At 36.7% G+C, this 72,089-nt stretch overlaps 2 protein-coding genes, 1 long non-coding RNA gene, 2 other non-coding genes and 2 pseudogenes across 5 annotated transcripts; 1 reads left to right on the top strand and 6 right to left on the bottom strand.

The window, feature by feature from the left end:
- Positions 1–3,638: 3,638 nt before the first annotated feature.
- LOC143602865 (uncharacterized) lies at positions 3,639–5,565 on the bottom strand. Its single transcript, XR_013147933.1, has 3 exons — positions 5,477–5,565; positions 5,143–5,211; positions 3,639–3,852 (listed from the first exon to the last, which is right to left on the bottom strand). It is a non-coding gene; the product is annotated as an uncharacterized LOC143602865 (long non-coding RNA).
- Positions 5,566–18,879: 13,314 nt separating this feature from the next.
- On the bottom strand, positions 18,880–18,986 carry LOC143604950 (small nucleolar RNA R71). The gene has a single exon (XR_013148399.1). It is a non-coding gene; the product is annotated as a small nucleolar RNA R71 (small nucleolar RNA).
- A 17,605-nt stretch (positions 18,987–36,591) lies between these two features.
- On the bottom strand, positions 36,592–37,520 carry LOC143604219 (uncharacterized; annotated as a pseudogene).
- A 7-nt stretch (positions 37,521–37,527) lies between these two features.
- LOC143604230 (uncharacterized) lies at positions 37,528–38,271 on the bottom strand (annotated as a pseudogene).
- Positions 38,272–41,001: 2,730 nt separating this feature from the next.
- Positions 41,002–41,790, bottom strand: LOC143602873 (uncharacterized). The gene has a single exon (XM_077079850.1). The coding sequence runs from the start codon at positions 41,748–41,750 to the stop codon at positions 41,145–41,147; it is 606 nt and encodes a 201-aa protein (XP_076935965.1). The 5' UTR covers positions 41,751–41,790; the 3' UTR covers positions 41,002–41,144.
- Positions 41,791–43,074: 1,284 nt separating this feature from the next.
- Positions 43,075–45,276, bottom strand: LOC143602880 (pentatricopeptide repeat-containing protein At3g02490, mitochondrial-like). The gene has a single exon (XM_077079858.1). The coding sequence runs from the start codon at positions 45,006–45,008 to the stop codon at positions 43,614–43,616; it is 1,395 nt and encodes a 464-aa protein (XP_076935973.1). The 5' UTR covers positions 45,009–45,276; the 3' UTR covers positions 43,075–43,613.
- A 2,103-nt stretch (positions 45,277–47,379) lies between these two features.
- Positions 47,380–47,460, top strand: TRNAL-AAG (transfer RNA leucine (anticodon AAG)). The gene has a single exon. It is a non-coding gene; the product is annotated as a tRNA-Leu (tRNA).
- The last annotated feature ends 24,629 nt before the right edge of the window (positions 47,461–72,089 follow it).

Consider the following 72,089-nt stretch of genomic DNA (forward strand, 5'->3'; position numbering starts at 1 on the left):
CGATTAATCCGAATTTGTATAAACGACTCATGGGGTCGTAGAGGCTAGGGTTTTGTGCATGAACGTACAAATCCTAATTTTTGGTTGTAAATACTAAAATGACAAATATAAAATGACAAAAGGGGGGATATACTAAGTGAAAACACTAGACCCTCTTAATGTTTTAAAAGAAAAATTATATAAAGACAATGATAGTGAAAGTATTAATGAATGGGTTAAGTATATTTATGTTTATTACAAGTAGATGTAAAGTATGTATGACTAATTGTTATGGCGAATTTCCATGACAGGTTTTAACTTAATTGAAGGACATGGATTGATGGTCAAGTTGTTGAAGAACTGAACACAACCGAACCGAACAAGCTTCCGCTATAATGATTCATTTTAGAAGAAAAAGTCTAATATAGTCTTCGTATCATATAAATATAAAATTTGTATAATTTTTATTACTAGTTATGTATGTTGTGTCATGTTATCACGTCATCCGCAAAAGTTCTAATTAGACCCGGCTTTTAAGTCCTAACGAGCGTATGTTTACGCCTAAAATTGTTATAAACGGGTTAGGGTCTTACAGTGACAAGTTTATTATTATAGTTACCAACAACTAGTTACTCTTACTTAGGTCACCAACGACATGACTGGCTCAATGTATGCATACATGACACTACATGCATAAGAATTCATTAACATAGTTAACAGAACTAACTGGGTTTACAGACATAGTCAACAAGATTTAACTAGGTTTAGTTAACGGAGTTAACCTAAAAATTGGCAGTTGTTACAGTTAACAATGTCATAGAAAAATGAATGACACAATAGTGTTATAAAAACACTGGTATTCTTCCTTCCTTCTCGACTCCCCACCAACCTACATTTAGGTGTAAGTAATAACTGAACCGTTATCCGAAAACTAAACCAAAATTAACTGAAAACCGAATTAATTGAAAATCAGTTATTACCTTCAGTTTTATCATTCACACCCATAGCTGCATCTTCATTCGTTTTGACATAAACTAGAAAAACCTAATTATTCTAACCTAAAACCGCGAAAGTTAGTTTAGAGTGGTTGATTAAATTCGACAAACTAATTGCCCTACTTACCTAGCAAAAACTAACATCAACACAAAACCAATCATTTTCTATTTATCCATGAGAGGAGGTTGTGGTTCTAGTTTTTTTATCAGGGATTATGAAAAAATGCAAATACGAGTAAGATCAATAATTCTCAAAACTGATCAAACCTACACTCAAAATTCAGCTTATTGTGGGTGCATTTGATTAAAGTTACACATTACTCTATCAATGAAGAATTTATTAATGGTGCATAACTGAACAATTTTGCCCTTTTATATAGTCTAGTATAACTAAACTACATAAGATTTTATGAACATAGGCCCAGCACTATATTTTTAGACATCATATTGTAATGTATATAAATAGTGATTATGAAATAAATCTTAATTGAGTGAATGATAATTTTCTATAAACACATAACACTTCACATTTACTAATATGTTTCATTGATCATGTTATGGGTTTCAGTTGATATAATGCAGGAAGCTGACTATAAGGTTGTTAGCGTACGTAATTACGTATGATATTGATGACCAGTGTTGTTATGGAATCAAGAGCATCGTTTTCTATTAGGGGCTATTTGGTAACCTCTTTGGTCATTAAGAGACTACATCTTAATGGTTCATAACCTCTTAATGTTTAAGATGTAACCTTAAGTCTTAATGGTTAAGAGGTAACCTTAACCTATGTTAGACATGCAAGAAATAGTCCTTGAGATTTGCAACCTTAGTCTTAAGGCCGATTAATTACCAACTAATGACAACACAATATAAATGGTCTTCATCTAATTTCACCCACGAAATTAATGACAAACGCCTAAGGTTTTTCCAACTAATCGCCCCGGTGGGATTAAAAGAACAACCACCCAATGCCAGATCTGTAAAACATGAATTGATGAAAAATAACTGACCCAACGGGAATGCAACAGCTTCAGATTCAAAATTCGATAAATCCAAAGTAAGCTTTTCAGCATTACAACGGATAGCATAATGGATCCAATTTTCGACCAGGGATTCAAACCGATGATAGCAGCAGTCCACTTTGAATTCCTTGATCTTTGATTCACCGCGTTGTGTTAGGGTTTTGTCCACGAAAGAAAAGAAACTGGGGCTCATATCTAAATAAATATAATGTTGGAAAACGAGATTGGGAACATAAGTCCAAATATGTTTGCAAATATGTTTCCATCGTTTGGAGAGAACACATGTTTGAACGGCGTATCTTGTTTTGGGTAAACGAGAAATGATTTCAGCAAGTAAACAATCTGGTAACCTGCTAATTATATCTCTATCATCGTCTTCCATTATTACCAATGTTTTGAAACCCGTCCAGGCCTGGCCGGTCGGACCGGTCCGACCCGGGACCATTACCGGGCCGGGTCATGGTGTTTGACCCGTTTTCTAATAGCCCGGCCGGGTCTTGCGGGCGGCGAGCGGACCGGACCCGGTGACCCGCTGGGTGAACCGGCAAAAACGGCAAAAGTAGATCTTGACGGAGGTCTAGACACAGATAAACACAAAGCATTCTTTGATTTAAGATCTGGATGGCTCAATCGAGACCACCTCTGCGAGTCGACGTTGGGAGGTAAAACAAACACCAAACACTCGGCGTCGAAGCCAGTGGTGTCGATTTTGACATGCCGGAAAAGTGATCGGAAATCCCAAATTAGTTGCCGCGGCGAGCTCTTAATAGTGGTTGATGGCCGACCAAATTTTTTAGACTACGTCTGCTAGTTACATTTGTTGTTTTATTACAAGTATTATCATCGTCATCCAATATTTACAATTTTAGACTACGTCTGCTAGTTACACTGGATAATACAACGTATAGTGTGTAATGGAAAAAACTGGACACACCGAATGAACAAATCAACCATACAAAAAAGATTTTCCTAGCTATATTATAACCCAGTTGTCAAAATGGTTTTGACCTATGACCCATGGATAGCTAAGATGAATGAAATAAAAGATTATGAGGGAAAATTGACGATTTTATAACTCAATTACCAAAATGATTTTGACATGTGGCCATGGATAGCTATGATGTATGAGATGAGAGCATAGAAGATTATGAAGGAAAATTAGGCTATAACTAAATATATGGTTGACAGCTAAACCTCATTAATTTACTTTATTAGAAGAGTAAGATCTTTGTATATGTTGTTACATACAAAACAAGATACACTACAAATAAAAAGCCATTTAATGGCACACAAAAAGTGTCACATAAAATCAAATATGTGCTACTAAAGAACCCTGTTGGAATGAGTGACACACAAAAAAAGTGTCACTAGAAGCGCTACCACTAAAGCCTTTTAGTAACACTTTTTTCGACTTCCACTACAAACTATTGGGCCTTTCGTGGCACTTTTTTTGTATGCCATTAAATTTTCTTTTGAACTTTTAGTGGAAGTTTTTTTGGCTACAAACCTTTGGACTTTTAGTGACACTTTTTTCATCTACCACTACAAACTTTTGACTTTTTGTGGCACTTTTTTGTGCTGCCATTACAAACTTTTAGACTTTTAGTGACACTTTGTTTTTACTGCCATAACTTCTGGGCTTAGTAACGCTCTTTTTCAACTACCACTAAAAACTTTTTGAATATAGAAATCATAATATCTTCACCACAATTAAAATCTCGATCACATTCCACACATACCGAATATCTAGTAACTCTAAAATCAATACAAATATAAAAAGGAAAGTTGAATAAAAACTATAAACTTCACCGCGCTCATTAACCTCTTTCACCATCTTCAATTTTCATGCAAGGTACCTAATAAGAAAACAAGAGTTTTCAGTATGTAAACAATATGAACACTAACTTGTGTGACCGGATTAATTTAAAACCTAAAATCGTTCGTAACATATTGAAATAAGACAGAATTACAAATATTGTCCTTTATGTTTGCACCAAATTTAACTCAGTGTCCTTTATCTTTCAAATTGATATGTATTATCATTTACGTTTACGAATCTAACAACGCTTGTCCTTTAGCCCTAACCTGGTTAGTTTTTCTCGTTAAGTCAGGTCATGTGATATGCACATGAGGGCAAATTGGTATTTTCACTTATTAAATTAAAAATATTTTAATAAATATATATAATATTAGTCCCCACCCCCCCTCTCTCTCTCTTCCAACCACCCTCACACAACAATATCCGGCAACCACCATCACTGATTATCAACACCACCACCATGTCTGTCACCACCATCTCCAATCATCACCACCACGCCATTTAAGCTTTCCCGATGTCGCCGCACCAGTCCATATCCAGTCCTAACCATACCTGATACTAAACATATAATTAGTAAACTGAAGCATCAAAAACAACAATTTCCTTCTCCTCCTTCATTACTCCAAGACATTTGTCGTGAAACTGAGCGCAATTAATTGTTCGAAAGCACTCAAGTACGTTTTTCCGGCGAGTTTTTTTTCCGGCGAGGCCCAACAGCGTCGATTAGAGCACAGTTCGAAGTAAGTTTTTTACCAATCGATATGTCTTTACATTCTGATGAAAAGCCCTATGTTTTCATTTGCATACTGTAAACCACGGGATCGAATTTTCAGTTTGAGATTCTAGGGTTTGTAATGGGTTATAGAGGTTACAGGCCTCACCGTACTAGAAAGGTGGCGTGGTTTTCCGGTGGCGTGGTTGTGCTTTAGCGGTGGTTGTCGGAGGTTGATGGTGACAAGTGGTTGGTTGGTGGTGGTGGTGGCCGCTGTGTACTAGAGAAGAACAAAAGAAAGAAAGAGGTGTGTAGACATACATATAAATGGATATTAAAATGTTTTTTAATTAAATGGGTAAAAGTACATATTTGCCCTCATGTGCAAGGCACATGACCTAAGTTAACGAGAAAATCTAACTGAGTTAGGGTTAAAGGATAAACACTGTTAGATATGTAAACATAAAGGATAAAATACATCAATTTTGAAGATAAAGGACAATGAGTGAAATTTGGTACATACATAAAGGACAATTTCTGTAATTCTGTCTTGAAATAAACCATATCAACAATAGAAGCAAATTAGCTTAGTGGTTTAAATATTTTAACACTTACATGTAACGTCATGACAGGACACGAGCTTTTTATTGTTTAACTTTTCCAGAAGCAGCCCGCAAAATAGTCCTATTTTCTAACTCACATAAGAAAAGAAAGTAGTTAGTAATTATGATGAATAAACATTAAACAAAGTTCACACATTCAAATTTTGTAGAACTTACAAGATCCCGGTGAATATTCAGGCTCTAGTTAATTCATGGAAATAGTTCATTGCCCTACCAAAATAACAATAGTTAAGAGTCAAGAATCATGACTTCAATTCTAATTATGTCTAGATACTAAGTATTGAACATTAGTATTTATATTAGCAAACATGGAAATTTATAAGTACCTTGTTATATCCATGGCAAATTTCAAAGCTGTTATTGGCTTTAGTGCTCCTTTCCACTTTAAAATTTAAAACGAAGATCAACCTAAAATATACAAAAACTTATATGAATAAATGTAATGCCAAATTCAAAAATAAATCTAGAAATTAATGGTCACGGTTTATAACCTTTGGCCAATACTCCGGTATTAGTATCATTGGAATACTTTGAGTCAGAGCACCCAAAAATTGGACCACATTCAGATGTTGGCAATCAAACAACCAACGCATTTTCCTTATCCGTAAAAAGATCGTCTCCAGGTTTTTAAACCGCGAATTTTTCCAGGTCATGAAGCTATCGTGAAGATACCCTGAAACATTCCAACAAAATGATGCATTTAGCAGTATACTTTTAAACTAGTTTAAACTGATTCACATGATATCTTATGAAAAATCCTAAAGAAACGATTAGTTTAACATTCTTACCTTAAGAATTTTAGATGATTGACAGTCCTAAAGGTGATGGATGACTAAAACAACCAAACAATCCAAATTGCATGACATTATAAACAAAACAAGCTAAAAGAAATTACAATTCAGCCAAAAAAGATTAAAATACTCACTTTAGGAACTCAAAAATCTTGGTGACATATTCTCTTCAATTACAACTTGGATTTTATCATTTGTACCATCTGAAGTATACGAAAGTGCCCAACAAGCATCAGCCAAAACTTATTCATCGTTTGAATGATTAAGTTGTTGAATATCCAGAAACGCAGGTCTTGTCAGTTAAACAAATGAAAACTAGTATTAACAACTAAAGTTAGTGAAATGGAAGCCTATAGCGATAATAAAAGATAGTTTTTTAAAGACCAACCTAATCAAAATAAACTCCAATCTCAACAAAGCGAGTAACATATGACAGTTTTATTAGTCTCCCACATTCTTCAGGCTTCTTGGCAACGTCCTCGCATGAGTTTCAACATTCCCCATATGACTGTAAAAATTCGAGATAGTTTAAAAGAATTCACACATACAAATTAAATAACAGAAAATTAGACATGCTGATTCTGCACCAAAACAAGAATCACAATATGTCTCATTATGTTCAACCCTTGCAGCCTAACACCATGTATTTGCAAAGGCTTCTCAATCTGTTGTTAAATATATTATTTTATTATGAGCAAAATATCAGAAACATTTTATCCTTTTTGTGAATTAGCAATAGTAGTTTATTAGTCGTGTATGATCTTTATAAGAAATGAACGGGTTCGTTTTTGTTTATCATTGTTTTTACTGATATAAGCGAACAACTCACAGATATTACTCTGAACATAGATAAAGTAATATAACTAAGCTAAAACCAATTATAATAAAATGTGAACAAAAATGTGTTGCTCTTAAAAAGTCATTGAAACTAGACTGAAATTGATATATTAACAAACTTAAACAAAATAAACTAACGAACATAAATCCCCCCCCCCCCTCCTTTTCTCCAATTACACTGTGAGTGAAAATTATATATCATGAATAAATATTACTATATGAAATAGGTTGTGCCTTCAAAATAACATATTTTAGTAAACACATTCACTGATTAATAAAGGCAACACGTACGAACAAATATGTTAGTAATAAGTCAAAACATTTTGAGTTCTACATAAGCATAATTTAGGATCTTTCTGGATTATCAGTATGACTATATGAGAAGTTGAGAACTACTAGAACTTGATCTCAATCTTTAAGTTTGCTACAGGAATTAAGTGTATAATAAAGTCTAAAATCATAAAATAACATATTATTATATGAATATATAGATATAGCGAATCAACGAATTTATTAGTATTACTATTATTATTAGATCTGAGCTAACAGCTTCAGTTGACAGTTGTTAAAAGTCTATGACAGAATATGTTAAATTTGAAGTGTGAACTCAATATCTGACTGGAATATAAGCCAAATTCAACATTATCTTAACTGGTTCTATGAAATTTATGCCATAAATCAAGTATTTTGTTATTAACAACGCTAATTATAATATACCAAAAATAAACTAACCTAAACCCTAACTGTCATGAAAAGGTTACGATTCAACAAATTTACAAAATACAAACACCATTAAACTAATCTAAACAAGCTGAAGTGAGATTAAAACAATAAAAACAATGGCGGACCTTTGAATCTATCGAATTGAGATAGAAGTAGTCTGATAGCACGTATTATGACGATTGTTTTCCGATCGAATCGCAACTATTGGTAGCACACATACCGACATAATATCCGGAGCTGAAATATATATCAAGGAATATTGACCGACGGAGAAGAGAAGAGGCGGAGGCGGTTACGGCGGTGCTCATCTAGTTTGAGGCGGAGCAGAGTCGGAGACAGTTGCGGTTATGGTTGCGGTGGTGGTCAAATAGTTTGAGGCGGAGGCGCAAGCGAGGGTTTGAGATATTGGGGGAATATAAAATAACAATTTTTATATAAAATGACGATTTTATTTTTGTTTTTTATATGTTTTATTTTTCTCATATTAAAAATGCCATTAAATCTTAAATTAGTGGCAAACATAAATTGCCACTAAATTCTTAAATTAGTGGCATTAATACTAAGTGCCACTAAAAATGTGTTATAAGAAAAGATGACATACACAAAGTGCCATTAAAAAACTAAATTAGTGACACAAAAGCTAAATGTTATTAAAATCATGTGAAACTAGATTTAGTGACATACGCAAAGTGTTACTAAAATCTTAAATTAGTGGCATTAAAACTAAATGCCGCTAAAAATGTGTTATAAACAAAAATGACATACGCAAAGTGTCATTTACAACGTAAATTAGTGACACAAAAGCTAAATGCTATTAAAAACGTGTGACACTAGATTTATAGTGGCATACATAAAGTGCCACTAAAATCATAAATTAGTGGCATTAAAATTAAGTGCCACTAAACATGTGTTATAATCAAAGGTGGCATACACAAAGTGCCATTAAAAACCTAAATTAGTGGCACAAAACCTAAACGTCATTAAATATGTGTGCCACTAAATGGCTTTTTGTTTGTAGTGATAGTTGATCAATATTAAGAGATTCAATTTATGATGGGTGTGTTCGAAGCTCCGACGTCGTAAGCTTGGTGAAAAATAGAGAAATTGAATGCTTCCGAAACCTTTAAATTTTTAAATTCGGACTAACCGACCAAGCCTAATAGTAAATTCAAGTATAAAGTGTTTACTTGCTGATTTAAGCAATTCATACAAAACCCTAAATGCAAAAACGTAGAGGAACACACAAACAAGAAACAAAAGAAATATACAGAAGAATCGAAAACTCGTAACACATGAATTACCCATAATCGAACAAAGAACTTGGAAAAGGAAGAAACAAAGTTACGTTCGTTTGGTTCTCAAGGTCGAACAAAGAAGAAGACATAGTTTGGTGATGAATTGAAATGGGTAAATGGGTAATGTGGCACAAACGGAGAAAATATGTAATTAAAATTTATGTCTTAATTAATATGTAATTGATTATGTTAGAAAGGGGAAATATGTAAAATCCATTTTAGAATGTGTACACGTGCTATCGGTTTATAATTCAAACTCATCTTCGCTTGTTACTTGCCACGCATACTAAGGTTTAGTTGTTTTCCGCATACGACATGTAAACCCTATAAATTCAATCTACAACATATCAAACCCTATCATTGGTCCGACCTGCCCTAGACCTGCCGATTCCTTTTATCTTCCATGGAAACTCCTACAATTACTCGTTTAAACGCTCATGAAAAGCATATCACATGGCTTCAAGGTGTTGTCGCTGAAATCAAAAACACCTTGACGGTATTGGAAGATCAAAGAGCTGAATCCAGAGAATTTCGGAAGGCGGTGATTGCTTGGATTAGACGACAGGATTCCAGATACGTCACTTCTGTGGTTGAATCTCCGTGTTCCCATTTTCCGTCGCCACTTCCAGATCGTTATTCAGGTTCTGCTTCTTCACCTTCATCTCTAATAGCTCAATTGGAGGCACTCGTGTCCAGATCTGACGAACGTTTGAGGACTATAAAGATTGGGGAAAAACAGAATGTCGATGGTTCGTCGGGATCTGGATTTTCCGGCTAGGTTTGCTCTGGATCTGATTTAAAATCTATTACTCCCACCGATTTTGGATTTAGTTAAATCGGAACATGACGTCTCGATATTAACATCCAGATCTCAGTCAATACTACCAGATCCGTCTCTAGATCTGGAAATTGACTATGTGGTGGATTGTTCCTCAGGTTCTCTTCCTATTTTGCCATCTCTACCCGCTCGAATGACGACAATAATTCCCAATTCTGAAGCTGATGTAACACAAAGTGTACACATTTTAGTATCAAATTATCCTCTTATTTTGGTAAAACTCCATGAAAATTCGTTGTATTCGGTACTTATTTGAGTTATTTATGAATTTGCAGGTCCGGGCACCCGCCCGACGAAGAAACGATGAAAAGATGGCGTTTTTCGGACAAAAATCAAGAATCTGTCAAAAGTGCATGACCATGCTAAGAAAGTGCATGACCATGCAGAGAGCAGGTGCATGACCATGCTAAGGAAGTGTATGGCCATGCTAAGCAACTGCACCATCATGCACTTTATGGGTATGATGGTGCACCTTTATCGGAACCCATGCACATCTGATACCGTGCCAAAGTGCATGACCATGCTAGGAAAGTGCATGACCATGCTCTGAAACGGCACCATCATGCGCCTTATGTGCATGACGGTGCCACTTTATTGGAACCCGTGCATATCTACTATCGTGCCAAAAGTGAAACTGCACCATCATGCACTTTTTGTGCACCATCATGCACTTCCGAGGGCACGAGCCCGTGCACTATCCGATGCCGAGGACAAGACACATTAATTTTGAAAGTGCACTAGCTAGTGCCGGAAATGCACGACCATGCACTTTTTGTGCATGACCGTGCACCTTTTTGGAACCTGCAACTCTGAGTCGCCGAAAGTGAAAGTTTGACTTACCCAAAATAGTGCACGACCATGCACTTTTTGTGCATGACCGTGTGCTTTGTCCAGAAGCTTATAAACACTTATTTTCACTTCATTTTGGTGTGTGGAGCCTTGGTGATTCTCTCTCGACCCTTGAAAATTAGTTTATGTGTTCCTTGAGAGTTTGAAGGCTTCCACCATCCTCAATATCCATCATTCCATTCTTCAATCCTTGCTTGATCTTAGTTTTCATTCCTTTGTTCTTTAACATGTTTTGTAAGCTTATTTCTAGTTTGATTGTAGTTGTACTAAGCCTTATGGGCTAATTACTTTTGCTATCTAGACAATGTTGAAACTCTTATTAATGTGATATATTATCTATGCATGATTTTGGTAAAGTGGTTTTATTTCAAGAATATGGTTGAATTAATAAGTTGATATTGATGGTGTTCATGTTTGTTATGTTACATAACTTTGTTAATTTTGCAAATGTTTAGGCATTCATGTTGGAAAACTATGTTCTAGATGTTTGTTTATAAACTCTGAATGTTCATGAAATCTTTGTTTACATTACTAAGTTAGGAATGACTAGTAAAAATTAACTTGGTTATATAATTATTGATGAGTATGAAACCCTACACTTAATATTGGAAAATTGATGAGTGTTGTTATGATTCTTGACTTGGTGATGACTTGCTAATTAAAGTTTCATAAGTTTATATTAATTTCATGAATTTGGCTACTTTAGTGTAATCTTAGGTGGTTAGAATGTTGTTCATGCTAGTTTTCCTTTGATTATGAGACTTTGTTGTTTTGACAAACAAGTTAGTCTATGTTTATCTGTCACACCCCGACTTAGGGCCTAAGCGTGTGACCACAAGTTGGTACCTGTTTTGTAAATATATCAGAGTTTATGGGTTAATTTTAGCGGAAGACTTTAAGTTGAATATAATAATAATTTACATTGAAAATTTACTCGGGAATTAAATACCCTAGTATTAGTTTACAAAAGGTATGTTTACGTATTACAAGGATTTTATATCAAAAATGGAGCCATCTTGTACGCGCTTCTATCTTCATTAAGACTCCAATCCTTGTTAATGCTACTTATGCTTAATTACCTGCAATGGGTTGGAAAAATACGTCAGCTATATGCTGGTGAACACGTATGACTCAATAAAACATTTTGAATGACAATATAATACAAATATAGTTTTCTTGACAATCTCAGCGGAAGCATTTCTACTTCCGGTATATGTACCACTGCCCTACACACACAACGTTATTACCCGAGCCAAACAGCCCTAAACTGAGAACAGGTCATGACCGTTTAAGCTTGCGGCTTCATTGCCTTTGATTGATTGATTGATCTTTAACAGTTATGTTTGGATCCAGACACATGCGTATTCGGTCTGAGTTGATATTATTCTCTACTTTGTATTATAATGTTTCAGAGATTTCATTATCTCATGTAGACATTGATTAACTCGTTAAGACAAACACCCGTTCGTCTCATTGAGTATAAATATGTTTTGACTGATTAAAAAGGTTTAAACGTATTCACCTGTACCGTCGGTGTTGTAAACCTTGACTGATTGATTGATCGACTGTGAATGATATTAACCTATACATAAATAGGTTCGTATGAATGTTTTGAATGATGTTAAGCTACGATTGTAAGCTTAACATTGAAATCGTTTGTCTCTGATTGTGAATGAAAACACTTAGTTTTACGTGACGTTTGATATAGCATGCTTTGTCCTAATAGGTTCTATCACGTTGGTAAGTTTCTCCAGGTAAGTAAACGGGTCCCTCGGTTGATTGGGATTTATGCGAATCCTTTTCCTTAGGCAAGAAACTTACTACTAATGATATCCCCCTTCCAGTTACTACATGCCCGTCAAAATATCTCTTTTGTTTAAGATTACTTCATCATGAAGTAACGTTTTATGAAAACATGATTGTGAATGAATGTTTGTAAAATACGATCAAGATTAAAGGCCATAGCCTCGATTTATAGTCTAAGCTATAATTCAAATAACTTAAACATAATTCCTACCTTAGATTGGATGCTCAGAATGATAACACGATAAGGCAGGACTTGATCTACTTGCTTAGGTGATTTCTAGCTTAATTCCAACTTCGTTTCTTGCACGAATATCGAGAAAACAGTACGTCGGCTTGCTACAGCAACAGGGCACGTTTTCCAAGGCTATGTGTGTGTAAAGGAAGGTGTTTTGGGATGATTTGAGCTCATGCCCGTCACCCCCCTTATATAGCCAATCCTGGACCCCGTCGCGTACCGTGCCCGGTCCTTTGGGACTGATCGTGTACCGCGAAGCCGCAAAAGTACACCGCCTTATGCGGTGTTGACACGTGGCCTGTCATATTACGCCACGTGTCGATACGGTATTAACACGTGTCCGGTGACTCATCAACCCCATCGCGCTCTCGATGGGTTACATATTACCCCGTCGCGTACCGTGGCGGGACATTATTTTTAGAATTATCATTTCTGGTCCTTGTACTTTCTAAGTTAGTATATTTAGACCAAAATTGAGAGGGTTCGGGACGTGGTGTTACATCCTCCCCACCTTTTGAATAATCTCGTCCTCGAGATTTATTGGAATAGATTGGGATACTTTTTCTTCATTTCTGACTCGAGTTCCCACGTGTACTCAGGTCCTCGTCTTGAATCCCGTTTGACTTTCACGAGCTTGAGTCGTTTGTGTTTGAGAAACTTGATCATGCTATCTTCTATTTGAATAGGTTGTTCCACAAACTTAAGCTTTTCGTTGATTTTTAACATCTTTCAATGGCATAGCAAGGGTTTCGTCGGCTAAACACTTGCGCAGATTAGATACGTGAAATATGTCATGAATGCCTTTCATTTCATCGGGTAATTCTAACCGATAAGCAACTGGTCCAATTCTTTCGAGTATTTTGAATGGTCCAACGAATCTTGGACTTAACTTTCCTTTCTTTCCAAATCGGATGACACCTTTCCAAGGCGAGACTTTAAGTAATACTTTGTCGCCTTCTTTGAATTCTAATGGCTTGAGGCGTATGTCCGCATAACTCTTTTGTCTATCCCTTGCCATTTTCAATCGTTCACGGATTTGTATAACTTGGTCAGTAGTCCTTTGAACAATTTCAGGTCCTAACAACTGACTATCACCTGTTTCTGACCAACATAAAGGTGTTCTACACTTTCTTCCATACAATGCTTCAAATGGTGTTGCTTGGATACTCGTATGATAGCTGCTATTATACAAGAATTCCATCAGTGCAAGATGAGTGTCCCAACTTCCTCCTAAGTCGATAACACAGGCACGAAGCATATCTTCCAGGGTTTGAATTGTTCGTTCACTTTGGCCATCAGTTTGGGGATGATAAGCAGTACTTAGGTTTAATCGAGTCCCCATAGCCTTTTGAAAACTTGACCAAAAATTTGAAGTGAAACGACTATCTCTATCGGATATGATGGATAGCGGCACACCATGTAAGGATACTATGTTTTCGACATATAGATGTGCTAACTTATCCATACTAAACGTTTCTTGAATTGGAATGAAATGGGCAGACTTGGTAAGTCTATCGAAAATAACCCAGATCGCATCATTTGGCGTGAAATCTTAGGTAACTTCATGATGAAATCCATAGTTATCATATCCCATTTCCATATCGGGATTTCCGGTTGTTGTAGTAATCCTAACGGCTTTTGATGTTCAGCTTTCACTATTGAACACGTCAGGCATTTAGCTACATACAAAGCAATGTCTTTCTTCATCCCGATCCACCAATAATCATCTTTTAGATTATGATACATCTTGTCGCTTCCCGGATGCATCATGTACTTTGACTTATGTGCTTCTTCTAAAATTTTATCCCTTAGACTTCCAATCATCGGTACCCAAATCCTTGCACCGAGTCTAAGGATTTCGTCATTTCCTTTAATCAACTGATCGATTGTACCATTTTCTTTTTCGGCTTTAATATTTCCCTCTTCTAGTGCCAACTTCTGAGCTTCTTTAATTTGGCTAGCTAGATCGACTTTAAGTTCCAATCTAAGAGATCGAACTCTCTTAGGCTTTTCATGTTCTTTTCTACTTAAGGCGTTAGCTACCACGTTGGCTTTTTCTTCATGATATACGATCTCACAGTCGTAATCATTAAGTGTTTCCATCCAACGCCTTTGTCTCATATTCAAGTCCTTCTGATCGAATATATGCTTCAAACTTTTGTGATCAGTGTATACCGTGAATCTTACACCATACAAGTAATGTCGCCATAACTTCAACGCAAAAATTATAGCGCCTAATTCAAGATCATGCGTGGTGTAATTCATTTCATGAGCTTTCAGTTGTCTCGAAGCATAAGCAATAACTTTCATTCCTTGCATCAAAACACTTCCCATTCCCGTGTGCGAAGCATCACAGTAAATGATAAAGTTTTCTAGCCCTTATGGCAAAGCCAGAATCGGTGCATTAGTTAACTTTTGTTTTAGTGTTTCGAATGCTTCCTCTTGCTTCGGTCCCCATTCAAACTTAATTGCTTTCCTTGTGAGTGAAGTTAACGGGACAGCTATTCGAGAGAAGTCTTGAATGAATCTTCTATAGTATCCGGCTAAGCCTAGAAAACTTCAGACTTGAGTCGGTGTCTTGGGTTTCTCCCACTTGGTTATAGCCTCAATCTTTGCTGGGTCTACTTGAATACCCTTCTCATTTATAACATGACCAAGAAATTGTACTTCGGACAACCAAAATTCACATTTCGAGAATTTGGCGTATAATTTCTCGTTCCTTAGGGTTTCAAGTATGATTTTGAGATGAACTTGATGATCGTCTTTAGATTTTGAATAAACAAGGATGCCATCGATGAAAACAATAACAAACTTGTCCAAATATGGCTTGCAACTCCGATTCATCATGACCATGAATGCTGCTGGAGCATTAGTGAGTCCGAAATGCATCACAGTGAACTCATAATGTCCATATCGGGTTCTAAAGGCTGTCTTTGGTATATCTTCTTCTTGTACCATCAATTGATGATAACCCGATCTTAGGTCAATCTTGGAAAAACAAATTGCTCCTTGAAGCTGATCGAACAAGTCATCAATTCTTGGTAATGGATACTTGTTCTTGATCGTGACCTTGTTCAGTTCTCGGTAATCTATGCACATCCTCATTGATCCGTCTTTCTTCTTTACGAACAAAACTGAGGCTCCCCATGGTGAAGAACTCGGTCGTATAAACCCTTTCTCTAACAATTCATCTAATTGTTTCTTCAGCTCTTTCATTTCTTTTGGTGCTAGACGATAAAGTGATTTGGCAATTGGTGATGTTCCTGGCATGAGGTCGATCTTAAATTCTACTTCTCTATCAGGCGGGGCTCCTGGTAGCTCATTAGGAAATACATCTTGAAATTCGAACACAGTTGGTACTTCCTCCATCTTCTTTGGTTCGGGTTCTTTGGTTACATAGGCTATGAATGCGAGGCATCCTTTACCTATGCAATGACTTGCTTTGATCTTAGAAATGATTCCTACCTTTCCTCCTTCTTTATTTCCGGTTATACGAATGGTTTTGTTATTCGGTGTTCGAATGTCGATGGCTCTATCGTTACATAGGATATGGGCTTGATTAAACGATAACCAGTCCATACCTAAAACTACATCAAAACCTGCCAATGTCATGGGTAACAATCGTACAGGTATGACGTGATTGGCTAAAGAAATTGTGGCATTATCTAAGCCTCAGTTATTCTACTTACATTACCACAGCAGTCTCGACTTCATAATGTTTATCTAATTTAACTAAGGGCTCATTTAATAGACTACAAAATTTATAATCTATAAAGCTTTGGTTTGCACCCGAGTCAAATAGAACTCTAGCATAAACATTATTTATACGAAACGTACCGGTGATCACGTCCGGTATATCAGCTGCTTTCTGGGTGTCTAGCATAAAGACACGGCATTTCCTTTCTTGGCATCGGTCTTCATACCGCTGCCACTTGCTCCAACCGTCATTGTCGTTGTCTTCTTCTTTGGACACTCAAAACTGTAGTGTCCCTTCTCACCACACTCGAAGCATACTCCTGTTTTTTTCCGGAAATCTGCTTCCGAGTGTCCCGGTTTCTTGCAGAATCCACATACTACTGTGTTAGTTGGTCTAAGACATCTACCGAAATGTCTCCTACCACACGACTTGCAAACAGGGCGACTATACACAAATCCCCCTTCTCTTTTCTTCTCCGTCTTTCTCACTTTTCCACCCACACTTGTTTTTACCTCATATTTCTTTTTCTCATCTTGGTTCCTCAACATCCCGTCCATCAAATATCCGGCCAACTCCATGGCAGATTCCGTTGTGGACGGTATATGTGAACGGACTAAGTCACAGATTTCTATCGGCAACCCGTAAATGTAGCGCGTCACTTTGTTGATTTCAGGAGTAACCAAATGAGGTACGATTCTACAATACTCAAGGAACTTGTTGATTTCGTATGAATGTTTTGAATGATGTTAAGCTATGATTGTAAGCTTAACCTTGAAATCGTTTGTCTCTGATTGTGAATGAAAACACTTAGTTTTATGTGACGTTTGATATAGCATGCTTTGTCCTAATAGGTTCTATCACGTTGGTAAGTTTCTCCATGTAAGTAAACGGGTCCCTCGGTTGATTGGGATTTATGCGAATTACTTTTCCTTAGGCAAGAAACTTACTACTAATGATATCCCCCTTCCAGTTACTACATGCCCGTCAAAATATCTCTTTTGTTTAGCATTACTTCATCATGAAGTAACGTTTTATGAAAACATGATTGTGAATGAATGTTTGTAAAATACGATCAAGGTTAAAGGCCATAGCCTCGATTTATAGTCTAAGCTATAATTCAAATAACTTAAACATAATTCCTACCTTAGATTGGATGCTTAGAATGATAACACAATAAGGCAGGACTTGATCTACTCGCTTAGGTGATTGCTAGATTAATTCCAACTTCGTTTCTTGCACGAATATCGAGAAAACAGTACGTCGGCTTGCTACAGCAACGGGGCACGTTTTTCAAGGCTATGTGTGTGTGAAGGAAGGTGTTTTTGGGATGATTTGAGCTCATGCCCGTCACCCCCTTATATAGCCAATCCTGGACCCCGTCGCGTACCGCGCCCGGTCCTTTGGGAGTGGTCGCGTACCGCGACGCCGCAAAAGTACACCGCCTTATGCGGTGTTGAAACGTGGCCTGTCATATTGCGCCACGTGTCGATACGGTATTAACACGTGTCCGGTGACTCATCAACCCCATCGCGCTACGCGATGGGTTACATAGTACCCTGTCGCGTACCGCGGCGGGACATTATTTTTAGAATTATCATTTCTGGTCCGTGAACTTTCTAAGTTAGTTTGTTGGATTGATTATATTCTTGTGTTTTTACTTGCTTATTTTCATTGTATGCAAATTTAGTTAATTAAAAATTCAACTTAAGATTTACTTGTTCGGTTGGTCATTTACAAAGATTTAGTACTAAAAATTGGTTGTGTCCATGGATTGATACTCGGTTCTTACCGACACTTTATTACAAACGATAGGTACACTTGCCTTTCGTGTGTGGTTTAGTTGTAGGTGAAAACCTATTTTAAAACCCGATTTGTGCGGAACTTTTACTTAAATTTCTATATATATATTCACACACGTCAAGTTTTTGGCGCCGTTGCCGGGTACACGGTGATTTTTAAGGAACGATCCGAGTCTTTGATTAGCTTTCTTGATATTTTTGATCTATGTCATTTTATTTTATTTCATTGTTATTCATCTTATTTTTTATTTTAGTGTAGTTTCTAGTTAGTTTCCGTGTCTTTGTTCGTTTTCCGTTCCGCGTTCTTCCGGGTGATGAAGGTCCACCACGCCCGGTCCTGAGCTTGTTTCACCTCTTTCTGAGCCCGAGCGACATCTTCGAGAAGGTTTGAGGAGGAGAGCACGCGAGGTTGCCGAGGTCATTGAAAACGAAGAAGTGGAGGATACTGACACCCCCGAGGTAGAAGAAGAAGAGATGGCGGACCCGAACGATCAAGGTCACATGGACGACTTTGCCACACCATCACTTGAAGGTTATGGCAGTAGCGTCACACAGCCCGAGATTGCAGTGAGTTTCGAGATCAAGTCGAGCATCATTCATATGGTTGAAAATTCTGTTTCTTTTCATGGTCTCCAGAACGAGGACCCTCATGCTCACGTTTCACATTTCCTTCGATTATGTGCGACATTCAAAATTAATAGTTGTTTCTGATGATGTCGTGAGACTTAGACTTTTTCCATTCTCACTTCGCGGGTCTGCTCTGGAGTGGTTAGAGGCACTCCCTTCCGGTTCCATCACGACTTGGAATCAATTAGTTGAGCAGTTTCTTCTTCAATATTTCCCACCCGATAAAACTGCTAAATTCTGAGCAAACATCACTGGTTTTCGTGTCGATAATGACGATTCACTTCATGCCGCATGGGAGAGGTTCAAGGGCTTGCTGAGAAAATGCCCTCATCACGGTTTGAGTCGCGGGCTTCAGTGTCGTACATTCTTTGACGCTTTATCCGGGGCACAAAAGCAGGCGTTGATCAGATTGCGGTAGGAGATTTCGGTAGATGTACCCCAAATGAGGCGCTTGATATCTTAGAGAAAGCCGCTAAGAAGAGTTTCGCGTATAATCTGCCTCGTAGTATTCCTTCCTCTAAGGGTGTTCATCACGTTGATTCAAACACCCTTGTCTCCGCCCAGTTAGAAGCTCTTACTAAAAGATTTGACCAAATGCAATCCGATCTTGCCAAATCTAGTTCTCGTTGTGGTGTATGTGACGGAAAACACCAGACCAGTCAGTGCCAACAGGCCATAGTGGTGGAGGATGTTGACTTTGTAGGCCGCCAAAACAATGCCTACAGCAACACCTACAACCCGGGATGGAGAAACCACCCCAATTTTAGCTGGAAAGATGGTGGCAGCAATCAAAATCAAATGCCACCGGGTTTTGACAGAAAGCCAAATTATCAAAGTCAAACCCAAAATCAATCTTACCAGCAAAAGCCTCAATTTCAGGGTTCCAGCAGTGTTAATCAGTCAGGTGGGGGGACTAGCGTTGAAAGCCTTTTGTCCCAACTCTTGGCTAAGACCGAGACCTCAAACAAATTGGCTGAGCAGAGGAACCTGAAAATTGATGAGACTCTCCAGAGGCACGATCTTGAGTTGAGGAATCAGAAAGCGTCCATGCAAACCATCGAAAATCAAGTTGGACAGATTGCTCAACTCCTTTCTGAGAGACAGCAGGGTAGCCTTCCTAGTAACACCGAAAGGAATCCAAATGCTGAGGCTAAGGCTATTACCCTGAGGAGTGGTAGGACTACTATTCCTGTTGACGCATCGGTTTCCACACCAAAACCGATTGCGGATGAGATCGAGACTGAGACTCCTGGTGAGGTGCACTCGAGGCTAGACCCAGCAAGTACCGCACAAACCAGTGAACCAGTTAGGACTTATGTTTCTCCCATTCCATACCCAGACCGTTTGAAGAAGCAGAAGATGGAAGAGCAGTATGGGAAATTCATAGAGCTTTATAAGCAGTTACACATTAATCTTCCGTTCCTTGATACCTTGAAAGAAATGCCGAAGTATGTTAAATTCTTGAAAGAGGTCCTCTCTAATAAGAAGAAGTTGGATGAGCTTTCTTGTGTTACTTTGAATGAGGAGTGTTCCGCGGTCCTTCACAATAAACTGCCCAAAAAAATGACCGATCCGGGAAGTTTCACCATTCCTTGTTTGATCTGTAGTTTGTCGGTTAGTAATGCTTTAGCCGACCTAGGTGCTAGCATAAACTTGATGCCTTATTCCGTTTTTTCCAACCTAGACCTAGGTGAGCCTAAGCCAACTCGCATGAGCATCCAGCTTGCCGACCGTTCTTTGAAATATCCTCGCGGTATAGTTGAGAATATGCTTGTGAAAATCGAAAAATTCGTGTTTCCAGTCGATTTTGTGATCTTAGACATGGATGAGGATAATAATGTACCACTTATCCTAGGTCGTCCTTTCCTAGCCACTGCTAGAGCTCTCATTGATGTCTGCACCGGCAGACTCACTCTTAGAGTTGGAGACGAGGAGGTAACCTTTGATATTGGGAAATCCATGCGACACCCACAGGATCATGATGACGTGCTTTATTTTGATACCATTGATTCTTGTCTGTGTGAACACCTTCAGGACACTTGTGAGGAGAGTTCTCTGGATACTCAGTCGATTATTGGAGTTGGTTCTGACCTTGTCATTGAGCCTCTACTTGAGGAGTTGGTTTATGGCGTAGACCACGAGCCTCCTGAGTGTTTGGAGAAAATTGAGGATGTTGATCGCGTTGCCGAGCCTATGGCAAAACCTTCTATTGAGGACCCACCATCCATTGATCTTAAGGAACTTCCGTCCCATTTGGAGTATGCCTTTTGGAGGATGGGTCCCGTTTGCCTGTTATCATTTCTTCGAGTCTGTCGAGTGAGGAGAAGGTTAAATTGCTTACGGTTCTCAAAAGGCATAAGCATGCGATCGCTTGGAAGATCATGGATATAAAAGGGATTAATCCATCCTTTTGTACCCATAAGATCTTGATGGAGGAGGAGTACAAACCTGTGGTGCAGCATCAAAGGCGTCTCAACCCTAATATGCAAGACAGTGTGAAGAAAGAGGTCATCAAGCTACTCGATGTTGGATTGATTATCCGATCTTTGATTCCCCATGGGTGATCCCTGTGCCGGTTGTACCGAAAAAGGGCGGTATGACGGTTGTGATGAATGAGAAAAACGATTTAATTCCTACTCGTACCGTCACGGGATGGAGAGTTTGCATTGATTACCGCAAACTCAATGACGCCACGAGAAAGGATCATTTTCCCCTCCCCTTTATCGATCAGATGTTAGAACGACTGTCGGGAAAAATGTTCTATTGTTTTCTCGACAGCTTCTCGGGATACTTTCAGATCCCCATCTCTCATGAGGATCAGGAGAAGACGACATTTACATGTCCCTATGGCACATTCGCCTACCGGCGGATGCCCTTTGGATTGTGTAATGCCCTGCCACGTTTCAAAGATGTATGGTGGCGATTTTTCATGATATGATCGAGGACTCCATGGAGGTTTTCATGGATGACTTTTCTGTTTTTGGGAGTTCTTTTGATCATTGTTTGAGAAATTTGGAGAAAATGTTGGCCAGGTGCGAAGAGGCCAACCTTGTTCTTAAATGGGAGAAATGTCACTTCATGGTGAAGGAGGGCATTGCATAAGATTTCACAGGCGGGGCTTGAGGTTGATCGAGCCAAAATTGATACCATTTCTAAGCTTCCGCCACCGAATTCGGTGAAGTCTATTAGGAGTCTTCTTGGTCACGCGGGTTTTTATCGGTGATTCATAAAGGACTTTTCCCAAATCGCCCGCCCAATGACTAAGCTCCTCGAGAAGGATGCCCTGTTCATTTTCTCCTCTGAGTGCCTTCGTGCATTTGAGTTGTTGAAGGAGAAATTGGTAAACGCTCCTATCATGGTAGCCCCCCGACTGGACTCTTCCTTTTGAGTTGATGTGTGATGCTAGCAATTTTGCACTTGGGGCAGTTTTAGGTCAAAGACGGGATAAGCATTTTCACCCGATTTACTATGCGAGCAGGACTCTGAATGACGCGCAGGAGAAATACACGACTACCGAGAAAGAGCTCCTTGCTTTGCCTTCGATAAATTTCGGTCTTATCTTGTCCTTTCTAAGACCATGGTGTTCACGGATCATGGAGCACTTCGTTATCTTTTCAGTAAACAAGATGCGAAGCCGAGACTCATTCGTTAGATTTTATTGCTGCAGGAGTTTGACATTGAGATTTGTGACAAAAAGGGCGCTGAGAATGTCGCGGCCGATCATCTCTCTCATCTTGAGTGCTCAGCTTCATCGGAACAAGTGGGGGTCCACATAAATGACAATTTCCCCCACGAGTTTCTCATGCATGTCGAGAAGCGAGATGATGATCATCCTTGGTTGGCGGACATCGCAAATTTTCTCGCAAGTGGGATCGTATTAAAGGGCCTTACTCACCAGCAAATGAAGAAATTCTTTTCTGATGTTAAGCATTATCTTTGGGAGGATCCCTATTTGTTTCGTGTCGGAGCCGATCAGCTCGTGCGTAGGTGCGTGTATGGTGATGAAGCACGCAAAATCCTGAGTCACTTCCACGAGGGCCCGACCGGAGGACACCATGGAGCCACATCCACCGTGAAGAAGGTCTTTGACGCCGGTTTCTTTTGGCCAACCATCTTTCGTGATGCTCATGACATGGAGCAGTCTTGTGATGCTTGCCAAAGGGCAAGCAACATCTCATCACGAGACGAGATGCCCCAGCGACCGATTCAGGTTTGTGAGGTTTTTGATGTGTGGGGCATCGATTTCATGGGACCTTTCCCGACTTCTTTCAGCCACCGTTACATCCTAGTAGCCGTTGACTATGTTTCAAAGTGGGCCGAGGCGCAAGCCTTGCCCACTAATGACGCTAGGTCAGTGGTGAAATTCTTGAAGAAGTTGTTTTCTCGCTTTGGTGCCCCCAAAGCATTGATCAGTGACCGTGGGACTCATTTCTGTAATGCCTAGTTGGAAAAGGCATTGTCCCGATATGGTGTTCATCATCGCTTCTCTACACCATATCACCCGCAGACGAGCGGGCAGGTCGAGTTTACCAATCGGGGTACCAAAAGAATCCTTGAAAAGACGGTTAGTCAGAACTGTAAGGATTGGTCTGAGAAGCTGGATGACGCATTGTGGGCTTTTCGTACCGCATACAAAACACCGATGGTCCGGCCCTTTTAGTGTGAGGCAAGTATTCGACTATGGTACCATTGAGATCGGCCATGAGGATGGACGCATCTTCAAGGTGAACGGTCATCGTTTGAAACTCTATTTGGGTGAGCCGGTCGAGGTTGCACTGGAGGTTCTCTCCCTCCACCCCATGAAATAAGTGTGGGGAGTGTGAGTCTAGCTATCGACTCCATCAAAATTTAGCATGTTTAGGAATTTCGTAGTTTTTTTTTATGTGTTTTGTATTTCTTTGTGTTTATGTTTATTTGTGTAGTACTTTATTGGTATGTAAACTTTATCTTATGGATTGTATTGTGGATTTTGTTCTTTTGTTATGTCATGGATTTGAAATTGTTGTGTTTATTGAGCATGTCATGGGCGTATTTTGGTTTGTTTTGTTTTGCTTTGGTTTCTTTACCATATTGGTTGTTGGACGCTCGTGGTTGCATGGTCGGGTCTTTGGTTTGCCACATTGCCGAGTCTTGGAGTCACCTTCTGGCAGCTTTCTGGATTTCAGGGGAGTTTTCTGTTCTCTCTTTGCACTTTACTTTTATAGTTTTTTGTTGTACATTGAGGGCGTTGTAAAATTCAAGTGTGGGGAGGGAATTTGAACTTTGTTTGTCTAAAATTAAAATTTTTGCAAAACTCCTAAATAAAATTTTGTAACAAATAATAACCATTAAGCAATTTTTAATTCAAACTTTAATTGCATTGTCCTAAAGCACAAATCATTAAGACATTCAAGCCGAAAATCTTTATAAAGACATACCTTTAACATGACAAAAAAAAAGATTCACATTCTTCCTTTGCAAAATTTACCCATTCCGCCCGTTTCCGTGAGTTAGCCTCGTCAGTTGTTTTTGCTCATGTTTTTGCGGGCAATTGAGTGAGCCGGGTGATTATTGCAAAGTAGAACTTGTTTTTGGCATGCATTTCAAACCATATACACATACATAGTATAAAACATTTGAGGAATTTAGGATAAACCCATGTCTAGCCATTTTTCACTTATATTTCCTTACCCACATTATTCCCCTAGTAGCCCATGTTTAGCTTTTTCCCGTTTTTTTTTCCTTTTCACCCTATTTTTATCGCCCACTTAGCCATAAAGCCTTTTATTTTTCACCCATTTTTGGTTAGAAATCTGGTTCGGCTAAGTTAGTTTGTTTTTCATTTCATTGTTATGTATTTTATCACTTGGGAATATTAGAAGCACAATGCTATCTCCCAAAGTGTTTTATTAGTTTGTATTCATTTGTGTAGTCTTCAAAAAAAAGCAAAAAAAAATAGAAAAAAAAATGTTACAAGAAAAGAAGAAAAGAAGAAAAGAATAAGAAATTTAGTTCATCCTATATTGATGAAGGTTGATTTCAAAGAGCATTTTTTGGTTCGTTAGCTCTCGGTTCGTTTAGACCACATGGTTTAGTTAGTTTTTATTTATAACTAGCTTAGTTCCGGATTTTTCTAGCCTTTTAGCCACTTTTCCCAAAAATTCCTCACCCTAACCCTAAGCCAAATTACAACCCTCAAGTACTCGTGTTTTATGCTATGTATGTGTCGGTTAGATTTGAGCCTTAAACAAGACTATGCTTTGTTTGGTCATCGTCTTGGCATCGAGTGTTCTCAACATACAATATTACATGTATGATCACTAAATATAGCCGAGTGTATGAGTGAACATTGTGAGATTTGCAAGGTGGGAATGTGATGGAAACAAATGTAATGTTCTTTAGACTATGTCTTCATTTTTAATAGGCTTGTTTGGAAACATCAATAGTGCTTGCTTGTAAATCTTTTAAAAACTTTGAATGATTATTGCTTGCGGGTTATTCTTGTTTTTGTGGAGTTTGTTTCATTTTCTTGAGGACAAGCAAAGTTCAAGTGTGGGGATATTTGATGTAACACAAAGTGTACACCTTTTAGTATCAAATTATCCTCTTATTTTGGTAAAACTCCATGCAAATTCGTTGTATTCGGTAATTATTTGAGTTATTTATGAATTTGCAGGTCCGGGCGCCCGCCCGACGAAGAAACGATGAAAAGATGGCGTTTTTCGGACAAAAATCAAGAATCTGCCAAAAGTGCATGACCATGCTAAGAAAGTGCATGACTATGCAGAGAGCAGGTGCATGACCATGCTAAGGAAGTGTATGGCCATGCTGAGCAACTGCACCATCATTCACTTTATGGGTATGATGGTGCACCTTTATCGGAACCCGTGCACATCTAATACCTTGCCAAAGTGCATGACCATGCTCTGAAACGGCACCATCATGCGCCTTATGTGCATGACGGTGTCACTTTATTGGAACCCGTGCACATCTACTATCGTGCCAAAAGTGAAACTGCACCATCATGCACTTTTTGTGCACCATCATGTAATTCTGAGGGCACGAGCCCGTGCACTATCCGATGCCGAGGGCAAGACACATTAATTTTGAAAGTGCACTAGCTAGTGCCGGAAATGCACGACCATGCACTTTTTGTGCATGACCGTGCACTTTTTTGGAACCTGCAACTCTGATCCGCCGAAAGTGAAAGTTTGACTTACCCAAAATAGTGCACGACCATGCACTTTTTGTGCATGACCGTGCACTTTGTCCAGAAGCTTATAAACACTTATTTTCACTTCATTTTGGTGTGTGGAGCCTTGGTGATTCTCTCTCAACCCTTGAAAATTAGTTTATGTGTTCCTTGAGAGTTTGAAGGCTTCCACCATCCTCAAGATCCATCATTCCATTCTTCAATCCTTGCTTGATCTTAGTTTTCATTCCTTTGTTCTTTAACATGTTTTGTATGTTTATTTCTAGTTTGATTGTAGTTGTACTAAGCCTTATGGGCTAATTACTTTTGCTATCTAGACAATGTTGAAACTCTTATTAATGTGATATATTATATATGCATGATTTTGGTAAAGTGGTTTTCTTTCAAGAATATGGTTGAATTTATAAGTTGATATTGATGGTGTTCATGTTTGTTATGTTACATAACTTTGTTAGTTTTGCAAATGTTTAGGCATTCATGTTGGAAAACTATGTTCTAGATGTTTGTTTGTAAACTTTGAATGTTCATGAAATCTTTGTTTACATTACTAAGTTAGGAATGACTAGTAAAAATTAACTTGGTTATATAATTATTGATGAGTATGAAACCCTACACTTAATATTGGAAAATTGATGAGTGTTGTTATGATTCTTGACTTGGTGATGACTTGCTAGTTAAAGTTTCATAAGTTTATATTAATTTCATGAATTTGGCTACTTTAGTGTAATCTTAGGTGGTTAGAATGTTGTTCATGCTAGCTTTCCTTTGATTATGAGACTTTGTTGTTTTAACAAACAAGTTAGTCTATGTTTATCTCTTGATTGAAAACCCATCATGATGATTTTTTGCTAGTATTAGGTTGCTTTATTGTAATCTAGTATTTATGTTTAGATTCATGATGTTTAATATTATTGTTATTTTATCATATTAGTAGAGTGGATTCATGTCTAGGTAGTTTGTTGGATTGATTATATTCTTGTGTTTTTACTTGCTTATTTTCATTGTATGCAAATTTAGTTAATTAAAAATTCAACTTAAGATTTACTTGTTCGGTTGGTCATTTACAAAGATTTAGTACTAGAAATTTGTCGTGTCCATGGATTGATACTCGGTTCTTACCGACACTTTATTACAAACAATAGGTACACTTGCATTTCGTGTGTGGTTTAGTTGCAGGTGAAAACCTATTTTAAAACCCGATTTGTGTGGAACTTTTACTTAAATTTTTATATATATATTCACAAGCATCAGAAGCCAATACGATTGGCGCTGGCAAGGATCTACCCAGATTTGACAAACAACCAGCCGTTCAGGCCAAATTGGGGCTGTTAGGTGATAAATGGGCCATATTGGATAATCTTTGGTGGTCTTTGGGCTTTGGTACAGGGGTAGGCCACGATGTGGAGCTGAAACTTGTTGTGGGTCGATACACCCCAGATCTGGGCCTGTTTTATGGGGACGTACAGTTTGTCACTCAGTGTTGCTTTGCGGAGTTCCTTGGGCCTGCGTTCAAAATTGGCGATAGACGCCTTGGTTGGAAGGGGGCACACTTTGGATCACTCGTGCTGACCGGCGTCTGTCTTTTGGCACGTTTACCTCTATTGGAATTTTCTTTACTAGTGAACTGCTGGGTATTCAGTGGTGGTACAAGCGTGCCAGTCTTGTTATTGTGTTAAGTATTGGATCATATCATTTGTGGATGGTGCATGGGCAGGGTCGACCACCTGAAAACGCTCTCGGGGAAGCCTCCGCTTTGTTATCGAGTCAATTGTTCGTTCCCAATCTTGAGGGCAAGACTGTTTTGAAGGGGGGAGTAATGATAGGAATCGTATCTAGTTTCTAGTCTAAATGTCGTTTGTCTATTTTAGGAGGGGGTCAAGTGCAACTTATATTTCTATAAATAGTTATCAATAGCTAATAGGGAGGTCAGAGTATGTTTTAGGTTTAAGATGGCATTGCCATGGCTTCCGTGTATGCGGTGAGAGAGGGCTAGGCCCGGGAATATCTTGTAATCTTTCTTTACGTTTATAATAATATAACCATTCTCCCTTTTTATCCCTACTATCTTCTCTAAATTCAATCTACAACATATCAAACCCTATCATAGGCATACAAAGTGTTCTTAAACATGATGCTATAAATTTTGGCATGTATCACCTATGGAACAAAAATCCCCAATTACAGGCAATTGTTAAACATACTCAAAAAACAAAAATGAAAATATTGGAACCTGGGTCCGACCATTGTGATGCATTTAAAAAGCAAATAAGAAGTGTTGGGTTGTTGCAAATGTGTATTTAACTTGTCAAGCGGTTTTCACATGTTACCTAATAAACTCTTCTTATCTTGACCTTGATGTCCAGGTACTTTCATGCCTTTTTAACATCACATATTTAATCATACTTAACAATATTTGTAGGGCATCAAACTATAAGAATAATGAGGTCTTGAGTAGTTAATGAAAAAGTATTAAAGTTGTTTTGATATCTCAAAGTTGTAAATATACATTTAGTTTTGTTATTGAGTTGTTTTTACTTTTTAGTGTTTTTGTCATGTTAATTCCATTCAAAAGTATCCCCGCCGGCATGTATCTTTGAAGAAAAAAGAATATACAAATTATAATAAACAAGTGTTTTGATCATAACAATTCTTAGGGCTTAAAGGTACCTGGTGCGCCAAGTTCTCAAGACTACTTAAGTTTAGGGAAGCTGAATCGCTTCATGATCTGATGTATGCAGCCTTAAACTACACTTTTGTGCAAAAAACTGCTTATACGGTTTGAACATGTGACCTCAAAGTAGACTTAAAGGTGGTTAAATTTCTTTTATTTTCATTTGTATAAGGCTAATTATTTGATATTTTAATACTTATTTAGGGGTTTATTTGGGATTTCTTATTTTTGCTCCTTATAGCTTATAACTTATGGGTTATAAGTTATAAGATGTTTGAAAAAGTTAGATTTTGTGAGTATATAAGTTATAAGTTACAACTTTGTAACTTATGTTTAAATAAGTTATAAGGATGTAAAATAAGGAATGTCAAACACCCCCTTACTTTTCCACAGGTTGTATATATACATTGTTATAAAGCTACTTATGTCTCAATACATTGTTATAACTTATGAAGCTACTTAATGTTATGAAGCCAATTGTCATTATAAATAAATCAACTACGATATTTAGTTAATAAGGATATATTATTTTTAGAATCTTGTTTTCACAAAATTAGCTCTAAATAATTAGTGTTATACAACCGTTAGCTTGGTTTAGTGATAAATGTGTATGGCTTATAATCAAAAAGTTGTGAGTTCTAGTATTCTCACATTGGGTAAAATAAGTGGATAAAAAAATTTTAGTTGTTCAAAATAAGTAATAAAAAAATAATTATTGTTATTTTGCAGCGAAATAATTTGTTAATAAATTTACCAAGCATCGTTGTTTCATTGTCGATACTCGATTGATTCACGATTTAAACAAACAATTAAACAATAAATCAGTTGGTATATTAAAATCAAATACTTCTATTACTCGTGTAATACAATTGAAATTTCAAACGATATCCTAGCTATCACTCTAGCTACGAAACAAGATAACTTCAAATTTCCTCTAGAATTGGAACAGACAAGTTTTCGCATTGAATTCACACACAAGCACTCGACACAATAAATTCTACGGTTAAGTGGTAAAAGACTCAATGCGAACTTTTGTATTTATAATCGATAGCGCGCAATGGGGAGAAGCCTTCATCAGGTGGTAACCTGCAATCAATAACGAATTTCATAAGCCTCATATGCAGTAACCACCATCAGTGGCAAGTTCCATTGATTCTCCATCAGTTGTGAGTTACCTGTTAGAGCTAACCTAAACTATGAACAAGTGCCATTAGAGACACGTTATGTCAGTTCCATGGAATCCTTTAGTGGCAACTCTTTTTCGATACAGATCTTCACATTATAACGAGACTTCATTGTTGATAACTTGAACGCCCCCCCCCCCCCAAAAAAAAAAAAAAGTTGCCTCACTATTGATAGCCAAGTTAGTCTTCTTGGATGATCAACACATGATACCTTTGAACCAAGCAATACTCTTAAAAACTTAACCATCGGAAGGTGATGACCTGCAACAAGCGAAACCATTATATAAAGTGAAAGGAATACAGTGCAGAACCAGCTCAAAATGTTAAATCCCAACCAGCTCACCAAGCCGCCTGTTCCAATGGTGATTCAAATTGATCCAACAAAAATTTCGAAGTCAAATATAAAGTGAAAGGAATACAGTGAAGAACCAGTAGTGACCTATGCTAATTATTTTCACAGGTATCTCAGATATGTTTGGTACAGCCCGGGACTAGTAAAATAGCCCACAAAAATCATGTAACATAATATCAAAGGCAGAACTATTTCTCGGGCTGTACCAAGCAAGCCAGAGACCGCTGTGATTAATGATTAGTTAATTTAAGTAAAATGATCTGTATATATATTAGAAAAGGAAATACTTTATATAGGCCAAAATCTGGATGGCATGAGAAATATGTGAACCACATATCTTCCAAAACTTGCAAACGGTTCGAACCACATTATATGGCATGAGAGAAGATAAAATGGTGTGGAATATGTGAACCGCGTACAAAGTGTTTTCTCAAGGCAAAGAAAATGTGAGCTACAGACAGGTGGTTCATATGTATGTAAAATCAATAAATCTAAAAAAGGCCCATTTCATAAACTTATTATCACCTTGAATTCAATTACATAATCATAATCCATTACTTCTAAACACTCCAATTTGTTAAGAAAGATTTACTTATCTCAGATTAACAGATTGTACTTGAAAATCTCATATCATGACTCCAAATCCATAAGATACTCGAAACTCTTAACACATGCCTCAATGGTTGTAAATCTACACAACATCTAAGAAGCTCAAACACTAATATGTTTATAATCTATTTATTTGCAGCTAATATATACTAAAATCCCTAATTTTCTTACAAATTTATCATCAAACAGGAATACCCCAATTTTTATTTATAGTTCACAAATTGGCAAAAATGGTTACACAAACTCAATATCACCATTAACTATTAACTAACACAATATTATTATAACTCTTAACTAACTCGTAACTAACATTTTAGATATCATTACTCAATGTAAATAAAACCTTTCACAAAACTGACAAAACATAGATACTTAATTTATAAATATTCTCGAAAACAGGATGTTACATACTATCATAACAAGAGATGATCAAACAGGCTGGCATGGTTAATGACAACAAACCATTCCGGTTGCTAACTTGATATCAAAATAATCGAAAGTACTGCAACAGAGTTCGGCTACAAATTAAGGCGAATAAATGGTCATCAGATCCTTGCAATGAAACCATTAGTTAAAAAAAGGATGCTGATTAAGCAGGTAATCTTGATGAGCATGCGCATAGAATCCGCAGATGACTGATTGAGCAGAAATGTCGCATTAACTTACATTGTATTAGTAAAAAGTGAACACCAAACTGTTTAATTCATCCATTGCAATGGACTACTGACTTAAGGAATCTATGTATCGAATATAATAACATGAATTTGTATCATTTAAACTGATTTTAAGATTCATGTTTATGCTACTACTAAGTACTAACCTTTCGCAATAGAACTCCATAACCAACTTATATAAAATAGATTTCATGCAACTGACCAAGAACAACATATATTACCATTACTATTAAAAACCAACAAAGTCATAGCGCTAATGTCATTCTCAATCTCTAAAGTACAATACACTTATACACAGAATAATAGCATTCGAAATTGAGGACAAACTTGAAATCAGGTATAAAGTCAATATTAATGCACTTGTTTGTTCTGTTAAAAAACATCAAAAAGGTTGAAGAACAACATCAGAAAACACAGATGTCATAATCAACTAGCACCAAATAAGTGAATCCATAATCAGTTACACTTCCATTTGCAATGTCAAGCCTGACACTTTACAAATACAAACTAGGCATCAATGAAAACACATTATTCATAAACAAACTTAAAAGCATAATAATGAAATTCTCAATCTCTAAAGTATAATAAACAGCCAAATCGCATCCGACATTGCAGATAAACTTAGAATCAGGTGTCAAGTCAATTTAAATGCACTTGTTTGTTGGGTTAAATAACATCAAAAATGCTGAACAACAACTTCAGATAACACATGTCATATTTAACCAGCTAGCATCAAAGAACTGAATCCATAATCAAATAATACAAACTAAACATCACTGCAATCCATTATTCACAAAATCAACAATTAAAAAAAAGCAACAGAATTACATATATAAAAAAACAGAGATCTGAATCATATTTTATAATTATTAATATGTTATACAATTAGAATCATAACATAACTCAATATCCAATGCATCAAATATTCAAATCTAATCAATTTCAAACCAAACCTGAACCTGCAGATCCTAAATCTCATCAATTAAAATCAGCTATGACTCCAGCAGCAGATAAACAACAACAACATCATTATGATTCACTGCAGCTTCTGATTCAGTTGATACAAAGCGGGAACTCTATTCTATTCATCTCCGACGAATCCGTTCCCGACCTGTACCAAGCGAATCGGAAAACCACCGTGACAATTCTTCACCTATAGATACACGATCTATATGTATATATATATATATATAGATCTGCATGTATGTATGCTAATTGTTATGTTAACTCGAGCTTTCTAAACAGAGTAGATCATATAAACCCTATCTATCTATCTTTGACAGCTTTAGACCCAGATTCTTTTACATGTAGGTTACTTATTAATATCACAGACGAATGATGTGACGCCACGTGGAGGAGGGAGAATTAATTAGCAAAGTAGAGTTAATTGTATAAATGGTCACTATAGTTTGATCAAATTGCATGTTGGTCCCTAGAATTTAAAAAATCTGCATGGCTGGTTTAAAGTTTCGAGATGGTTGCATTGTTGGTCACAGTCAAGAGCATTCACATCGGGCTACATGCCCGAGATCCGATTCCGTGTGGCAACTGACGGACGTGGAGGGAGTTAGACTCCACCGTTGTAGAGCATTGAGGAGTTGTAGGTCCGACTATGCAAACCTGCAACGGAGTTGGAGTGTGCGTCCACCCCCTCCCCTTCTCATACACACCTATATTATATATATGTATACACACACACATATATATATATTATTTCTAGTAGGGTTTGTTGAGATTTGTTGTTGTGGAAAAAGTAAAGTTTTTGAAAAAAGTTTGGAATATGACATGGCGATGATGTGACGTTTGTATGGGTTTTTGTTGTGTATGCTCTAAGTAAATGTAAAATGATATGTACCTTACTCATAATTGAAATATAAAGCCTGTTTGTATACTGTTTCGATTGTGAATGAAACTATGGTTTGAGTCTTTGGTTCTCTCTATTTTCTAATTTTGTTTCCATCTATTTTTTGGATCATTTGAATAACTCGATTCTTATCATACCCCTTAGTATTTGTAAAAAATAGTAAAGCCTATTAAAAAACACAAACCGAAAAACATAAATTAAAATAATTACTAGTCATATGTTTGTCACAATTTGATACATTTTTAATAACTAAGGGTATAATAGTTATTTTATACTTCGGTTGTCGTCCATGTCTGGGGCCAACGGTGCAACCATCTCTCAGAACTTTAGACTATCCATGCAACATTTAAACTTTAGTGATCATACATGCAGTTTATTAAACCACGAGGACCATTTGTGCAAGTATTTAAAGGCCAGTGGTGTTGTAATGAGTGGGTGAAATTACGAGAATGCCACTAGGGGTAGTTAAGAAGGGTTACTGTGGGAGTGAGGGTGGAACAGGAAACTCACGTGGACTGGGCACGGGTATACACATGGAGGGAGGTGGTTAGGAATATTTTCGTCCCAAAATTAGACAAATACATCAAACATGACTAAAAAACAAACAAACAAACAAACCTATTTCAGAAAGTGAAAATAAACAAACCGACATTTAGATATGTCAAAATATGTTATTGCTTAAAACTTTTTTTTTTTTTTTTTGAAAAACAGATGTGTCAGCGAGTCGGTTGTCTTAACTGTTCACTGGTTGAATTGAAATCGGGAATGAATAATATCACATTAGTTTCAAAAGATATTTAATAGAGTAAATTACGGTTTGAGTTCATATGATTTGTTCTTTTTTTAAACAATCCCAGTCTAGATAGAATATTATTAGCAAATAAGTGTTGAGGTATAAACTATATAACCATTTTGGTCAAGGATATTGACGCAACCACAACTTTTTAGTTACATGAGGTCATGTGCCCTTGCACGATAGGCATTTTACTCATGGCTTATTTTAATATATTATAAAATATATTTATATGTATTCATGTGATGTTATTGTTCTTTAAACTTATGTATATGGACTTATTATTTTTAATAAATAATATACTTGATGCTCATGTAGACTAGCGAAAACAAGCTAGAGCTTTAGGTCCAAGCTTAATTAAGGTCTCCAAGTCTAAAAAAAACATTATATATGGATATATAATAATGGGTAAAGTAAATTCAAAGTAGTGTATTGGTGTGGTGCTAAGCTTGCTTGTTACTAAAATATATGTTATGAGTTCAAAACTTATAGGAAACATGTTTTTTTTCTTAACAATTATCATAAAGAGACCCCAAATCATATTTCAGTTTAGGCCTCTATACTCGTTGAGCCCCTACTGATGTGAAATAGTAGTAATGTATATATAAGGCATAGATTTGTTAAAACTTAAAAGGTTAGTTTTTAGAATGAAACTAGGATTTTGGACCCGCGCTTCACGGCGGGACCATTAAATCGAACAAAAAACATAAGTAGAATTATAAAATCGTTGTAAGTCGACGCGAAGCAGTCTGTATCAAGTTACGACATCGAAATTAAACAAAAGAAATAAACTCGCCAATACCAAAATACAACAAATCATATCATATGTAGAACCAAAAAAACCTGCACGTTACAGTTGTGAACTAACACAAATTCAGATAGTATCATCGATACCAACACAAATTCATAAACATAAATTAGTAAGCCAAAAAAATATTTTAAGGCGAGGTACCAAATGTTGCAACGAAAACCATGAAACGATTGGATATTTTTAAATAATGAAAAAAGCTTCGGTCATTGTAAAACCGATACATGTAAACCCGATACTTCCCAAATTTAGTATGTAGCATGCAACCCGATACTTGCACAAAATTACTATAAAATATTACTAAACAAAGTTTAAGAAAATCGTTTAACTAACCGACAAATAAAACATGTAACGCCGATACTTATCCAAATTTAGTGTTTAAAAATATAATTTGTTTAACATTTTAATTAGTTTAAAGAAAAAGTAAAATAAAAGAAATAAAAACCATCATTTGTATTTATGAAATTAGGGAATTAGTGTTTAATGATTTAGTGATTATAATTATTAAAATATTGAATAGTAATTTTGTAAGGAGAATTGAATTCTCCTATTTAATATAAATAATAATGAATAAAGTGAACAAACAACATATACCAAAACTGTAATTTATTTACCCAGAAAAGAAATGTACTGTTTACTGAAAAGAAAGCATATAATAAATAAATTGTTAAAGAATTTTCTTCAAAACGAAAACAAATTAAATAAATATAAAGGGTATTTGGTCTATAAAATCTAAGGATGGTGCCATCTTGTTTACATAGGCCTTTAATGAAAGCTTAGAAAACATTTCTAAAATTAAAATGAATTAATCCAGCAAACATATATATTTCTTTAATCAAATTTAAATGATCACACATACTCACAAATCTAAGCTCAAGAAATAGATAACACGTGAAAAATTGAATCTGCCTTATGACGGTTGAAGAGATTCTAAAAACGAGGGTGTACAAAATAGAAAGTTACATACTTACAATCCGTCTTTTTACTACTTGTTAGCCTTTGTGGGTCGCTTGGATTGACAGTCTTCACTCTTCAATAACAAGGCAACATGGAGTGACTACAAAATATCCTAACGAGGCAAATGGGAAATGAGGTGACACTACAATCTGGGGAACTTGGTTGAAAATCGAGGAATTGACGACGTCAGAGAGATGCAAAGAAGAAAAACCAGTACTACTTGAGAAAATTGGTTTGGGGATTTGGACGGAAAAACAAGAACACTATCCTTCCAAAATTTGTCGAAAAATTGTACCAGAGTATTGGGGAATTCTGGACCACTGCATGGGGGCCTAACCGATCAAAATCCACATTAACGGTGCTAGAAAAAAATCAATACCAGTTTGTTTATATGGATATAAAAACAAGACCAAACACCCATCATTAAGATGGTTTTCTTGGTGCAACTTTAACTTGTCTCTCTCTTGACTTAGGTATCATTTTTGTTTGTATAACAGTTTTGGATCCGTCCCTTAATGAATAGCACCACATGTACGTTTAACATCAATGAATAACCCTTGTTAAATATATACATTACATATATTATTGCATCAATAATTACATAACTTTTTACCAACACGTGTTAAATTAAACAAATTAAAATAAACATTTTCCACAATTCAAACATATCTAAACTTATAACCTAATTAGAAACCTTACTCTTTTCAAATCATCAACATATCAAGAAATTTAATATCTAAATATGTAACTGTAACACCATAACACGACTATATTGTCAGGTTGTCAACGTAACACCATAGCACGACTACATTGGCCGGTTGTCAAGGTTACAGAAATCTGTCAATGCAACTTCGTGTTACAGTGCGGATACACAACATACTTATTAATAGGCAACGATGTATGGCAGTTAACATGCAACCAAAACTTCAACGATCCCAACGGCCCAACCCTCCATCGTGTCCTCGAATTCCCTTTCAAGAACTGCATCACTTTCGTCGTCCCCAATGCCAGCTCAGTCCCTTTCAAGAACGGCATCACTTTCGTCGTCCCCAATGCCAGCTAATTCCCTTTCAAGAACTGCATCACTTTCGTCGTCCCCAATGCCAGCTCAGTCCCTTTCAAGAACGGCATCACTTTCGTCGTCCCCAATGCCAGCTCAGTCAAGTCCTGTCCGTGCGGATCCAAAGGAAGGAATCGACGACGATTCCACCACATAATTCAACTCCAAAGTAGTATTTTTCGGCACTTCAAACGGGTAGCCACCAATTCCCCAATGTTTATCCCTTGGTACGCTAGAATAAGTCTAGTATTGTAGAAACTAACATGTGCTTTAACTTATGGTTTTCGGCTTTTACAATAATAAATAATCGGACGGCTAGAATGCCTTCCTGGTTGTAAACAACGTCGTCTGTCTAGACGGGCAGAGTCGTCTGTTTAGACAGGCAGAGTGGACGTAGAGGATTGGGACTTTGGGACGGATGGATGGCTAGGCCAAGAACCATGTGAGAGGCTCGTGGTGCGGCGTTTGGGGCCGGGACCGCATAGATGGAGAGTGGAATTGTTTATGACGTGTGCTTTCAGCCTGATCAAATAGACTTGGTTCTATACTCGAAGAATACGGATGATCAAATAGACCGCTAATGATTCAAATTACTATTTAAAAAAAAAAAAAAAAACTATCTAAAATATCAATGCAAAAATAAGAGACAAAATGTATATAGCCTTTGACAGTCATATAATTCATCATCATTATTAACCTTGCGATCCATAATCCTTCTAATACACCTTATATACACATCCAAAAACATGAATTAAATCATCATCATCATCATCATCACTAAGAGTCTTAAAAGCCTTGGGCAAATAAAACGGCAACAAAACCCAAAAAGATTAAACCCCCAATACACCAAATTCACCAAAGCCAACACTCTCCCCATAAACAACCTCCTACTACTCCCATCTCCATCTTTCATAATTACCTCACACCTCACCCACTCCATCAACGCTAATACCCTCGTCGAGTTATACACCACCATCACCAACACCCTCATCGGCAACGAAAACCCGAAAGAACCCGCCACCTCTTCCAAAAAATACTCACTAGCCAACAAGAACACATGCGGAGTAGCTGCTTTGATACCTTCAAGAACACCTTCAAATATGCATGTACGCCACCGGAAGGAGAAGACCCACGGCGGCACCGAGGACGGTGTAGAGGCGGTTTTTGGAGTCGAAAACCGAGTGGGTGTGGGATGGGGAGAGGGTTGGGAAGGCGACTTTGGATAGATAGTACATGTAGAAGAAAGAGAATAGTACGAAAGCGAGGTCTAAGGCCGCGACCATGCCCAAGGCAGACAGGACGATGGCTACGGCTAGGGAGTTGAGTTGCTGGAAGGAGAAGCTGATGCCACGGTGTTTTTGTTCATGTACATGTTTGCCTCCTTCTTTAAGGAGCATGTCGCCGGTAGGTCCAACGCCGCCTGACATGTTTTATCCTTTGGCTTTTAGAAAGAAAGAGTTTTGGAGAACAGGAATCGCGTTTGTAAGAATGAGGGTTATTTGAGTAGTGGGATGAATGAGTGTTACACACACGTGGCATAGAGTGAGTTAGAAGGAAGACACGTGGATATGGGGACGAGATGACGTGAAGGGCCGGGGGCATTCAACCACATAAAGGTGTTAGGCTATGTGTAGTGGGCGTGAATGGCTTACAACATCGACCCTGGGTGAATTGTTGGGGGGGAAGCTTTTATCGCCGGCTTGTGTTGTTTGTGGGGGGCGAAATGTGCTTTTTATTATTATTATTATATTGTGATTGAGAGAGGAGGTATATCTATATATATATATATATATATATTATATTTGTAGCTCCAACACCATTACATCCCAGAAACAAATTCTCACTCCTTGCTGATTGAGCGTCACACGACACAAAACGCCTCAATTTGTAGCCCCTCCACTAGACATAGTCTTACGGAGAAGAGCAAAAAACTTACGTGATGATGATTAGGGGTGATATGACACTATGAAGTGCCTTTAAAGCCCCTTCCATGGTGAACAACCTTATTGTTATGACTAGGTCAGTGACTTGTGTAACACACGAATACAAAATATAAATATATGAATTAAATAATAACTGAAACTCCCTCCGTTCCTCTTTAAGTGTTATGGCTTGAAAAACACAAAGTTCAAGGTAAATTGAATGATTATTTTGTTTGCTTACCAAATAACAATAATGTTTTTTTTGATAAATTGGATGTGACTCAATGGTAGAGCACTCACTTTACTAGTGAGTAGGGGTGTTCAAAATTATCCGACTATCCGTATCCGTACTATCCGAATTTTCAGATATCCGAAAATTCGGATTTGGATTCGGATAGTAGTTTTAAGATTTTTCGGATATCCGAATTATCCGGTATTTTAATTTTATTTTTTTTAATTTTATTTTATAACTCTTATAACACACACATACCACAAACACATAACACGAGCAGCAGCAGGCATGGCATCCCTCTTATTCTCTTTCAATGTTCAAACAGTAACCCTCACTCCCCCGTCCTCACTCCTCACGGCAGCCGCAACAGCTGCACCACCGTTCGTCCCACCCTCACGTCACCACCAACACCACCGTTGTAGCACCACCGTCGTCCATCCCACCCTCACGGCAGCACCAGGACCACCATCGTCCGTCTCCGTCAGGCCCACCCTCACAATTTTTTCTATTTCTTTTTCGGAAATTCAGATATCCGAACTTTCGGATTCGGATAGTTATTTTCACTATCCGAAAGACTTCCGGATATCCGGTTTTGAACAGCCCTACGTAGTGAGATGTAGGGGGTTTAAATTTCAATATCACCAATTTATATGGAGATATGAGGGATGACCCTGGCTTTGCCAGGGTTCGAGTCCTGATCTCGCCCGTAACGGGCGTGGGGGTCGGGTTTTATCCTAGGAATCCTCAATAGGTGGACCGCTAGGGGCTCCGTCCGTCCGAACTCGTGGCCGGCTCGGGTTACCTTTAGCAAATGGGGCCGCGTACGAAGCACCCGGCGTTACTTAGTTGGTCGTTACTAAAAAGAAAACAATAATGTCTTTGAAATTTGAGTCAATCTTGTTACCAATAATATCTGTTTAAAGGATATTTGAGTTTGGTGAGACCCATACCATGAATTCTGGTTAAATACATGAGAAGTCTTCTTTAAAAAAAAAAACAATCTGATAACTTAAGAGAATTTAGAAAGTTTTTGTTTATATATATATTTAAGATACATTATATATATTATTAAAAAGAGGATCTTTAAATGTGAGCAAACTTTACTATTCATATTACAATCACAACCCCTCTTCTATATGTTAAGTTACACTTTTGTTTTTTTGGTTAGAAAATAAATATATAAAATGTCTAAACTGGACCCTCGATCCGGATGAATATTATCTAATAAGATTAAAACATGATTTTAGTGTCGCAAGACCTTGATTGGGCCACGTGACATCGCCTTATTGATCCACACAATTTGTTATTTTTTCACTTTACTTCTGGTACCATAACGAATGTAACGAAAATCGACTAAACGCCAATTTTTTTGTGTGTTTTAGTTCTGGTATCATAACAAATGTTTTTACTTCCGGTATCGTAATGAATGTAATAGAAACCAACCGAATGCTATTTTATTTTTAGTTCCGGTACCGTAATGAATCCGAATTTGTGTATGCTGACCTCCTCAATGCCCGAGACCGACAACTCTTGGAGTTTTACCAACAACCGAGTTTAACCGACCCTACCCCATTGGTCTGCCTAAATTTCTCTTTTTTTTTTCTTTTTGATTTTGTTTTGTTTTTAATTTAGTTCCGGTTTCGTAATGAACATAACCGAATTCACGTCAAGTTACCTTCTCAACGCCTGAGAACAACGCCGCTTGGGTGTTACCTCCGCATGGGTTTTTAGCAACCAAATAAATGTCATTTTGAATAATTTTAGTTTTTTATATGCTAATCTTTTTATGTGTTAGGTCAAAGAATATATTTTTTAGAATGTTCGGGCCTTACCTACATTGTTTATACCGCAAATAACATAACCAATACCGAAGGAATTCGTATTGACTCGCTGCTGCAACGCCCAGATTTTACCAAACAATTTCGCCACGCAACGCGCGGGTAAATTACTAGTTATTTATTATACATCAAATAGTTACATAACTTTTTACCAACACGTGTTAAATTAACCAAGTTAAACTAAACATTTTTCACAATTCAAACATATCTAAACTTATCACCCAATTAGAAACCTTGCTCTTTTCAAATCATCAACATATCAAGAAATTTAATATCTAAATATGTAACTGTAACACCATAGGACGACTACATTGACAGGTTGCTAAGGTTACAGCAACCTGTCAATGTGACTTCGTGTTACAGTGCGGATACACAATAGACTTATTAACAGGCAACCACATATGGCAGTTAACATGCAACCAAAACTTCAACGATCCCAACGGCCCAACCCTCCATCTGGTCCTCGAATTCCCTTTCAAGAAGAACGGCATCGCTTTCGACGTCCCCAACGACATCTCGGTCAAGTCCTGTTCGTGTGGATTCAAAGGAATCGATGACGACTCCACCACATAATTCAACTCCAAAGTTGTATTTTTCGGCACTTCAAACGGGTCTGCCACCAATTCCGCAATGTTTATCCCCTGGTACGCAAGAATAAGTCTAGTATTGTAGAAACTAACATGTGCTTTCAAGTTATGGTTTTCGGCTTTCACAATAAGGAATAATCGGACAGCTAGAACGCCTTCCTGGTTGAAAACAATGTCGTCTAGGCGAGCAGAGTGGACGTAGAGGATTGGGACTTTGGGACGGATGGCTAGGTAGCCGATGAAGACGACAATGCCAGCGATTATGATGATGATGGCAATGAGGGCGCATACGAAGGCTAAGAACCAGGTGAGAGGGCTCGTGGTGCGGAGTTTGGGGCCGAGGACGTGTGCTTTCGGCATTGTGATTGGCGGAGTGGGACCGCATAGATGGAGAGTGGAATTGTTTATGATGATGAAGGTAGGGTTTTGATTTTGAAGGAGGAAGGAAGGTATATGAAGATGCCATTGAAAGTGAATGTACGTTACCCATATGTAAAGCATGGTTATGGTTGCACTTTATAGAGACAGACTTGTCAATCTTAGAATAATGAAATTTAAACATGTTGTTTACAACACTTTATTCTATTTATAAACACTCTTTTCATTGAATTTTTAAGAAGTCTATAGATTTTGTGTTTTAAGAGGAAAATATAGTCGGGTCTTTTCTTCTTATATGTAACATCTCAATCGAATATAACGGAAAAGACAACGGGTCATAAGAAATGCACCGTCTCAAATATATAACTTGTTTTTAGCATTGTCGAGTAAGATATTGAGTCATAAGATATGTCTTGTTTCAAATATTATCAACTCATTATAGATGTAATGATTTTGAATGAGAGCTAACATGCTCGAGTTAAACTACTCCATGATGGGTGACTTCACGTAAAGTTTTCTTTGGACGTTGGGTTAACAAAAAGCAATAAGCAAAGTAGAAAGAGTTGATAATATTTAGTTCGTGTAAGAAGTCGGATGTTACACTCCTGAATACTATATTTATATTAGTAGACTTTACCAAATGATCAAGTAGATATAGAAGTGAATTTGAATGTATGAAAATAATAAAAAATAAAGAATTATTTTTTAAGTCTTTTTTTAATTGTAGTTTGCTTACTATGGAACGCATAAAGTGACATTGTGGTATCACCTATGGAACGCATGTTTATAAAATTTACCATATTGTAACACTACATTTGCCAATCATATCTTTCCACGTGTCCAATACCAATGTTTTGGGAAACGCGAGAACCCTTAAAACTAAAAAAAGACCCAACCAATATATTCCTAATCAATAGAATCAGATAGAAAACAATTTGCACAGGATACTTGACTTCAACCCATGTCAACTTAGCAATTACAAAACCAAAACAAGCATTTGCCATCATTAATCATCTGCTTATTTATTAATATAGTGGCCAAAGATGATTTGAACCGGCAACTCTGATAGATCGAACAGAGACCAATCAAGAATGTCTAATCCAACTTTACACGCATGTGCATCAGACAGTAACATTGAACAAGTTTCTTCTTCACTCAGGAACAACACGCTGCAAGAATCCGGTTAATCACTCGTTAACAAATCAACAAGTAGATTTGTGGAAAACTCACCATCGATAAGTACCCGGATGATCAATTAGAAATAAAACATAACTATAATATTATCCATGCGACGGTCTTAACAAGAAAGTATCAAGTTTACTAATTTATAAATGTAAAATATTTATGTGACAACGTAAATGAAAGAAAATTATATTTTAGCAAATGGTCAAAATGGGCTAAGAAACTTACTGCAGGATACAGAGCCATAACAGCAAACCCAAACACGGAAATATGTGTCATCAAAATATAGAACATATAGATTGTACGATAGCAAATCATACGTTCACATGGTGTTTTTGATTAACAAAGCCATACGCCCATATGACCATTTCATTTTTCGTCCTATCATACAGCCCGTATGACATGACAGACTATGGTGTGCAGAGTTGATTTGACATCATACGACCCGTACGATATGGCAAGCACATTGGTCTAGACTATCAGAGTGGTGCTTCTATAGCACGCCGCTAGCAAAAGCAACGATAAAGATAACAATATTCGACAGAGGATGTAAAAACATGTCATTAGAAAAAATATACCGTGTCATGAATCAAGAACTAAGCAGCCCGTTCATATTCTAAAACCCTAAACGACTAAAATCACTACCAACACAAACAAACACGTCTAGGAATATCTCCATTTCCTATCAAGATCATCATACATTTCACAAGCTTTTCTACCCTCCCGCTTGCATGCGATCCTCACTTTCTCCATCGTATATTCATGAATCTTAACCCTTCCTTTAAAAAACTTCTCAGCATTCCTCCTCAACTCAGTCAACCGCCCCAAACCTGCAAGCCCGATAAGGAAAGCGTTCGCGCTATCATCGATCGGAGTAACATTATCCTTCTTCACATACAACCAAATCTCATACGCCATTTCAGGATCACCATGCTCAAAAAACAACAGAATCGCATCAGCACAGTTTTCAGGAGTCGGAGGCTGCTCGTTCTTCATCATCTCGTTAAAAAACCGACCCGCTTCTTTCACCTTCTTGTTCTTAACCAAACATTGGAATATGAAATTGTAAGTTACCGAATCAGCAAAAACGCCATAGTAAGGCATTTTATCCAACACTTTGTACGCGTTCTCAATTTCGTTGTTTTTACACAACAAACCAATCATCGCATTACACATGACCAAACTCGGTGTCAATTCACTATTTATCATCATATCCCATAACAATACAGCCTTCGCAGAATCATTACGTTGAACCAGAACATCAATAGCAATAGAATAGAATTTCACACTCGGTAAACACTTTTCCCCTTTCATCACCTTTAAAAACTCAAACGCCTCGTCAATTTCCGACGCCCTAAACAAAGTGATCAAGAACGTATCATAAGCCGAAACATACTGCGGGCTCCACCCGACCCGAACCACCATCTCCTCAAACATCGTTTTAGCCCGATCCACATTCCCCTCCTTCTCCCACCCTTCCAACAATATCGCATACGTATCCCCATCTGGGGGTATTTGCGTCTTAACACTTTCAAAAAACTCATACGCTTTCATTACCTGAGACTCATCCCGACACATCGCACTCAAAAGCGCGTTAACCGCCACAACATCTGGCTCAACCCCGTGACTTTTCATTAACCCAAACGACATCACCGCATCCGACGACTTCCCGGCTTCACAATAACTCCCGAACACCGAAACAAACGTCGTCAACGACAACACCCCTTCTAGCCCCATCGACCGAATCGCCTCCCACATTTGATCAAACATCTTATTCTTCCCAAGTAAATCCACAATCAAATTCCACATTAAAGGCGTCCGCTTCTGCCTCAACCCGACCCATTTAAAAAAGATAACAGCTGTTTCCGGATACCCGTACGAACACTTAAGCACTTGTTCGACAACCTCGGGTTCGAGGTTCATTCCCAGGGTGGTTAATTGGGTTTCAACCTCACCCAGGTAAACCCGAGCCAGCATTTCGCATACGGTTCTTGCCCGCGATGATAACCCATTATTATTATTATTATTAATATTGTTTTGTGGGTCTAAGGGTTCCATGAAATTATAAGATAAAAGTTAAAACCCAGATCAGAAATAGTAAGATATGTGTGTGGATTACAGTTACTGTGAAACTGAATTGAATAAGTGAAACAAAATTAATAAAAACCCTAATTTGAAAACAAGATGAATGGATTTCAATTACCCTGTTGAACTGTAGTCGAAAATGTGGGAATTAATCGACGGTGGTCGTCTGTTGTTGATCAACGTGAAATCAATCGTAATCGTTTGTAATAAATGTGGCGATTTTGGGGAAATCATATGTGCAGCAGCAGCAAGCGAGAGTGTGTATAACCGGGGGTGTTTGGGGTGACTTCGGTTCGGTTCGGTTCGGTTCGGTTCAGTTTGGTTCGGTTCGGTTCGGTTCGGTTCAATTAAATTCGGTTATGGGCTAAACCTGGAATGTTGGTTTTTGAGTTTTTTCTGAAACCGCTTTGTTTCAGTTTTTTTTTTCTTTTTTTTATTTCTTTGGTTTATGGTTTTGGTTTTTTCAATTTTGACATTTTAGATTGAAATTTTTGATAGGAAGAAAAAGTTTGACAAAATGAATTTTGGGTCTTTGTTTTTTGGTTAGTTAATGATTAATTGATTAGTATATATTTGAGGTAAATGTTTAGGTTAAACCAGATATTAAACTATTATAAGTTACATAAAAAGTTAATATAAATACTAAAAGTCTATAATTTTAGTTTGGTTTGATTTTTGTATAAAGAAAATAAAACTAAACTGTCGGTTTTGTTTTAGTTTAGTTATTTAAGTATGTTTTATTTGGTTTCATGCAAAACCCTAGTGTAATAATGTATAGGACTATGTGTGTATATTTATTGGTTTAAAGACAATGTTTTGAAATTTTATCACTATTTTAAGTTTTGAACACATATTTTATATATCTAGTGTAATAATGTATAGGACTATGTGTGTGTATATTTATTGGTTTAAAGACAATGTTTTGAAATTTTATCACTCAAGTTTTGAACACATATTTTATATCTGGTTTATGGTGTAAAGCAAACCACTTGATTATACATGTACAAGAACAAACTCAACTTGTTTAATTAATGTAATAGAGATTGAGTTCAAGTTTGGTTCATTTCGAGTTATATGTCTAAAGCTTCGGTATGACTTGTTTATAGGGCCGTCCAAACCGCTCAACGCTCGAACTCGCTTGCCGCTCGCTCGAAAATTGCTCGGAAAATGCTCGCTTGTTTTTTCGCTCGATTGAAAACGAGGCGCTCTGCTCGGTTCGGTTTGTAAACGAGCCAAGCAACGAGCAAGGGTATACTCGGTTCAGCTCGGCTCGAATATTTTTAATTTATTTTATATATAATTATATATGAACAAATATATAAATTATAGACAAAACACATAAATATAAGCTTACAATTATTTTTACCTCTTAAAATTTTTCATATTCCGTTAATTTTATAGTTTTATTTGTTCAATTCAAGTTTTTAGAAAACTAAAAGTTTGTTTACATGATCATTATATCTCACTCTAAACTTATTTATAATAAAAAATTACAATATATTACATATTTGTCTAAAAACTACTAATTTATTTATAAAATATATTATTTACAACATTTAAATTTGTTTCTTATTGAATTTTTTTAAGTGAAAAATAAATAAATAATGCTCGATATCGCTCGATGTTCGATCGAAAAATGCTCGATTCGAGTTTGGCTCGTTTCGGTTTTCGCTCAGTTTGAATTGCAGCCGCTCGGTTCAGTTCGGTTGTAAACGAGCCAAGCAACGAGCAACCCTTCGCTCGGTTCGGCTCAGCTCGTGAACAGCCCTACTTGTATATAACTTTTTAAATTCAAGTTATGCTAGAAATCCAACCCAACTAGATTAACTAATTATTTATTTGTACATTTTTTATTTTAGGTTATAACTGTGTCAAAAAGCGGTTAGGTTAAAGTTTTTACGAACATAGTTTTAAGTAGTTTTAGGTTGTTTTGAGGTGACACTATATTTTGTGTGAGTGGAATACCCCTACATCACCCTAATGAAAGTTACCAACTCCTTCAACGAGTTGCACGGAGATTGAACGCAATGCATTAAGACTCGTCAAACACTAAACGACATATAAGATTAAAGCAAGAAACATGTTTTCAAGTTTTTTGTTTCTTGTAGTCAATCATTTGTGGTTTGTCATAAAAGACATTTGCATATTGAATATTCCTCATTTTTACTATGATCATCCTTGAATGTAAATATACAAGGCACTCAAAAAGTGAATGAATTACATCATTAAAGTGAGAGATTATAATATCTAAACATATGTTAAATAAGATATCTGAACGTGTGTGTATAATCATCAATTCATTATTCAGAAGATATAAAAATGATATGTAACAATGATTACAAAAGTTGAGATGGCCGAGTTGGTCTAAGGCGCCAGATTAAGGTTCTGGTCCGAAAGGGCGTGGGTTCAAATCCCACTCTCAACAACGTCTTTTTATTTTTATTTATTTATTTAATTAGTTTCAACAGTGTGTTTTTCTACTAATATAATGAATTTTTTAACTCTGATTTTTCTTTTTTCATTTGCTGCATAACATAAAACTTAAAAATAGTTTCACTGTTTCCGTAAAAATACAAGGAAAAAAAGTAGTAGTTTGAACATTGAATCAGTATTTTTTTTTATGCAAATTAAAATCCTTCATAGAAACATCCAAATGACTTACAATGAAGTGGCAGGTAAGCGGGCAACAAGCTGCGCCGCAATCAGTATTAGAACTCTAAAAGCCATTTAAAGTATACTAACATGCTTTCAAGAAAAATAATTTGAGACAAAAAATAAGGTATGAATCACATCATTATATTTTTTAAACGGCACGAATAGGAGTAAATATATTTCAACTTTGTCGTAAAACACCGTTTATGAATAATACAATATAATTTGAAGTGTAGTATGCATGAGACGTTAAAAACTTAAAAGCTTAAACAAAATTTAATTAAACAGATGATGAAATAAGTTTTGGTTGAGATCTATGTTGACACAGTTCTCTTGAAAACTGAAATATATTATGCATAATAACATTGTTGGAGATGACCAAGACTTGCTAATAATCGCACCAAAGTTTCTCTGTGTTATTTCCTAGTGTGTGTAGTGGGTTTGATACAGAACAAGAGTTTTTATTTATAGTCCATAAACTTCACTTGCGCAAGCAACACTATTGGTTTGTGCAGGCTTGGGTCTGGTTAGTTGAATATCTTGAAGACATTTTTTATTGGATTTAATAAAGATTGAAGGCATATGGGGTTTTTAAACCGGCACTGTATCTTTTATTATGATTTGTTTATAAGATACAACATGAGTGTTAATTTGGAGGTGAAACAAAAGTAGAGTAATTTGGTTTGAGTTCTGTCGGTGACAAGATTCTCTTAACACTTACTTTGTGTTTGTTTCTAAAGGAACAACACTGACATTTTTTGTTTGTTTCTCAACTTATGGTAAGAGTGGTCATTCGAATATTGTTCAAACAACCGCTTTGACCATTAATTTTTAAAGTTCGACTTTTTTTTGGTTATAATGGCCGTCTAGATATTTATATGGACGGACGTACGTAATGTAAAATCAAATGAGATTGATTTAGCTCTATCATCTTGAATAATAAAGTGTGTATAAATAAAAAAAATCCAGTTGTTTGCTTTAATATCATCTTTAACTTTTGGTACATTTCTTTGTGAACATGATCATATGTCCCTGTCTATGAGACTATGACCATCATCGACTCCACCTAACCTTTAATGGAATTGGTACCAAGTTTTAAACAGAAACACAAAACCCAGACACGTTAATTTGGCTAAGCAGCCAAACACGTATGTTATTATTGAGAAACTTCACAAAACTCAATTACCCAATTACAATCTCTAACCCCAAAGCACGGGTATTTATAACCTAACCTATCACAATTAGACTACAACTAAGATTGCTAAATATTATGACATGATAATTATACTAACAATTAAATCTAAGCACATTTAATTGTTTATAATTATCCACTCCATATTTAAATCATGCTACTTAACCTTGCACGCCAAGTAACGCCTTGAACCGAAATTCCCAACAATCACCCCCGGAATTTCGAACTTGAAACTGACAAGTCTTCAACTCCAAGTAATTCCCGCATCTCCTTGAATTTGATTCTTCCAAGAGCCTTCGTCATGATATCGGCACATTGCTTAACACCGCTAACATGCTCGACACTTACTTCTTCACGATCAACACATTCTCGAATGTAGTGAAACCGAGATTTAATGTGTTTGGTCCTTCCATGGAAAACTGGATTCTTCACGAGTGCTATTGCTGATGTATTATCGATACGTAACACCACTGCTTGAATTTCCTTGTCGAATAACTCACCTATCAAGTCTCTTAGCCAAACCGCCTGACACGCGGCTGCGCTTGCCGCCATGTACTCTGTTTCACACGATGAGAGTGCAACCGTACACTGTTTTCGAGAACACCAAGTAATTGGTGAAGACCCAAGATAAAACACGTGCCCCGTAGTGCTTCTGCCATCGTCTTGGTCAATGTTATGGCTACTATCACTATAACCTACTAACACGTTTTTCCCACGAGTGTAAGAAATACCAAAACCGAGAGTACCTTGAATATAACGAAGAATTTGCTTTATAAGAGTTGCATGAGATTGCTTCGGGCTTTGCATGTACTGGCTTACGACTCCGACCGAATACGCCAAGTCGGGACGCGTTTGTAAAAGGTACTGGAGACACCCGACAATCTTTCGATATCTCGTAGCATCAAAATCTTCTTCGTCTTCAAATTTAGAAACTTTTATGCTCGGATCTAATGGAATTTGAGCAGGATTGCAAATCTCCATTCCCGCTTCAGCTAAAATTTTCTTCGCATACGCTTCTTGCTTAATTTTTATCCCATCCTTGCTTTGTGAAACTTCAATTCCAAGATAATAAGTTAGCTTTCCCAAATCTGACATCTCAAAGTTTAAAGCTATCTCGCGCTTAAACTGCATTATTAAGTTTAAATTTGAACCCGTCACGATCAAGTCATCAACGTACACACCGACTATTAAAAGATCGGTTCCAATTTTCTTTCGGTATACCACTTGTTCTTCTATGCACCGGTGAAACTTCATATTTAACAAAATACCGTTCAACTTTGTATTCCACGCCCTCGGAGCTTGCCTTAAGCCGTACAACGCTTTGGATAATTTGTATACTTTGTGTTCTTCACCCTTTTTAACAAAACCCAGCGGTTGAAAAACAAAAACTTGTTCTTTTAACTCGCCATGTAGGAACGCGGATTTGACATCGAGGTGATGCAATTCCCAACCTCCATTCGCTGCGAGAGATAAAAGTAAACGAACCGTTTCGAGTCTAGCCACCGGTGCGAAAACCTCGTCAAAATCGACTCCAGGTTGCTGAACATAACCCTTTGCCACGAGTCTCGCCTTGTGTTTATTAAGCGAGCCATCCGCGTTTCTTTTAACCTTGAAAACCCACCCACTTTAAACCAATCGCCTTTGCACCACGTGGTAACTCGGTCAACGTCCACGTATTATTTTTATTTATCGAGTCAATCTCGATATGCATTGCTTTCATCCACTTCGGTTTCGATTTTGCATCATCAAAACAAACTGGTTCATCATCAGCAAGCAATAACAAATCGTCATCAATTATACTCGAATTCAAGACATAATCATTAAAATGTACCGGGGTAACAGTGGCTCGAGAAGATCTCCGAACAGCCGGCTCAGGTGTAACCGTGTTACGTGTACCAGCCGGGCTTGTTGGAGCATTTTAGACTATCGGTTCTTCATCGTCTTCTTCACCCCCGTCACCACTTGAACTCGTAGAGTTTGAATCAGGGCTCGACCCGATGTTTTCGGTATTAACGGTTCCTTCTCCGGTGTCAATTTCATCACCAAAGTTAACCCAAAACATGCCAGGGGCTCGATCCTCCTCATCGATTGTTTCGGTACTTTTACCCCAATTCCAACTTTGCTTTTCATCAAACACCGTGTCACCCGCTCGACTCACAACAATTTTTCTAGTCGATGGATTGTATAAACGATACGCCGCCGAACCTTTCTCGCTTCCGAGATAAACTAAACGAGTCGAACGATCGTCTAACTTCTTAATATTTCCCGCAACTATTTTTGAATACGCAACACATCCAAAAACTTTAAGAAATTTAAGATCCGGTTTCTTTCGTTTTAACATCTCATACGGTGTTTTGTCTTTTAACGCTCGAGTTGGAATTTTATTAATCACGTCGGTTGAATGCCTCACCGCTTCACCCCACATATAATTCGGAACTTGTCTCGCTTTTAATATGCTCTGCGTCATATACAATATCGTGCGGTTCCGCCTCTCGACAACACCGTTTTGTTGAGGCGTATATGGAGCGGTTAAATGCCGAATAAACCCCTCGTTTTCAGAGAACCGATTCAAATCACGAGAATTAAATTCTCCCCCTCGATCGGTTCGAAACGTCTTGATTTTCTCACTATTTTCCGCTTCCACCATGACTTTAAATCGCTTGAAGGTATCAAAAGCTTCACTTTTTTCCTTCAACAGAAAAGTCCACATGAAACGTGAAAAATCATCTATCAAGACGAACACGTATCTATTTCCAGCTATGGTACTAGGAGTAATGGGCCCGCATAAATCTCCATGGATTAGTTCCAATGCTCGGGTTGCTCTAAAAGTCGCCGACTTCGGAAACGGTTTCCTCGTTTGCTTCCCGAATAAGCACGAGTCACAAATTTGATTTTCCTTATCAACTTTTGGCATTCCAATGACCATATTATTTTTCACCATTTGTTTCATAGACTCGAAATTTAGGTGTCCTAGTCTCGCGTGCCAAAGCCAATTCTCGTTATCAATCCGGGCTTGTAAACACACGGGTTTCCCCGTCTTTAATTTTATCGTATAAAGACAATTCTTGGATCGAGTAACCCGCATCAACAATTTTCCTTGATCATCATACATCAACAAGTAATCATCTTTCATGCGAATATCACAACCACTTTCCGTTGCTTGCCCAAGACTAATAATATTACTTTGTAAACTAGGAATATAATAAATGTCGGTCAATAATTGTTGCTCCCCCGTTTTACCGACTAGCAATATCGACCCTTTCCCGCAATTATCAACATAAGACCCATCTCCAAATTTAACTTTGTCACCAACACGCTTATTTAATTCAGAGAAAAAAGATAAATTACCCGTCATATGGTTGCTCGCACCGTTATCCAAATACCACAAGTCTTGTTCGTTCGAACCACTCTCGTAATCTTTTGGTATAACCTTATGTTCGTTCAAGTACACTTTTTCTTGAACACACTGCACCATATAGAGGGACGGGTCTTTTTCTTTTGCTTCGGCTAAATGTGCTTGCCTCTCTTTCCTTCGTAACGGACACCTCAAAACGAAGTGACCAAATTCATCACAACGAAAGCATTGAACTTCCGAGTAATCCTTTTTACCCTTTTGTTTATCCCCTTCGTTGGACCCACCTTGTGAACCACGGTTCTGACTCCCACGTCCACCACCACGTCCTCGGTTCGAAACTTTCCCGCGCCCCCTACTCGATTCGCGTGAAGACTGCTTCAAACTCGAAGAGGATTCAGAATTATTAAACAAAAGTTTACCTTCTTCAGAACGCAATACGTGTCCTTTCATACGCTCCTCATAAGCCTTCAACCTCCCGACAACATCCTCAAAACCGACTGTTTTAAGGTCTAACACTTGCTCGAGGGATGCTACAACTTGGATAAACCGGCTCGGCAGGCTTGTGAAGAATTTCTGGACTAGCTTCCTTTCTTCATACGGTTGTCCAAGTGTGGCTGCTTTAGAAGAGATCGTGTTCATTCTCGAGGCATACTCGTCAATGGTTTCGGTTTCTTTCATCATCATACCGTCAAATTCACGTATTAACGTATGAAGTCTAGCATCCTTCACACGTTCCGCGCCCATATTTCTTGACTTTATGGCATCCCACATCTCTTTTGCCAATTTAAAATTACCGATTTGAAGTATCTGTTTCTCGGGAATTGACTGAAACAGAAGCGCCTTCGCGATGTTATTTTGCTTCGCGTCATTAGAGCCCGGGTCAATCACATCCCAAACTCCATGAATCCCAAAAATAACCTCCATATGCATACTCCAAATCGTGTAGTTTGTTTTCGTCAAACGCGGACACTGAAACAACCCGGAGATCGTCTCCTTTTTCGCTTGGTTCGCGTCACCCATCTTGGTTCTACGACTAAAAGTGTTTGAAAAATCTTGTGACCTTGATTCAATGGTTTCGACACGTGATTCAAATTATTATACACAACTAAACCAAAAATATGAAATTGAATAAAAATTATTCAATTCCTTTTACCACCTTAAATAAATTGACAACATACTTCTGTCAACTTTTTTTTACCAGAACCAAAGGCAAATAAAACACAATCACGTGATAAGTTAAAACACTTCACCTCGATAACCGTACCCCAGGACCTCAACAAACAAGATGAATATTCAGATCTTTATTTGATTGTTGTTGCTTCCTCACGTCGCAACACAGGTCCGATGAACACAGGTTTTGAGAGCGCCGATTCCAGCCGACGAACCCAATCGATCGCTGCTGCTTCCCCCTTCACGTCACAGGAATCGATTGAACGCCGGTTGCAGGTTTGATTCCGAACACAGGTCCGATTGTAATAGCTCTGATACCAATTAATGGAATTGGTACCAGGTTTTAAACAGAAACACAAAACCCAGACACGTTAATTTGGCTAAGCACCCAAACACGTATGTTATTATTGAGAAACTTCACAAAACTCAATTACCCAATTACAATCTCTAACCCCAAAGCACGGGTATTTATAATCTAACATATCACAATTAGACTAAAACTAAGATTGCTAAATATTAGGACATGATAATTATACTAACAATTAAATCTAAGCACATTTAACTGTTTATAATTATCCGCTCCATATTTAAATCATGCTACTTAACCTTGCACGCCAAGTAACGCCTTGAACCGAAATTCCCAACAACCTTTAAATCCACCATTGAAAATGGAACTTCTGTACACCATTTCCACGTAGCTCAAATGATTAGTGGAAGAAGTATTTTGTTGATAATGTATATCTATACTATTGCATTTCGAAAGGGCATGTTAAGAACAAGTTTTTAAGATTTTATTCATGCATGTTGTATAACCTATAATGCAAGAAAATGGAGGGCAAAACTGGAATCTCCATGACTCCATCCATATTTATGGACTGATTCCTAAACTGATATCGTCATCGATGAGAACTGAACAGTCGGTTACGGGGTTGTTTTATATTTGAGGCTTTTCTAATACCGATTCACTTCAACTTCATTCACACAATTGATGCTTTAGATTCTACTTTTCAACAGGATTTTATGTTTTCAGGATCATAGGTTCGAATGTTCGATTATGAAGTGAAATCTGCTCAATTTGAGGTATTGTCTACAACATTGACATGTTATTTACAACTATTAATTATTAGTATAATTAATTACTCAACTAAGCAGGCTTTTTTACTTTGTTGTATCAACTTGAAGATAAAAACACTAACATTAGTATGATGAATTAATGAATAAATAATCTTATCACATCTTGCACGAATGAAAAGTTGATATTAATTCTTTTTAAATATTAGAAACTATATAGTGGCTGCTTGTACAATATATGCATATAAATAACACCCTTTGTGACTTTGCTAGCATCATCCTTCACTAATCAACGTCTACATTAGAGTTGTTTGGTGTTTTGTAGCTAAGATCGAGCTTGGCGCGAAACTCCATTATCGCCATGGTACGTCTATGGCTGCTTATGTTACTTCTATCACAAAGTTTTTCTTCAAATGAAGCATCAAGAGCACAAAAAGTACTTCCACCAAGTTTGCCTATTAAAACCTTGGTCCATCCTAATCCTCGCTCTGTAAATGGCCCTCAGCCTGACCGTTACCAGAAGTATGAGCTACAAGCTGTCAGACCAACATGTCCAGGAATTCCAGGAATGAGACTTAGGGTTGACGGTCCGCCTGGCCGTTGCTAAATGTATTTACCATATACAAAGAAATCAGCATCACCATGGTAAATAGCTATAAAATAATAGCTAGTTAGAATTACATATTTCATATGTTTTCCATGTAATCTATCTAGCTAGATGCTTGACTTGGTTATGGTTTCATGTTATGGATTGGCATTGATGTATGAAATATTGTGTTTCAAGGTGTAGATGCTATGCTTAATTTGGAACTATAAGGTAGCTTGCATGTGTGTAAATCAATCTAAAATGTGTAATAGTAACAAAATAAATAAGATCTTGATTATTGAAGCTGGAACTTGGAACTTACCACTAGCTTGTGACATTTTCACATTTTGAATATATTTGTTGTTTGAAGGTTATGCGAAAACATAATGGAAGCGGTTAAATGTTAATTGCAGCAAACAAAATCAATTAATAAGTACAAAAAGGGAAGGATGCTTGAACCGTATAATAAATAACGCCCGTTCACCCTGTAAAACTTTATATAACTCCACATTTGTGATGAAAAAACATACACAAAAACAACAATCAAAATCAAACGACTGGTAGAAAATGTGTGAACACTTTCTTAACATGATTAAATAAACAAATTTGTAAAGCATAGCAGAACCATTCACTAAGGCTTCATTGCCTGCCTGTAAGCAAACTGATTATTAACATATACATGCATTTTAAAGCATAGATATTTCACATGACATTGACAGTTAGAGATATGTAAACCAGTTCAAATTAAGAACAATTTACATTAAAAAACAAATAAAAAAACAGTCAAAACTCACAACACACATGTGACCAAAAGAAGAGTTTATTTCTTTTACTTGTTTTTGGAAAATAAAATAGAATAGTTGGTGTGCATAACACAGAACTACACGGGGGCAATTGAGTCAAAGAATGTGCAATACTGTTGCTCGCACGTGTGTGTATATATCAAAATCAGCAGAAGAAATTACATAGTGTTCGTATCCATGTCCATGTACCTGCCCTTCCCAAGGATGTCTCCATCCCAAAATGACATGAAAAAGAAATCAATTTTATGGTACTTATAAGTGCCAGCTCATCCACGGCTATTAGAAATAACTACAAAGTTATATTATAATTAATATATGGATATTAGCTAGATTGGCATGAAGTTCTCTCATATTCCCAGTCTAACTAACTAACACAACAGTAGCATATACCTTTTAATGCTGCTACATACTTGAAAGAACAAACCTAAATCGATGAGCATGAAAAATTGAAAACCAATTTGAATTAGATAGGACTTATGACATTATATTTTTAATGTTGGTTCGATGGTCTGATCAGTAAACCTAGAGGCGCGCAAAATTAATTTTTTTTTCCATATAAGATCGATTAAAAATAGGTTTGGATTGCGTCAACAAAATTGAAAACCCGATTGGGCGCAAGCTGGTTCGATTTGAAACCCGCTGTTTAAAGGGAAAACCAAACCACATCGAATCGGAGCATGTTCCAAACCAGATTAAACAATTATATAAATAGTTTTTTTCTTAAACTTGTTTCAACTTATATATACATAATTTAGTTTCAAACTATCAGATCTAATGGAATTTGAACCTGTTTCACTTAAACCGGTTTCTATGTCGTTTTGTTATAAAAAACTTATCTCATTCTTTCAAGCCCACACATAGGGGCCCAAACAAGCCGAGCCGCACTTGAGATCAGATTGATAAAAAAACTCACAACAACACAAGCATTAAATAAAGCCCATCTGTTATCGAGTCTTGTACAGGAAGATCATTTAGGCTTCTCGAGCCTAGACTTCTATGTATTAATGTCACACTTATAATCGAGCTTTGGCTCGTTCGAGCATCTACACACAAGCTCAATCCAAACTTAGACTCGTTTAAGAGTTTTCTCAAGGTATGTAAATTAATAAATATTAAACGAACCAAGATCAAGCCGAGCTCAAGGTTGAAAAAAAAAGACTCATGAACTAAGTTCGAGGTCTAGTAAATCTAAACAAGTCAAGCCCGCGCCTTGACTCGTTTACACCTCTAGGGGCCACATGCCTTAAACGCGTCTCTCTAAATTCAACATCTTCTTCACAAGACTCCACAAAAGGTCCGGTGTGGCCGGTTTAAGGGTGTGCCATCTCAACATAACACCCGGTGTTATTATTTCACAACGATTGGCCTAACGGAGATGAGCAAAACTTTCCAAAAAATTGCAACAAAGTTTTGTGTGTTATACTGCATGTGTTTGGAGTGGGTTGAAGTTAAAAAATATATGTTTTCGTGGTTTAGGAATGGAATTAATAAAAGTCGTCTTAGTTTAGTTGGCCTAACGGCTTAATAATTCTCTTCTTATCATATAACTAGACTGTGTTTTCTTCTAGTTGGCCTAACGGCTTAATAGTAAAAGGAATTATTTTGATCAATGAATAAAGTTGGGGTGAAAAGTTATGGGTTAAAGGCAATTAAACTATATGCAAAAAGATATATTTTAACTAGCTAGTTACCAAACATTTATAACTAGTTTAGAATTATTAATGTAGTTACCTTTAAATCCACTATTGAAAATGCAACATCTGTACACCATTTCCATATATCTCAATGATTAGTGGAAGAAGCATTTTGCTGATAATGTATATAATAGTACGATGTATCTTATTATAAACCACAAAATCTCCAAAAACTACTAAACTAAATCCAAACCTAAAACGCAAAGCACATTGGTCTTAGTGATGTCTAATCAAATATGTATTGTGTTTTCCTAAAATGGAAATATTCCCATTGGTACCTAGCCAACTTGTGTTTCTACTTATATTTATAGTAATCTTAATTAACTGCTTTGCAAAACCCACAATTATATGGTTAATCACTTTTTTTTGGTACGTTAATAGGAATCGAAAGGTGAATTTGTTGCGAAACCAGGTTTTAGTTTTGTAACGTTTTTCCTTGCTTCGTATAGTTTCTTACTAGTTGGGGTTCTTTGTTTATATAATCGATCAGCTGTTCAAATTAAGCTTTGTTAATAAATGTGTATAATTTAATAACTAGATGATTTACGATCGAAAAATGTACATGCTCTATTGTGTCAGCACATGAACTTTAGTTACACTACTGTAAATAGATACTAACGCTAGAATTTTGCAAAAGAAAAAAATTGTTACAAAAAAAACGATCGGATTGCACCAAGAGAAAAATTGTCTCAAAGTTATCGATAACATGCATGCCGGCCCTAAATCATTCGCTAAAATGCCGGTTACAATATTTGATACTAAATTATATGTTGCTAAAAGCACTCATATATAAACTTATATTGCAATACACTTTTTTATGATCGTCATTTTGGTCGCCACTTGATCACAAAATGTTATTCGCGATTGAGATTTTGGTCTCGTCATCTCGAGTATCCAATTTTTTTAGTGATTCGTTTGTAAAACTTATATTGAAAAACTTTTTTGGGTGCATTTATGTGCTAAATTGTAGTTTAAAAATTGTTAAATACTCTAGTATAAACATAATTACTCTAGTTAGTTATGCATTTCTCACGTTAAGACTTCTCTCACCAGTGAAAAGCCCATGAACATTAAAGAAAGAAAAAAGTAAATAGCAAAACAAACAACACCAAATACAATTTCTGAAGTGCACATCTCCACCTTTTCTTCTTTCAAGCATACATGTCTAATCACATTTTACACCAAATGACCAAAGTGACATCTAATTATATTAAACTAGTCTTCTTAAGAATCATGTTTCCCTTTTCAATTTTTTATTAAAAAAGTGAAAGTTGTGATCAAAAGTGATGTAAACAAAACATCAATCAATCAATCAATCATACCCAGTAAAATCCCACCGACAGCAAAGCTATAAATAGGGTCTGGGAAGGGTGGGATGTAGGCACACCGTACCTCTATCCAAAGGAATAAAGAGGTGGCTTCCAGAGAGACCCTCGGCTCTAAGTACATGTGTATGAAGCAAAATAAAGGAAATCAAAGTTTAACAGCTATATAAAAACTACTGCTAATTATAATAATATTAATAATAAGATCACAGTTTAACAGCTATATAAAAGTTAATAATAATTATAATAATAATAATAATATATGTAAGGGAAATACCATTATGGTATGTGACCTAAATAAGTTAAGTCTAAGCCCTAAGGTATTCAATTCTCTCTAAAAATCCTTAACTTTAATTCTACTTCTCCACGAATTCCTATCCTCAACCATGTCCTCGGAGAGGTTTAGGTCTATCAAATCATGCCTAATCCTCTCATCCCAAGTCAATTTCGGTCGTCCTCTACCCCTCCTCCCCTCTATAGTAATGTTGTCTACGGATCTAACAGGATTCGTCGTCAGTCTTCTCTTTACATGTCCAAACCATCTCAATCTCCACTCTCTTATCTTGTCTGCTATGTTCGCCACCCCTAATCTCTCGCGAAACACAACGTTTCTTATTCGGTCTAGCCTTGTGTGCCCACACATCCAACGTAGCATTCTCATGTGATATTTTGGTGATCAAATAAAAAAAACTTGTTATTAATTTAGTGGATTTTGAATTATTTGTTCATTAGCATAAAATCTGCCACAGATATGTTCCAAGTTGTTTCAGCATGTATTATTTTTTTCTGGGGTCACTTTCTTGTCTTTTAAGAAGTTGGAATATAGCAAAACTTTATGACTAGTCAAATTATATTACAGCATTTAGAGGACTTTCAATATCATATAAACTGTCTACTCTCATCATGATGATCCGTTCTGTTAATGATCACCAAAATATCACATTGAGGTTTTTTTTTCCCTAATAATGTAGACGTCATACACCGGTAATAAAAGTGCGATTGAGATATTTAAAGACCACCACATCACATTGACATATTATTTACATATTACAACTATTAATTAGTATAAATAATTACTCACCTAAGCAGACTTTTTACTTGTTTGTATCAACTTGCAGATAAAAACACTACATTAGTGGTCAATATGAATGCAGGCAACATAATTAATGAATAAATAATTTTATCATATCTTGCACGAATGAAAAGTTGAAGATCATTACTTGGTTTATTATTTTTAAGAAAATGCCACTCTTCAGTTGATATTTATTCACTTTAAATATTTGAAACTATATAGTGGCAGCTTGTACAATATGTGCATATAAATAACACCCTATGTGACTTTGCTAGCATCATCCTTCACTAATCAAAGTCTACACTACAGTTGTTCGGTCTTTTGTAGCTAAGATCGAGCTTGGTGTGAACCTCCATTGTCGCCATGCTACGTCTATGGTTGCTTATGTTACTTCTGTCACAAAGTTTTTCTCCAAACGAAGCGTCAAGAGCACAAACGTATTTCCACCAAGTTTGCCTATTAAGACTTTAGTCTATCCTAATCTTCCCTCCGCAAACCAGCCTCAATCTGATCGCTTCCAGAAGTATACGCTACAAGCTTTCAGACGAACATGTCCAGGACCGAGCCCTGGAGTTGGCCATGTAGACCCGCCTGACCAATGCTAAATGTACTTATCAAATGCAAAGAAATCAACATCACCATGGTAAATAGTAATAAAATAAAGTATAAAAGCTAGTTAGCATTACAGATTCTAAAGAAATTGGTACAGAATGTTCATATTTTTATTAATGAAAGATGGATACATATATAGGCCTAAGAAGAGAAAGAAAACAATATCAATTCTTCCTTAAAACAAGCAAACTAAAAATAGACCAAGATATGATAATAATATCGAATATATGTTATTTCCAATACTCCCCCTCAAGTTGGCGCATGCAAGTTTCGAATACCCAACTTGTCTAGTAGCATCCGTAGAGAGGGCGATCCAAGCGGCTTTGTCAGTAGGTCGGCGATCTGCTGCTTTGAATTGATCGGCATGGGAGTGATCAAGTTTTCTTCGACTCGTTCACGAACAAAATAGCAATCCATCTCCACGTGTTTTGTTCGTTCGTGGAAGACGGGATTGTTAGCTATGTGTCTTGCGGCATGGTTATCGCAGAATAGCGGTGTAGGACAGTCTTGAGTAAAATCCAATTCTTTGAGTAACCAACGGACCCATAAAATCTCACTCACACAAAGGCCCATGGCACGGTACTCAGCTTCAGCGGAAGAGCGAGATACGTCGGACTGTTTCTTGGACTTCCAAGAGATTGGAGCCCCACCCAACAAAAGCAAATATCCCGTTCTAGAGCGACTACTGAACGGACACCCGAGCCAATCAGAATCACTATAGGAAACAAGTTTTACCCCTCCTTCCTTGGGCAAAAGAATTCCTTGCCCAATAGTAGTTTTCAAATAATGTAAGACTCGAGTTGCGGCATCCATGTGAGGTTTCCTTGGATCTGCTACAAATTGACTGAGGATGTTTACCGAGTATTGATATCCGGTCGTGTAGCCTGCAAATAAAGCAACCGACCCACAAGACGTCGGTACTGATGCACGTCGACCTTTTCTTCTTCTTCTTCACATTTATCAAGTTTTAAGTGTGTTTCCATGGGAAAGGAACTAGGCCGACATCCTTGTAGCCCGCTATCTTCGAGGATGTCCAGGGTATACTTTCGTTGGCTAAGCACCAAGCCTTCTGAAGTTTTAGCCACCTCAATACCCAAAAAAATATTTCAATGGACCAAGATCTTTTATGCTAAATTCTTTGTCAAGATGATCCTTTGTTTGCTTTATTCGTTTCTCGTTATTGCCTACGATAATCACATCGTCAACGTATATAAGAGCGGCCACAAAGGTAGTTGCATCTTTGTAAAGGAACAAAGAATGAGCAGCCCTTGATTGTTTGTATCCAAGTGAAAAAAGTGAATTGGTAAATTTGTGATACCAATTCCGAGACGCTTGCTTCAAACCATAGATAGACTTCTTGAGCTTGCAAACCCGCATTTCATCTTTTCTAGAAAAACCTTGCGGTATCTTCATATAGACCTCCTCTTCCAACTCGCCGTGTAGAAACGCATTATTAACGTCGAGTTGTTGGATTTGCCATCCTTGTTTAACAGCGACAGCTAAGAGTGTCCTCACGGTTACCAACTTTGCCACCGGTGAAATAATCCACACCTTCCAATTGTGTGTAACCTTTCGCTACAAGCCTTGCCTTGTATCTTTCTACATCCCCATTCGGTTTAAATTTAACTTTATACACCCATTTTGAATCTATCGCCTTCATTCCCTCTGGCAAGTTCTCAAGGGTCCACGTCTTATTTTCTTCGAGAGCTTGAATCTCTTTCTTCATGGCCTCTTTCCACCTTTCATCTTGCGATGCTTGATAAAATTTTTTCGGTTCATCATGAATTTTGATGGCAAACAAAAAGGCTTTATGTGTGTTAGAAAAATTCTTATATGAAACATAGTGAGAAAGAGGATATACCGTGGAGAATCCTTGATCGGAGTCGGGTTGCGTTTGGTTTATCGAAAGGGGGAGATGCACTTGATAATCATTAAAATGCCTTGGTATAGTTCTTTGCCTTTTGTGTCTTCCTTCCTCGTGCTCAATTCGAACAGTAGAGGCTTCCTCACTTGAGGGGTCATTTAGGCTAGATTCATTTTGACCACATTCCATTCCCATATTTTCATGCAAATCATTCCAGATCTCGGTCGCCATCTTGGCGTATTTCACGCTGCAACGGATTTCTTTCTCCATTGCGGTAGTAAGCCAGCCTTTAATCATCGCGTCACATCGTAACCACGGCATATGTTTGGCAGTCCTTCCTCCGGTTTCTTAATCGTGCCGTCAATGAATCCGATCTTGTTCTTTGCGAACAAGAAATTCATCATCTCAGCAGCCCAATCGTTGTAGTTATGGTCAGTAAGAAGGTCGTTTACATGTAGTTGTTTGGGGTAGTCGGAAGCATGTAGGTAAAGAGGAGAGGTATGGTCGATGACCTCTCCATCATTCTTGTTTTTCGAAGTTTCTTCTCCGGCCATTGGAACAAGCGGCTAGGGTTTTGTTTAGGTGTAGAATCGATATTGCTTTGATACCATAAAGAAATTGGTACAGAATGTTCATATTTTTATTAATGAAGGATGGATACATATATAGGCCTAAGAAGAGAAAGGAAACAATATCAATTCTTCCTTAAAACAAGCAAACTAAAAATAGACCAAGATATGATAATAATATCGAATATATGTTATTTCCAATAGATTCTATATGTTTTCCATGCGATAACATGCGTTTTCCAGGTAATCTTTCTAGCTAGATGTTTGTTTTAGTTAAGGGTTTTCGTGTTATATATGGATTGAACTGTCATGGAATGTTCTCTTGTTATTTCATTTTGGGCTTTTAATACCCACTTGTAGATGTTAGCTACATATTTAAATATCGTGCACCGGAACTAAAAGCTAGCTCGCATATGTGATGTGTGCAAATTAATCTAGAACGTATATTAATAGTAACAAATAATAAAGTCTTGATCATTGATGCTTCAATCTTGAAACTTTTCTAGCTGTTTCGAAGGGTTATGTAAAACCACAATGGAAGCGATCGTATTTTAATCTATGCATATTGATTCGAAATTTCGAATAAGCAAGACAATTTCTTTAAAGATCTATTACAAAAAATAATATATTACATGCAACATTATTCAGATCTACAAGAAAGTTCTTACGAAATATTAGGTCCCTTTTATCATTAAAATTTACCCATTTAACATTAAAGAGGCACCTAATCCAGTTTAATTACTGCATCGATAACCGGTGATACATCATGACGATTAAGGTTAACATCTCGCAAATCCAACAAGTTTTTACTTGATTACTTTCGAGTGATAACTTGAAGGCTAGTATACGAAATCAGATACTTTTCACGTGTAATACAAGAAAGACTGAAAAGTAAAAAAATCTTGGTTCCATGGGATAGTATACAGGCAGAGCCGTCTCCGAGAAAAAAAAGAAAAAAGAAGGGCCTGAGACATAAAAAAACAAAAGGCCCTAAAATATAAATTCAAAAAATATAATATGGTATGAAAATATAACATATTAAAAATGACGTCTATTCGGTTGGTAAAATATAAGTGTTGCAGCGGTGAATTGACACGAATTTGGGCGATATCGGGCACGTTTATTAGTATTACGGTACCGGAACTAAACACAAAAACTAATTTCGTCAACTTAAGATATTACTAATTAGTATAAAGAACAAGTTTGGCGCCACAAAGATTTGATTGGACCGTTTGTTTAGCCAACAAGCATTGTCCATCTACTGCTTCATCTTAACAGACACGTTTCATCTCACCTCCTAAATCCCGATGTTATACAATTGCCTCTTCAGAAATCCAACCAATTGACCCTGACTGATCGATTCAAACCTGTAAACGTAAAATCGTTTATGATTTTTTGTAATCTTCTTTGTAAATCAACAGATATCATAAACGATTGTGCTTCAATCAAACCATTTTTCCACCGATTGTTGTCGGAACCCTAGGTGGTGGTCTTTTGAAGCGAATTCTGTTACCTACGGTGTTGGTAGCTGCTTCTTCTTCATCATCGTTGACCGTTGCTGCCGGGTTAGCACCTAGGTGGTGGTGGTGTGGTTAACATCAACTCTATCCTTTTTGGGCTTTTCTATCGTTGGACTATTGCTTTGTAACCTTGACCCTTAATCATGATGGGTTTCATGGCCACAAAGAATGCCCCCTTTTAAATTGTTTTCACTTTTGTTTATGTGTGTTTTCGTGCAGCCAGAAGTTAGTTTTCTTAGTCATGTCTTGCATCATAATTTGAAAGGAAATGAATTAGTAGGATCTCAATCAAGCAAGGTAAGATAATCTTTAGTTTTTTTACACAACTTTACATCATAAGTTTTATGTTTCATGGTTTGTAAGGTATAGAGTTTAAGATAAGAACAAGTATCTTGACAGTTTATGCTGTGCTAGGCTTAAGACCTCAAAAGGAGTATAGAATGTGTGAATGGGTTTATATCATTAAGATGATGTGCCTTAAGATATGTAGTTGCTCATGTGCTAAATCTGGAAATTAAGACTAATAAATATTTGCTGAATGTGTGAATTGGTTTAAGCCTTGGTGTTCATTACATGTTGCTAAGCAGGGTGGAGTTAAGTGGAAGCTGCTGAGATAACTACATCAACTGGTATTTGTTTATTCGGTTTTAATTACAAATTTTGAGTGACGCCTACCATAACCGTAACCTTAAAGTTGATCATGTTTGATATTAATATTTCAGGTTCCAACTTTAATAGCAGTAAACAAGGGGCGGGGGCATGTAAGAATCGAAGGAGTTGGCTGGAAATGTATTGTTGTTATCTAGCTTCACATTATCATGCTTATTTCCTTCTCGCTATTATGAAGTCTGGCATCCGTTACATTAATACCGAGAAGTCTTGGCTCAACATGATTGACAACCTGGTATCGTTTTAGTTTATTTTGCAGGATCTAGGGGAAAATCCCTCGAGGTAATAAATTTGCCATTAAGATTGTTTGTCCCCTGTTTATGTGGTTTTACTGTTACTTTTCTTCTATTGGGTTTTAAGAGTCATTGATGGAGCGTTCACTTGAAAGAATCTACTTTGAAAAGAGCATAAATACCAGAGTCTGTACTCTTCAAATGCTACGTAATGATTTGTTGGGTACTTAAGATCTTACATTGTGAATGGGGTCTAAAATACATACGAATCTTGAATTTGAAAGGTAAGAGTTAATCGGAAAATAGTCTACTACTACTAGAATGTTTATCTTATATTTTTTTCTTAAAGGCAAGTTTTTGTTATCCATAATTTTTGAAAACCTTTGAGTGTTTAAAAGAATTTGTTTCTTGAACACTTTATATAACTTTTTAGAATATTTGGAAGAAAAAAACAATTGTTCAAGCTCAACCACATCTAAACTGTTTGCATCTGGATTAGGTGGTGACATATAGAGTCATTGACAACTAACTGGTCTTTCATAGATAACATGTTTATAGCGGGTTTTGGTTTTATGTGAGAAGGCTCAGGAAAAACAAACAATTTACAGATATATTATTACTCTTTAACTGTAGTCATAAGTATAGCTACAAGTTTTTAATTTAAAAAATTGCATAAACCTTTTTTTATTTATTTATTCCCATTCTGTTAAAACCTTTGTGATATTCATGGCCAATTACACGATCTTGAAGAATCATCAGAGGAATGACGCATTTCCATTGTTTTTGTTATTATAATTTATTAATACCATCATTCTAGACTTATTTAAATTTTGTTTAGTATACTTATACTACCATTATTTTTCTTTTTATAGTGCCTGGATAGTAATTAGTTATTTATTGGAGATTTTTGTTTATCGTGGTGGTTAATCAGTTGAAACCATGACAGTAAGTCTTTAACTCTTGACTGCCATTCGGGATGCAATTCGGCTGAGCTAAGCCAGGTTGGGTGCTCTGCTAATGACATGACATGAAAGGCCACCATCATAGCGGCTAGGCATAAATCACACACCGCTTGGGTAACTTAAGGTACTAAACACAAAACAATAAATTTACACGCAAACACAATTGAATAGTCATAACCACGCATATTGCAGGTGCAAGTAGCCAAAGCATGTGACTTGCAAGGGAGCATGATCCATAATTTGACCATGTAAGACAACATGCCATGGCGCTGCAATTTTGTCAAAACAATTTTTGAAGACAACGCATGACGTAACAGCAACAGAAACATACATCATTTTGAACAGCCCAGTAGTTCAAGACATGATAACAAAGTGTCATGGCTTGAATCATGAAAAACGCTACCATGTAACTATATAAAGTTATAAACTATAACTATGTAAATTGTTAATGTAAACTTAGTGTATGTTATTGTTTCTATGAACTTGGTGTTTGTTGTTTCCGTGAACATTATGTATATTACCCTACAACAATCTTACCTACTCATGTTTATTTTCTAACCAAATCTGAAACGAAAACAGACCTGAACCCGCGTTAAGAAAACAAACCTGACCCGGCGCGTAAAAATCTAGTTTATAAATAAAAAAACATGGATGTTGCGGCGCTGAATTGACGTGAATTCAATTGGTATTAGACATGTCGTTAAGTTATCATGTTTAAAAAAGAAAAAGGAAAACATACTAAAAATCGCAGGAATAACTAATAAAAGAACAAACAACATACATAAAGATAAGATGAGCTAATAAAAAAAATAAAAGAAAAACAAAAAAAACACGGACGTTGCGGCTGTAAGTTGACGTGAATTCGATTGGTATTAGACATGTTCATTATTAGTATCGGAAGTAAACCTAAAAAATAACTTCGTTAAGTTATTATATTTAAAATAAAGGAAAACATACTTAAAAAAAATGCAGGGGTAACTAATAAAAGAACAAATAAGATGAGCTAATAAAAAATTATTGGACATGGTTCCAATGGGTTTTGAAGTCATGCCAACAAGCGTTCCATTCCAAGACTTAACACACATTAAACCACCATATCAAACCTTTTGTTTAAATAATTGCTTAAAAGAATTATATAAATAGGCAAAATATACATACAACTTTTTTTTTTTTAAATTCAATGGACCTCATAGGGGAGTGGGTCTGGGTCTTGAGCCCTCCCCATGGGTCGGGCCTGTATACAACTTCCTTCATTGGGTACATCAATTCAACATTTATTGTATCTTGTTTCACAGCCTTAACGTTTAGGAATGTCGAATAATTAGTCACTTATAAATTATCCATGATGTGATTGGTATAAGCTCGAGCCAAGCCGAGTTTAAACAAGCTCGAGCCTAAATATGAGGTTCTAGCTTTAGTAAACGAGTCGGGGGTCCATGCTTCATATGCCAAACTTGACTAAGATCACAAGTTCAAATTAACCTTTTATTGACTATATAAATATTAACACTATTTATTTAAGCTAACAAAATCTATAATTAGATAATAAATATTTTTATCGTAAGTTTTATATAAAAAGTCGCGTTTTGCTTGAGCCAACAATTTGTCGGGTGAATTAAAAACCGTTAGTTCTTGGATGGACAATTCATTAGAGATAAAGCGGATAATATCGTGACACTGTTTACTTGGGCTGTTACAATTATGGAGTATATATTGTTTAATCTCCTCTATGTTCTTCAATTGTTTGTGTTCCTGTGTTTGAGTATAATAGCTTTGTAATGTATAGATGCTTATGTTTTCAATAGTTTAATTAGTTTGTGTTGATGTGATTAGTTTTGATGTTCGTGCATATGAATCTAGATGTGTTAGGGAAGTATTCATTTTGATGTTCTTTAGTCTGTTATCAAGTTTTATAAACATTCTAATTCTAAACAACAATAAACACCACCAACTAATTTTGGCGCTATGTGTTGTATCTAGCATCATTATTAGAATATATAAACTCGTGTATTATACGTGATAAATTAATGTATAAATTATAATAAATAATTTAGTACAAATAAATAAAAGATAATTAAGTCTCTTTATATTATGTAACAAAAATATATTACATATATAGTCGTTTTTTATCATCAATTATATTTGAATTTTAAATCAAGAATGAGTTGTTTTACCATCGATATACAATAATTAAACAATGTCATTGTAAGCAACATTTAAAACAATGAGGCTTTTCGATGTGAAAGATATAACTAAAGTCTTTCACAAAAATGTTTTACATTACATACACGATCATAGACAAAAAAGACACCATATATTCCTTTTTGAACAACTTTCATGTTGTCCTTATAAGCACACTATTGTTCAGCCATCACAATAGTCTTATAATAAATATAAAAAATGGAAATGATTTTTAAGACTGAATATTTGTAAAAAAAAATTAAAAAAATTGTTATAGTTTTCTTCAATATAAAATATACTCTTTAAACATAAACTCTTTTATATATGCATTTCAATATTAGAGAAAATATACTATGACACGTAATTACTATATTAATATTCTTTATATTAAGTATTAAGTATGTTTAGAATATAATTTATGGCATTAATAATTTAATCAATGGAGATTGACCAATTAATACGGTATATTAAATTTATAATAAATACTATACTTAGAACCAATATTTTTTTCTTTTCCATTAATAGAAGATAAATGATTTTGGCGGGAATTTGCTAGTGAGAATTAACCTCAGAATGTCATGTGTCAAGAATTGTTTTCTTTTATTAGAATAGGTAGATAGGTAGACTAGTTTTAGAGCCCGTGTAATATACGAGATGATCAAAGTAATTAAGTTACAAATAAAACAATACATAATGTTAGTAACCTAGTACATAATGTATATAGAAAATGTATTACATTTATGCTTGTATCATTATAAATAAATTGATTTTATTTATATCACAAAATGATTTTTCCAAAAAAAAAACTTAATAAAAAAATAATGCACGTGCAAAAATATATCCAAGAACACTCCATGTCTCCATCTATTATTGAAAATTTATTCTCATTATTATATATCTATAATTGAATGAAATTTGGTTATGAACCAATTTTGGAGAATCCTTTTCATATAATAATAGTTTTGAGCTACACCATGAAATTTTTTTGATAAGTTTGAGGGTTTCTCGACTTTGTCAATTGACAAAAAAAAAAAATAATAACATGTTAACTCGTTCAATTTTGTGAATGTTTTGCTTCAATTGAGCATAATTTTGTACGACATGTTTCACATACAACTTTATGATCACTATTCAAGGAAAAGTCACTGACACAAATGTTTCTAATTTGATAAAAAAGTTAGGCCTGTAAGTGGCATGTCGGAAGTGTTTATCATTTTTTCTTAAAATTTTAATAGTCATGGGAAAAATACCTATTGTGCAAAATCCCGAATCTTTTGACTACTTCAAAAAATGTCCTTAAAATAAATTTGAAACCCAATCACATTTAAAATTCTAACTTTAATTTGTTTTACATTCTCAAATCAAAACTTTGAACCCGTAACACGTTTGACGATAAATCTATTTTCATTATAAAATTTTTAAAAATATTCGAATAACCCATTTTTTACCCATAAGAAATTTGAGCCAAATGTAGTTAGTTGTACCATGTAAGGCCCCGAACCCGGTAGCCCTACTTTAACGTCGGATTTACTCATAAACACAGTTCTTACAATCAGTGTTAATTAAAACTTTCGCGGAAACGTTAACTTTAATCCTTTGATACCAAACATTAAATCTTTTCTTTAAAACCATAATATAAAACATTATATTTAAAACATCATTTATTCCATCTTCAGATGTCAGCCGTTCAATCCATGCCATGTGCCCACCTCATGCTAGCTCATTAAACGTATTCACCTGCGTGCATACTAAAAGTCAGCTACACTGAGTGAGTTCTAGTTAATCAGGCGACCTACAATACATACACATATCATACATACATACATATCTGAAGATACATATCCATATTTAGCCAATTACCCTACTACCATACATACATATATACCTACAATCACTAATCCTAGTCTACCGAGAGTATGTTCATAGTCCGCCGTCTATACCTATACTCAAGGTTGTGAACACGTAAAAGGTCCGCAGTCCTTACCTATGCTCACCAGTTATGGTACGTGCAAGGTCCGCAGTCCTTCCCTCTACCATCCTATATTTACAACACGTACAAGGTCCTCAGTCCTTCCCTATGTTGCAACCTAAACCATAGCACGTACGAAGTCCGCAGTCCTCCCATATGCTACCACAACACAAATATAGCACGTATAGGGTCCACAGTCCTTTCCTGTGCTGACGCCTATCTACATTACGTATAAGGTCCGCAGTCCTTATCTACGTTGGCGTCTATATCCTATAACACGTATAAGGCCCACCGTCCCTATCTACGTCTACACCTATCATCTACATCACGTATAAGGCCCGCGGTCCTTGACTACGCCAGCACCAGCCGAGTCTATGTCTAACAGAAGTTAAAAGGATTTGCCATCCTAACTTACTATGTCGGACGTAGAATTCACATACCATTCATGTACCTGTATACACATACTTTACGTATACAATAAGTACATTGTAGCATAAGAACACTCTCGGTGTTCTTCACAGCATTCAATCAACAGTCATACTCCTTGTTGATACATGCAATATCCGAAGATCGTTCACGTACCGACAAGCAATCCTTCATATCTATAACATATATATATATATATATATATATATATATATATATATATATATATATATATATTATATAGCATACACTTACCACTTAAGATAAGTGTATTAACTAATCACATCGAGTATGCACACAGCCCCGAAAACATAATAAGGAACGGGGCTAGAAACTCACCTGGATCCTGTTGTGCTCGCCGTTAATCGTTGTCCCCTTCCTTAATTGAGCATGGCTAACTGTTAAATATATTTTTGTTAATTAACCTTTTACTTGATTAAGTCGGTATTTTAGTTGACCAACATGTTTCTAAGTTAGGCTTGTTTGTTTAATTTAAACAAGGGCTTAACAACTTGTGGACTTTAATTTAGTCCAGGCCCAACTGTCCAGTAAAGCACCTGGACCTTGCTGGGTTCAGGCCCAAACCCAACAGAAATGGGATGGCCGAGAACCCCATGCAGAGGACCCCAGGTTTGACCGAGAACGCCCAGGTTTGACCGAGAACGTCCAGGTTTGACCGTCAACGCCCAGGTTTGACCGTGAACGCCCAGGTTTGACTGAGAACGTCCAGGGTTGACCGTGAACGCCCAGGTTTGACCGAGAACGACCAGGTCTGATGTTTTCAGTTCCACTTTCTTCCTTTAATTCCATTTTAGGCTCCAAAATAATGGTTAACGGTCCAAGGTTGATCTTTTAACTACCTTACTTCACCATTCCTAACCGTATAACACCCATTAACCCCCACGACTCAAGGTCTAGCTCGTTATGGTCATAAAGATTGAACCTTTAATCCTAAAAACGTTCTTTAAGCTAGATCTAGGGTTTCCTTCATGAGCCGTATCTAACCATGAGCCCTTTACGTCCATTTTAATCATCAAGTTTGAAACTTTATGATTTGTCTAGACCCGATCTAGTTTATGTTCAAGTTTCATGGCTAACCGTTCATAAAAATGTAAGCTTTAAGATCAAG

Source organism: Bidens hawaiensis, unplaced genomic scaffold (assembly GCF_021521415.1).
Source record: "Bidens hawaiensis isolate Kalapana, Puna unplaced genomic scaffold, B.hawaiensis_p1.1 tig00001961_1, whole genome shotgun sequence".
Lineage (NCBI taxonomy): Eukaryota > Viridiplantae > Streptophyta > Magnoliopsida > Asterales > Asteraceae > Bidens > Bidens hawaiensis.

Coding starts and splice junctions, on each gene's coding strand:
- LOC143602880 (XM_077079858.1), bottom strand. CDS start 45,008: ATGGAACCCTTAGACCCACAAAACAATATTAATAATAATAATAATAAT.
- LOC143602873 (XM_077079850.1), bottom strand. CDS start 41,750: ATGCCGAAAGCACACGTCCTCGGCCCCAAACTCCGCACCACGAGCCCT.